Source organism: Zootoca vivipara, chromosome 1, assembly GCF_965207765.1.
Source record: "Zootoca vivipara chromosome 1, rZooViv2.hap1.1, whole genome shotgun sequence".
NCBI classification, from domain to species: domain Eukaryota; kingdom Metazoa; phylum Chordata; class Lepidosauria; order Squamata; family Lacertidae; genus Zootoca; species Zootoca vivipara.
This window is the reverse complement of record NC_142582.1, coordinates 24154603-24226691: the sequence shown is the minus strand read 5'-3', so window position 1 is coordinate 24226691 and position 72089 is coordinate 24154603. Positions and strand designations below refer to the sequence as shown.

At 43.1% G+C, this 72089-nt stretch overlaps 1 long non-coding RNA gene across 1 annotated transcript; it reads left to right on the top strand.

The window, feature by feature from the left end:
• The first annotated feature begins 42320 nt into the window (after positions 1-42320).
• Positions 42321-65377, top strand: LOC148687500 (uncharacterized). Its single transcript, XR_015946743.1, has 3 exons — positions 42321-42523; positions 61546-61749; positions 64630-65377. It is a non-coding gene; the product is annotated as an uncharacterized LOC148687500 (long non-coding RNA).
• The last annotated feature ends 6712 nt before the right edge of the window (positions 65378-72089 follow it).

Here is a 72089-nt window from a genome sequence, read left to right as displayed (position 1 = left end):
ATCTTTATAAGAAAGGAGGTTGCCCACAGCATCCCTAGTTAGCCTTTTATACTGAATATGCACTTCAGAGCAAACAAAGCCCTTTCAAACTACTGTAGTTCAAAATGTCAAGTGAAACCTCTGACATTCTCCCAATCAAGATTTCAGCATCATGATTTGATATTGATGCATTTTTTCACCCTCAAAGGCAACTCTCATTAATGTAAATGAAAGTATTTTTCCTCATTTGTTTGAATGGCAGTTAGTGTCAAAACAGAAATTTGTCAGAATCTATTTTACCTTGTAATGAGATTTGCAATGCTATATTTGCTGCATAACCAGGGACATTATGAAAATTAACGACTGCACCTGCTCGATAGTTAATATTTACTTGTGCAAGAAAAGATCTGCTTCATGTCAGATGTCTTTCCAGAAAGACCTACGGTTTGCACTGTATTAAGGACAGCCACCTTGCAATGCCCACCTAGTTATTTGTGTTAATTAGCTCTACCTTAAGTTATTTTATTTTTTTTAAAGAAAGGGCTGAAATTGGGTCCCCAATGTGTTTTGTGGAAACTCTAAGACTTAAGCTTAATGGATTTCAAACATTCTTTTTGTTCAACAGTGTGCATCACTGCTGATACCATGTAATACCAAATTTTAGTCTATTGAGGGCAGAAACTGCAGAGAAGTTTAAACCTCACAAAAAGGAAATGAAAATCTAGTTAAGCAAAGGAGACACCAACTCAACCTTAACTCTAATAATGCTTCTAAAATAAACAGTTGCATTTTGATGCTAATGAATCCTTTTTTAAAATGAGATGTCACTAAGCAGATGTTAAATCTCTGGAATATCAGAGCTGGGAGAAGGATTGTTTTTTGGTGTGTTTTTTAAAAGACATTTTTAATCCTGAACCATGGTTACTCGCTGAACACAGAAGATTATACAGAATTTCTAAATAAATACATCTAATCCCCAAAGTCGCTGAAGTTTGCAACACAGTACAACCTTATTAAAGCTTCAGAAACAAACTTCTGCCCACACTTTTAGCAATAATCAGAGAGAAGGCCAAATTCCTTGTGGAGGTGGTCTTTCATTCCTGAAGTTTGAAGAACTGTGGCATTGGACCGGGTAATTATAGAACCACAGAGTTGGAATGGAGCTCAAAAATAATCGAGCACAACCAATACACTGTTATGCCATCCCTGATACGTGACCACCCAGCCTCTGCTTAAAAAACTTTTAATGAAGGTGTCTATTCTTCCACTGAAGAGCTCATACTGCTTCCTAATGTTTAGACAAAATTCCCTGTCTTGTAATTTGAAGCAGTTGACTTACCCTCCAGAGCAATAGAAAACAAATTTGTTCCATTCTCTATGTGACAACCCTTCAAATATCATATTAACTGAATGGTCCAAAGTAGGGAAGGAATTTTCTGCATAGATTTCCTCCCTAATTCTCATCTCGCTTATTGATCTTAAAAAGAAATGAGGTTTCAAAAAATTGGTTAGATGCAAACAATTCTCACTTGTTATGGGGTAAGATGGTGCGTGGGCCCTCACCTTGCACTTGTACCTGTGCATTTTTTAAAATTTGCAGTTTGTTCTGTGCTCCCTCTGCTTTAATTTGGGTTCTGTGTTCCTAGCTGTCTTGTATCAAATGAAGATCCATGTCATCCATTCCTTATGATGGGGAATCTAAAAGATGGTCCCATTTTGGCAAAAGTGGATGAAATTTGCAAACACAAAATCCCTCCAGAGTGGATTAAGCCTGCCAAATTTCAGTTCAGGGGTTTTCACACATTTGATGTTTTTTAAAAAACTGTTTTTGGTTTTGAATAAGGAAAAGTCTATAATCTTTTTGTTTTCTTCCAGAATCGGATGCAATTTTCAGGCATGGTGATAATAGCTGCTGTGGTTTTCCTGTAAGGGCAGACTTTCCTGTTTTAGGGTGGATACAATATGAATCATAGGGGGTGGTTGGGGTTCGAAAAGAGCCTAGGTCCCAAGGAAAGGCTGGGCCAGGGAAAATTTCACACACATCCCAGCTTACTCCAAGGATTGCTGGTGGGGCATGAGGTTCTGTTCCCCTTCCCTTAGATTGAGGATATGGCGGAGATCTCTGTTTACTTGCAACTCCATCAATACAAAACAGCCTGAACTTGCCACCCACCAACCTGACCTTCATCTGGTATGGATTATGTTTCAGTTTGTTGGCCTTCACTTAGGGTTTGCCCATACTTCTGCTTGTCCCACCACTTTCCCCCAGAAAACCTGCTGTTTACTGTGGAATCAGAACAAACATCAACCAGTTTTTTCTGTGGATTGATGTTTGTTCCAATTCAGTGGTAAACGGTGAGTTTTCCCAGTGAAAGTGGCAGGACAAACGAAAAACTGCTTGGACCCATTCCTAGAAAGCAGAAAACCTATTGGACCCATGCTTTCTAGGCTTGGGACAAGAGAAAGTGTGGATGAACCCTTTGCCACCATCTATACTCCAGGCACAAGTTCAGCACTTTTATATCCTTGTCCGAATCTGATGAAAAGGAGAAGAAAGACTGAGTATAATCTGCATATTGATGACACATAATATAATAAGATAATATCTGGAGGTCCTCACTTAGAAATTCCATGGAGATTGTAGATAGAATGGAGAACAAAATAAAAGCCTCTGATATGCCACAGCATAAAAGCTGTGGAGCAGAGCCATAATCTTCCCAAACTTAATAATAATAATAGTAATAATAGTAATAATAATAATAATAATAATAATAATAATAATAATAAATTATTTATACCCTGCCCATCTGGCTGGGTTTCCCATATTGTAAGAACAGCCATCCAGGCAGGAACAGAACTATTGGGTTATAAAATGTTGGTCCAGAGGGATACCTTGAGGATATCAAAAGTGACCAAGAAGTTCAGAAGAATTCACAAGGTCTCACTTTTCACTGTTATTCTCATTTTCTATTTTTCCCCCAGCAAAATGTGCACACAGCTTGATTGTAACGATACCTCTAAGCCAGGCATCCCCAAACTGCGGCCCTCCAGATGTTTTGGCCTACAACTCCCATGATCCCTAGCTAACAGGACCAGTGGTCGGGGAAGATGGGAATTGTAGTCCAAAACATCTGGAGGGCCGAAGTTTGGGGATGCCTGCTCTAAGCAGTTTACAAGAAATTTACCAAGAAAAACAGATAAAAGCAATGTTTTTATTGACTGATGCAGATTGGCTATAGTTGTTGCACCAGTCACAGTTGGTAAAAGGCAGTTCTAGCTATTGAGGCAACCTGGGCTTCCGGTGACAGAGCTGGGTGCTGTACGTGGAGTTTTAATGCAAGGTTTTGAAGGTGTCTGCTGCACATCCCCTTCTGTCACAGTCAATCTGCCCCATACCTGATACCATCTCAGGTATAGGGAAGGTGGGTGTGACTTGGACAATATGAACTCATGGATCAAACATGGCAGATCTAATTAGCCCTGCACACTGAACATTCACCACCACTCTGATAGTGGAACCATTAGAAGCCCCCCTTCCAGATCTAACAGGCTGAACAGGCATATACTACGAGAGGCTTCCTTCAGTTATTTGGGTCCCCAGTCACTTTGGGCTTAGTGAAAATTCCACTGGGATGTGTCATTAAGTGAATTAGTTGTGATTAGCTTAAATTCAGTTTGATTTCAAAGAGACTTAAGCATTTGAAACTTTCTCTGTGCTGCGCTTCTGGGTGTGGGTGATGTTGGCATTCTTTCCCCTTATTTCTTCTCTTTTTTGCAGTTCTAGGCATGAATTTTACACTACCCGTTGCTTAGTGATGAAACTCATTGGATAATTTTAGTTCTTTGGTGTGTGTGTGTTTGAGTGTGTGCGCGCATGTGTCTTTGTGTGTGTGTGAGTGCACACACACATAATATAACTTTTTGTGATACTGCATTTTTATCATATGTGAAGTGGAATTTAGATGTATTTGAAACACATTTCTAAGATGTGATGAAACACCAGAAAATATTTTGACCTGTGTTGGATTAGCTATGCTGAGAGGAAGAGGCTCATGTTTTAATCAGCAATATGCTCTGGGTTTATATGTTAATGACAGAACTGGTGAAAAATGCAGTGGGAAAGTTTGCAAAGAAAATATAGAAGCCATTCCCCCCCCCCCCGTTTTTCTTTATAGAAACCTTTGGCTAAAATAATAATATTCTTTCTTCTCAGATCATTTCATTTCAAAAGCAAGCTTGATGGGAGTGTGACCAAGGGCAACTAGGGGAGATGTCATTTGTGCAATTAGCAATTGTGTGAATGCCTTTTTAAAACTGAGTAGGAAGGCCCCCTTTCATGTAAAGCTGTGGTGTAAGGAGGGAACTTCTGAACGTACGGTGCAACCCTGGATTGGGACCTGGGGCATTGGACTTTTAATCCTTTGTCCCCCTGCTGCAGTCAAAATTCTGATTGGGGGCCGTGTGACTGCTATTTGCACTGGAGAAGAGATATCTCCTGTATCCACCATCAGGTGTTATACACCAGCACAAGAACAAGGGGTTGGGACCTGACTGAGTTGCTCCATCCTGTGTCCCACACTCCTCTCCCCAGTTCAACATGAGGCATCTCATCCACAGTGTATGCATGCTTAAATGCTTTCCTGGGAACTGGAACCCTGGGGAAGCCTTCACACATACAGCTAAATGTGCAAAAGCTCCCTCCCCGTGACATGTTGTGTGCTGTGGGGCGGCTAGCGCACAGGAGCTAATAGCACTAGAACAGGGCCAGTGGCTAAATTATATAATGGCACAATCCATGCTATGCAGGAATCAGGAGCGGCTTGGGGCAAAGCCAAAGCAATCTTCCTCCTGGTAAGCAGGACTGATGCTTCTTCTAGGTGATATTGCTGTGCTCCGCTCCGCTGGGCAAGCCACTTCCGGTAGGAGTAAATGGCTGTTACCAAGGAATTCAGCCTCACTGCCATTTGAAGTGTGTGTCCAGCTCTTAAAACGGCATCCTTATTGTGAGGGATGTCAGGGACTGGGCAGATGAGGAGGAGTGGTGGAGACCTCCACCTCAAGAAGTGTCCGAGCAAGAGGAAGATGGACCCAGATTTTTGGTGGTGGCAAACAGGACACACCCTAGAAGCAGCAGCAGCAAAGAGCTGGGAAATAATGGAAGGTGAGGAACAGGAGCAAGCTAGCAGAGGCTCTAGTCCTGAACAGAGACGGGACTCAGCAGTGGGAGAAACAGTACAGCAGACAGTGGACACTACATCACTCGAAAGCCTGGAGGAACCTCCTCCTTCTCCAAGGACCAGGCGACCCCTTTGAATCTTAGAGCAGAAAGAAACAGAAAGAATCTGTTGCTGGCCACCATAGGAATTGAGAAGGGGTTTGGAAGCTAGGAAGTGTCACAAAGGGGGTGGAGCAGACACTCTGAGCAATGTCTCAAGACTGAAGGGAGCATAATCCATGGTCTCTATGTGTATCCTGTTGATTTAAATAAAAGAACTAGCAGAAGCTCTCTGTGTCTCTGATTTCACTAGGCAGCTAGCCTGGGAGTCGTGACACTTACATTTGTAGGAGGCCACACTATGGAGAGTTGTTAGTGACAGCTAAGTGATGCTTTGTGCAGCCTTTTGCATAGATGTTAATAATAGTTGTGGCTCTTAGACATCATTTTCTGGAGAAGGGCCAAAGCTCCAGGAGAGAACATTTGCTTAGCATGCAGAAGGTCCTAGGTTCAATCCCCAGCATCTCCAGGTAGGACTGGAAATATCTCCTGTTTGAAACCCTGGGAGCTTTTGCCAGGCAATGTAGACAATATTGAGCTAGATGTCTTTCAGCATAAGGCAGCTTCCTATTCCTATTTTCTTGTATTCTGCGTTCATTCTTAATTCACCATTTGTCTAGAAGGATCTAGTGGCCAGACTTTTAAATATGCATTTTGAAGCATTTTTTTAAAACAAAACAAAACAAAACACAGGAACAGAACATAACTATGGGTAAAAACATGCAAGATTAACATGGGTTGGAAATAGATTCTCCCATCTCTAAATTGAATAGATGACTGTTTACTTTGTTCAATAAAACAATAAAATTCAGGTTTAAAGTATCTGGAAGTATCTGAGCAATTATTCACAAGCAACAGTATAATCTCTCTCTTTTAGGCTAAGCACAACTACTTGGAAGTAAGCAACCTTCAAGACTAAATAGGAACTGTATTGCACTTTGAATAATCTCTCTCTCTCTCTTGAATTCAATGTAACCAGTTCCTAAGGTTCCACATGTACATCAGATGTTGCTCATATTTTTCCTTTTCATTTTGTTCCTTGGCTCCTTTCATGTTGGTTGGAACGAAAGAAAGCTAAGATAAAATAGTTGAAGAGAAAGTAGGCAGCCAACAGCCAAAGCAAACCTGGACCATAAGGACTTTGTAGCATCTGTCGGAGTATAACTAGATTAGGAGCAGTGGTGTCTCCACAAATTGGAGGGATGTTGTAAGGCATGTCCTTTGAATAGAATTAGTTTTTGCTGGAATCAAATTATGTGCAGGAAGAATGATTAGAAGCAAGCCTCAAGACTAAGAAAGATTAATTACTGGCATTTCATTAGAAGCTTATTTTGCATAATCCTATTAGTTTAATCATGTGTTCATTCCCCCCCCCATGTGTGGGTGCACCATTTACTAAATTTATACAGTGTACTGTACTGCTTTTTATTTGCTCAGCATCTTAGTTTGTGCCATACTTGCATCAATACCGTGCTCTTTTATGATGCTCTGGCCACACACAGTGCAATTTGGGCTCAGTTATGTCGGTAAATGATTTATAAGAACACAAAAAAGCCTGCTGGATCAGACCAGTGGCCCATCTGGTCCATCATTCTGTCATCACTATATGTGATCCTTAGCCACTCGGGTGCAAAGGACAACTGACTTTCCTTTGTGCCTGCAATAACTATCCCCTGATTCCTGTGCGGGGCTTAGGCAAACACTGCATATTGACACTACCCAGTTTGGTGATATCTTCCTGGTGTAGGAGCTGTAATACTCCTTCAGTCTGCAATAATTGCCACAATGGAGAGGACTGACGGATGAATACATGGAGCTGTCCTCTCCACTGAACTACTCTCATGTGCTCATTCATACACTTATAGAGGGCAATTTCATGCATTATATGCAGAGGGGAGAAACACATTTCCACCTAGGATATAATAATAATAATTACCATAATCATTTATTAGAGTACTTATCTGCCACTCACCATGAGGTCCCAGGCAGTTTACAACAACATATATATCTCCATTAAACAAAATACATTTGGTATATGACACATGGGTTTGCGACATTCTTACTTCACTTGTTTTGGATTATTTGGATTTGTGTGTTGTTTTTTTAACCTGGACTGTATCCAACAAAGTTATCTCACTAGCTCAAGGACTTCCACTTGTGCAACAGAACTTCCCCTCCATCTCCTCTCTTCCCATGCCCTCCAGATCTGCTCTGGACAGTCTTGTCTGGAGGGGAAGTTCTGTGGTACAAGTGGAAGTCCCTGCACTGATGGGATGATTTTGCGAGATACAGCCCTATGATTATATCCCTTAGGGTGTGAGGGATAGCATGTGCAGCAGAACAGTAGAATGTATAGTTAGAATGCAATTAAAAGCAATAATTAATTAGATGCATGCTAGGGCTGTGCATTTGTGTTTTTTAAAGGACAGAAAAACGAACAAGCTCCTTCCATCCATTCATTGTGACAAGCATCAACAAATGGGATTTTTTTAGAAAAATGACAATGACAATGAAATGAATGGAAATGTGTTCATTCTTTCATTACTGAATACTTTGGGGCATTCATATTGTTCCTTTGTGAAGTGATAACATGCCCTTTAAATTAATACCTTTGCATTTTTAGATGTTTCATTTAACTAACATATTAAAAACCATCCCAATTGTTTTCCAGCAGTGCAATGGTTGCTACTGTAGGAGCTAATACAGTGTGTGCCTTTTTATGGGGGATAACGGGTATTTTTGGGATTCTTTCCTCCTGAAATAATCTCTTTACAGTAAGCTGCAGCATTCCATGGGTGGAGCTTGCAGAGACTTGTGATGATCTGTATCGCGTAAAGCTCCTTACTTTCTAAGTGCAGAGAAGCTTCAGATTTGCAACAAGATCCTCTTTGCTTGCGATGTAAAAAAGTCATTTCACATTAGCAGCTAGAATATGAGAACTAGAAATAAACCGAGCCTGGCAAACACTCCTCATTTTAATGGGAAATTCCTTGCTCCATTTTTAAATAATACATTTCCATAAAACCTCTTAAAGAAGAAAAAAAAGGCAGATAATTTCCTTTGTTTTTCAGCCAACTATGGAAACAAAGAGTACTGGGCATTTCAGATGTAGCTAAGGAGTCGCTGTGTGATTTTAAACAAGTTATTAATGCTCATGTCCACCACCTGTAACATGGAAATAATGTTGTGCACTCATCTTGCAATGGTGAGTCCTCAGATTCTCTCCCCTGGCCCCCACCCCCAGCAAATACAGATTGCCTCAACATGTGCACATATTGCTTAGCAATAGCAGCTGTGAAAGGACATACAGGGACCATATATAGACTCAGCCACATCCTGGTAAAGGGTAAAGGGACCCCTAACCATTAGGTCCAGTCGCGGATGACTCTGGGGTTGCGGCACTCATCTCACTTTATTGGCCGAGGGAGCTGGCATACAGCTTCCGGGTCATGTGGCCAGCATGACTAAGCCGCTTCTGGCGAACCAGAGCATCACACGGAAATGCCGTTTACCTTCCCGCTGGAGTGGTACCTATTTATCTACTTGCACTTTGATGTGCATTAGGGAGAGCAGGACATTTTTCATGGGCAACTGATTTTGTTTTGTTTTTTAAAACAACTTTTTATTAGTTTTACATAAAGTTGTACACAATAAACATAATCCCAAAATAAAAAGAGGTTCTTTCAAACCTTCAGACCTCCTTCCCTCTCTCTATAATTTGCCCTGACTGTTGGTATTCTCCCCCCACTTATGTTTGTTCCACCAACTTCGTTCCAGCCCTTGACTTTTCCTGTCTTGAGCCAATGCATCAGTATTTTAGGGGCTTCGATTGTGATGGGGCATGGCAGTCAATGGGTTTTATTGATATACAGTGACATCAGACCTGCTGACGGCTCATGAACACAGACCCAACATTTTTTGGCAGGTCTATTTACTAAAATGTTTGAGAGCCCCTACTTTTTAGACAATGCAGGAGGATAAATCAAAATATCCTAGTAAATCCATGGGCTTTTGTATTATTTGTGTGAACACTGGACAGACTCCTATAGCTCAAGCAGATTAGAGCCACAGGTCTCCAATTCTTGAAATTACAAAGATTTCTTAGGGAGCAAAAGTAATAACTGATTCCTGTTAGCTCAAGGCCAGTTCATTTCCTGAGTCTACCCTAATATTACTCTCTGTTTTTTTTTAAAAAGGGGGGAAATAAAATAAAATAAAGGCTTACTATATTCTTTAGAAACAAGAGCACAGCTGCCTTTCTGTCAAACCTAAGGGCACTTCTGCTGTGTTGCTGGAGAATGGAAAGTGATGGTTCACATGCATAGAGAGGTGGGGGGGGAAGCAGAAAAGAGCAGGAAAGGAAGATCCAATCCTCTCTCAGGGCACTGCAATAAAAAAACCCCGAAAAGATCCTGGTAGAATTCCTCTATTGCCGCCTCATCACACTTCCCAGCATGAACAAATCTCTTTGGAAAGGGGACTCAGCTACTGAAAATAGTGCAAGTTATAAGACTTCCATGAATTAATCACTGGCTTGCGCCCATTTTTCAGTTTGGCAACTGAAAACTAATTTGTGAATGCATAGAGCGGGTGGGTGGGAGATATGGAGGAAGTCAAGCCAGCTGAAATAAAATCCACCATGTCCTGTCTTTCGGACCCTGCTTCCCTCCTTTTTATTTCCTACCTGCGGCACTATTTGGTGATAACATACAGTAATCCACTTCATGGGGGATTATCGACATATTATCTCTCTCTCTCTCTCTCTCTCTCTCTCTCTCTCTCTCTCTCTCTCTCTCTCTCTCTCTCTGTGTGTGTGTGTGTGTGTGTGTGTGTGTGTGTGTGTGTGTGTGTGTAAGAATCAAGCTGTAACTTCAGCCTCTTCACTGAGACTGGATCTGTGAAGCCTTGGAGTAAATCCGCATTTTTATTTAAGGCAGTGGGGGTGGGAAAAACATCTGAAAGGAATATTTCACACTCCATGTGTCATCTCTTTTTGGTTTTCCAATAAGTGGTCTATAGTTGTCCACAAATTGTACGGTGTTTTTGGTGTGCAAATATCTATTTGCACTCCCACACTTAAAGCTGGATAGTTTATATAGCAAGTGGGGCTGTCAGATGCTGATTTGGCCTGTTATACTTTCACCTCTCTGCTTCAGTGAAATAATCAAATGAAAGATGATACAGATGCTCATAAAGATCATACAGATGCTCTTAGTCTAGGGGAAAGTGAGGCTGGATGAACCTGTCCATGTTGGCCAGTGTGGTGTAATAGTTAAGAGTGGTGGACTCGTAATCTGGTGGACCGGGTTTGTGTCCCCACTCGTCCTCCACATGCAGCTGCTGGGTGACCTTGGGCTAGTCACACTTCTCTGAAGTCTCTCAGCCTCACTCACCTCACAGAGTGTTTGTTGTGGGGGAGGAAGGGAAAGGAGATCATTAGCCACTTTAAGACTCCTTAGGGTAATGATAAAGCGGGGTATCAAATCCAAACTCTCTTCTTCTTCTTCTTCTTCTTCTTCTTCTTCTTCTTCTTCTTCTTCTTCTTCTTCTTCTTCTTCTTCTTCTTCTTCTTCTTCTTCTCCACCTCCTCCTCCTCCTCCTCCTCCTCCTCCTCCTCCTCCTCCTCCTCCTCCTCCTCCTCCTCCTCCTCTCACTTTCTAACTTTTCCAGTCTTAAGTTCAGTTCTCCATATTAGTGGCAGATCTTGAGGTCTCAAATTACAGTAGCACTGTGTGCAACACCAAAATTCAGTGTCCCTCCACATGCTCCATTCTAAATCATAGTTGTGGCACCTCTGGAGGCTCCCTGCCCAGTGTGACAGAATCGGTCACACTCCTCTAAATCCACCTTTGTCCATATGTCTGCATACCGTTTGCTAGCATGCACAGTTTTGCAAGTTTTCCCCCTTGATGCAATGCATTTGTGTATGCTATCCTTACTAATAAATGTATTTTTATGCACACACTTCCCTAATATATTCATTTTTGTACGCATTTTCTGGTTGGAAAACTTCACCACAAAATTCAGAGAAGTGTCCAGTTTGAAGGACACCTGTTTCAGGAAGTGAGAATTGGTTAGGAAACAAATTTACTACCCATCCCTTTATGGAAGACTGGAACTCACTGGCAGAGCACATGTTTTGCATCTAGGAGGAACCAAGTATAATCCTGGATATCCTTAAGTCAGGTAGAAGATGATGGAGATGCTAAGTAGCTGTGGACAATTCCTATATAGACAATACGAAGGATTAAATCCAGTGCAAGGCAGAGCTGCATGGCTACTGAACGCCATATGAATGGAGTATAATGAGAAGTTGCATTGCATACAATGGAAAGGAGGCGGACCAGTGGTATTTCTTGAATTAGAGTTTGGTCTCTTCTATGCCACAAGGTTTCCTTTTATCCAAGTGATGAACATCTGAAATCTGGCTTCTATGAGCTGCTGCTTCATTTCAGCAACTTGCACGGGGACACACACACACACATGTATATGTATATGTGTATATATAATGTTGTGTGTGTGTGTGTGTGTTGATTCCATGAGGCTTCTAGCAACACCACGGTTTAAAATCGTTTGCTTATTTTGCTGGGAGTATCTGGAGGGCTGCTCTGGTTTTCCCATTCCAGTTTTAAAACCAATGCAGTTGGCTCGTTTTCCAAATGAAAAATGTGATTTTTTTCCACCACTTGGAAGCTTCCAGCTTTTCATGTGACAAAAGACCTGACGTGTATGTTTTAATGAACCAATGTGACTGGTTCCATTGATCTGGGTGGAAGCTGCCCATATGCTGAAGTGGTTTCCTGGATAAGATCCATCTATAGATCTTGAAATTGGCAGGATGCTAATGGCTTTGCTTATCTGGAATTCTACTTCACTTTTTCAGTAGCCTCACTGAGATCAAGAGAAATAATTGCTCAGTGGGAGCAAGGCAATTGGGATTAGTCCCTGTGGAGACAACCTTCAAGCAAGCACATTGAAATAGCCCCACTGACCTTGGTCAAATAAATGACAAAGCTGTCAAAACTTTCAACAATAATCCAAATTCTTCCTATGAGGAAATGTACGGAGCATTAGATTTCAGTGCAGCAACACCATCTCCCCTCCTTAATGTTGGATCAATTGGATCATCATGTCACAATTTTTTTTTGCTGCTATTACAAGGTTTATATGCAAATTGGTGAAATGAAGAAATATAAATAGTTGACTGTGCTACACATTGGATGGAAAAAGAAACTTAGCAATGTGGCTTAATGTGATCAGTATGTATATCTCACTCTCTCCCCATCACCTAATTTGTTTGTTGACTGAGGAGTAGACCATCTGTTAGAATAACACTTTACCTAGGCATTTAATGGCAACCGGTAAAACCTACCGTAATTCTTGCTGCAGCAGGGGCAGTCCACATAGACTCTGGATGCCACTGAGCATGCCAACACAGTGCATTTGTGACTTTTTTTGCACATAAGAATGGCATGATGCTATGAGAGATCTACTCATTTACTGTTGAAGGCCTCAGAGAGTATTGCATGTTATGTGGTTGAATTAAGTCATTTCAGTCCAATAGCTCTAGTTACAGGTAGGTAGCCGTGTTGGTCTGAGTCGAAGCAAAATAAAAAAATTCCTTCAGTAGCACCTTAAAGACCAACTAAGTTTATATTTTGGTATGAGCTTTCGTGTGCATGCACACTTGGTATCTGAAGAAGTGTGCATGCACACGAAAGCTCATACCAAAATATAAACTTAGTTGGTCTTTAAGCTGCTACTGAAGGAATTTTTTTATTTCAGTCCAATAAAAAAAAAGAGCTGCTGCAGATGGCTTTATCCTTCTTTTCAGGCAGCTCCATCTTCGATGCTCTGGTGCATAGTGATGATGTCATTGGTGTACGCCAAAATGTAAACTGATGCCAAATTGATTCGGATTATAGCCCCATTTTCCAAATGCCCACCAACAATTTGCCATATAATTACAATCCTTAGCACATGTTGGGGGCTACAGAGGTTTGTCCCTATTGAAATTTTGGGAAGTGTCTCTACATGAACACAACATTGTCTGAGACTTAAAAGCAGGAGCAATCTCACACTATAGTCAGGAAGAGCCAGAAATACTTAGCATATAATTGGTACCATCCATGGGGCTTCTGTCAACATATGTGAAGCTCACTAGTGCCCATACAGGACAATTGTCAGGGGTCAGGTTCACTTGCTTAACAGCAGCCTGAAGGTGGAGTGACTCTACCTGTAGCTGATCAGCCTTTACAGAGGAGAATGCACTGATGAGAGCCAGCTGGCACTGATTAGAACCAACTGGCTCTGTTCTTTTTAACAGAGCTCTCAGCAGCAGTCAGATGTTGGAAACAATGCCTGAAGTTCCTAGCTCTACCTTGCTGCTTCCTGCTGGACCTGTGACTCTGCAATCACCTGAACTCCCTAACCTCTGGACTGTCAAACTGTTCTCAGGTAAGAGTTCCTCAGATACTCCTAACCCCTGCTTGCAACAGAACTCAGACAAAGCTATGACAACAATTACTATGTTCTGGAGAACAATTTGCAAATGCATGTTCTGGGAGCATCAGAATTTCCAGAATTCAATAAGCCAGGTTTTCACTTAAAATATGAATAACCAGTTTCCAAAATCTGTAGTATTTTTCTTAACCAACCTCACTGTTTGAGAAAGGATAACATTCTGTTACAGGAGTGAGGAACTTCAGGTCTTAGGGTCAAATGTAGTCCTCTGGGTCTATCTGGTCCTTGACTCTTCCCCAGATCACACCTCCGCCCTAACCATGCCCTCTCTCTCCAGGCCACATTCCCCCAGCGATTCAACATTACAGCACTGTGGGACCTCGACTTACAAGCTACTCGACATCCGACGTTTTCGAGTTAGGAGTGGAAAAAGTGGCCGTGCGCTTATGATTTTTTCGACATCCGAACAGAAAACCTGTTCGTGGCTAGATGAGGTTTCCTCGACTTACGAGTTTTTAGATGCGGTTTCCTCGACTTACGAATTTTTCCATTTCCAATGCATTCCTATGGGAAACCGCTTTTCCTATGGGAAACTCGACTTACGAAGTTTTCGACCTATGAATGTGCATTTGGAATGGATTAAATTCGCAAATTGAGGTCCCACTGTATATCTTCTTTGCATGTTTTTGACTAGCTGGAAATAATATCCTTGAACTGTGATAATGCCACTTGCTTTCCTGGATGAAGGATGGACAGATGTGTTTGGGTTATGAGTATGTGTGAAAACATCTGGCTTATACTATGTCACACCTGTCACTCCCTGGACTTTTGTCTCTGTCCCCACCCACCACTGAAATGGAAGATACCCGTCAGAGGCTGGGCAGATGAGGAGTGGTGGAGACCACCACCCCAAGAGCCTTCCAGAGAGGAGGAAGAGGGGGAGAGAGTGTGGACCTAGCTTCGTGGTGGTTTGAGATGGGACATACCCCAGAAGAAAGGAGCTGGGAAATAATGGGTGGCGAAGAACAGGAGCAAGTTAGCAGGTGCACCAGCCCTGAACAGAGACAGGAGTCAGATGTGTTAGAAACAGTACAGCAGCCAAGTGACACGCTGTCTCTGGAAAGTATGTTGGAGCCCCCTCCTTTCCCTAGGACCAGGCGCACCCTTCGTGTCTCAGAGCAGAAAGGGATTCCCTTAGCATCCACCGTAGGTAGCAGGAGGGGTCTGAGGGGGCTGGAGTGGCACGCTGATCAATGCCAGTTCAAGCTTCCTCCATTTCTGTGGGTCAAAATAAAAGAACGGAAAGAAGCTGTCTGATTTCACTAGGCAGTTAGCCAGGGAGCTGTTGACAGCACACCTGACAATAGGGAGTGTGGGCTGAAAAGGGTTCTCCCAATGTTCTGTTATGAGTAATCCAGTCTAAATTACAATCTCGACACCCACTAAGCTTGTAAAGACCTGCTTTCTGGCTTCATAGCTCCATAGAAGTGGAGTGATAGAACTGGCGGAGGGATTTTAAAGCAAAAACAAACCGCATTCCCTGTTTTGAATGTTATAAAAATCCCCTGAGATCCTAAAGATTACAATAGATGCTGCCTTTCACCAACATTTAAATGTCAGAATAAAAGTAAATGGGAAGTAGATGGGCAACATATTTATAAATATATATTCCCAAGGAAAGGGATGCAGTGCCTTTACTTTTTCTTCTGCTTACCTGAACCGTTAGAGAGGCCAGTGTCAGAAAATCTCCACTTTTATACAATTGGTAAATGGTAAGCAATCTGAAATTGCACTACTTACTATTTTTTGGAAGTTCTGGTATGTAAGGGTAACAGAAAAATGACCACTAACAAATGATGTTTCCATCTCTGGCAACTGATGATAGCTTTTGTATATGACATTGCATGTTCACTCACACTACCTTTGATATCTGAGGAAGGTTCCTGAGTTGAGAGATTTTGGTGAGGCTGATCCATCATTTGATGGCCGATGGTTGGTGTGTGCTGTTGTGTTGAAAATACCATTGTTTTTATTATTGAAATCCTAGTCTTCCACTGATGCACATCTTGTGTTTTTCTTGAGAAATCAGCTGGGAAGCCCAAATTACTCTGCTGGAATTCACTTTTCTGATGAAGAGTCCTCGACAGCCCAGCTCCCTTCCCTTGGGCTTTAACTATTAAGGAATCAAAAAGCTGCTGGTCAATATTGAATGGTTTAACAAGCTGTTGTTTGGATTGGTAGATGTCATGGCTGTGATTCAACAAGTTGCTTTTAATTAGTTGCAGTGTCACTTTTGAAGGGTGGTTTTGTACAACAGGGGATTTCACAAAGCTGACAGAAGGTACCTCAGTCAGCTTTTAATGACTTCTTTTAAACCTGACTGACAGTCCAACAGCTCTTTCAAAGTAGGTCAAGGTTACTTTGACGCTTGCTTCCTGGGCAGGAGAAATGAAGAATGGTTTGAAACAAAAATGTAAGGATGGAGAGAATACCATGAATATGATCATTGCTATTCCCTTCTCCAGCATGCCTGAGTATGCTTTATTTAATTCAAATAAAATACCCATCATTATGCTGTGTGTTTTTATTTGTGTACTACTATTGCAAGAAGGAGCGTCTCCACCCCCATCGTCCTGCCCGGACACTGAGGTCCAGCGCCGAGGGCCTTCTGGCGGTTCCCTCACTGCGAGAAGCGAAGTTACAGGGAACCAGGCAGAGGGCCTTCTCGGTAGTGCCACCCGCCCTGTGGAATGCCCTCCCATCAGAGGTCAAAGAGATAAACAACTACCAGACTTTTAAAAGACATCTGAAGGCAGCCCTGTTTAGGGAAGCTTTTAATGTTTAATAGATTATTGAATTTTAATATTCTGTTGGAAGCCGTCTAGAGTGGCTGGGGAAACCCACCCAGATGGGCGGGGTATAAATAAATTATTATTATTATTATTATTTACCATGGGAGGTTGCAACACCTCCCTGTGCATATATTTTCAAACCACCAGACTGCCATGACACCAAATGTCAGGGATGAAAAGCAGCTCCTTGCCCTCTGAGCAACAGCGTCTGTGCTTTAATTTTGCCCCCATAGGTTCTAATGGCAATATTAGGAGACAGTAACTGACTGTGGCATGAGAATTTTCTAAATGAATAAAGTGGGGTCACCTGTTCTCTGATGATCCCAACCGTTGAGATTTAAGTTGTTGCTAATGCCATGAAATTACGTCACCATAAGACTTGAGTGGTACTTTTTAACCTTATTAGGCCTGGATGATTTTGTTTCAGAGCATCTCCTCCTATGAAGAGATGCCAGTTCTGTGTTTTGATTCATGTATCTGTATGCTGATAAAGATTGATTGATTGAAGTTGCTGCTACTGCTTAACCCTACCTCAGACTGTACTTCTTGGTTTCATAAAAACCTAACAGCAGAGGTGAGGAACTTGGAGATCAGTAACAGCTGGAGGACTACAACTCCCATCAGTCCTAACTAGCCTGGCCAATGATTATGCATTGTGGGTCTCCTCACGTCTGCTTTATGGAATATGGTCAGCTGGTTTTAATATATCAGATGATATACCCTTGAAGAAGAAGAGTGCATTCCGTATCCTTTAAAATCAATGAGAGATTTTTCCCGTTGACTCAGTGGACTGTGGACTAAATACCTATGGTATTTTTTTCCATTTGGAACAATAATTGTTGAGTTTCATACAAACCTAGGTAAAGGTAAAGGGACCCCTGTCCAGTTGTGACCGACTCTGGGGTTGCGGTGCTCATCTCGCATTATTGGCCGAGGGAGCCGGCATGCAGCTTCCAGGTCATGTGGCCAGCATGACAAAGCTGCTTCTGGCAAACCAGAGCAGCACATGGAAACGTTGTTTACCTTCCCACTGTAGCAGTACCTATTTATCTACTTGTACTATGCCGTGCTTTCGAACTGCTAGGTTGGCAGGAGCTGGGACCGAGCAACGGGAGCTCACCCCGTCACGGGGATTCGAACCGCCAGCCTTCTGATCGGCAAGCCTTAGGCTCTGTGATTTAACCCACAGCGCCACCCGCACATCCCAAATACACACCTACATGATGGGTTAAGATTATGTGTTAGTGGGTTGACAGAGAGAGATTGATTGCTCAGACTGATTAGTGGGAATGGTATTTTGAAAGCAGGAGGCACAATCTTTCAGATGGCTATGCATACTTTTCCATCACAACACCCAGCTTAAGCTTAATGGAACAGCCTGCACATTAGCAGCTTGGTCATGTTTACCTTTCCTGCTTATCAAAGGTGAATTTGATTGAAATTTCCCTTTAACATAGAACAGCTGTTGTAATTCACTTGGAAATGTCAGGGCTAATGAGAGCTTTGTGGTATTTAGGTGCTTCATGGGATTATTACACTCATATGAAGAGTAGTATGGAACTAAGGACATACTTAAGTATTTTAGTGGAAGGAAATAAAACCAGGCAACAGCACAATCCCCAAGGCCTATGGAAGATTATACGTATTTTCTAGAGAATGTATAGAATGCAGTTGAGAGATGCACACATAGCTGCCAAGTCTCCCGTTTTCCCCTGGGAAATCCCCGTTTTTCCAGTTGTTCCTAGCGGTGGCCATTTTGGAACTGGGCGGAGCATGCTCAGAAGCGACTTTTGATGCTGCTTTGCCCAGTTCCAAAATGGCTGCAGTGCGACTTCTGGCACGGCAGCCATTTTGGAACTGGGCAAAGCAGCATCAAAAGTCGCTTCTGAGCATGCTCCGCCCAGTTCCAAACTGGCGGCAGCGCTACTTCCGGTCTGCTATTTCCGCCCGGTCCCTTATTTCTCTGACAGCAACTTAGCAGGTATGGATGCACATTCATGCATATTGGCTTGAAGAAAGTACAAAAGATACTTGAGAGATGCACATTTCCCAAGGCATGTTGGAGAATATGCAGACTGACCAGAAATTGTGCACAATTGCTTTGTGAACAGATTAGGGCCACATACGGACACACATTTGTACATTGGTTTGGTGGAAATGTTAAGAAACAATAGAAGTCTCTCTTGTTGAGAAGATCACACTGATGTGTTTGATTTTGGATCTTGGAAGTGAGAAGAGTTAAGCTGGTTAAAATTCAATAGCTACCTATTGCATATAATTATCTTCTTTCTTCTTCTTTGGTGATCACTTGTAGCTGAGTAAGATTGTCTTCCATAAACACAAACACACACACAGTTTTAACAGTGTAATTATAATTATAGCACTGCCACGAAGGTGCCAGTTCTCAGAAATATCACTGCCTATATGAGCAAAGCCAATCAGGAGCTTTGTTTGGTTGTTGATTTATATTCAATTTGTTTAATCAAAACTTTTATGCTCCTGTTATCCTCCAGTTTTGAGCCCAGGACAGCTAACAAGAATGAATAAAACAGCTGTAGAAAATGAAAACAAAGTTAAAAATCACAAAATCATAGTAAAACTACAATAAGAACAGCAGTTATGATATCTATATTGTTCCTATCCCTGCATATCCTAAACATATTCCATACATAAAACACATTGTTACAAACAACAAAACCATTTCATAATGAAAAGTTAATTGCAATGAAAAGGGACAGAATGATTGCTGTACATATCATACAACAAGTGTGAATAAATTTTTCTCGGCAGGTCTGTGATTTTTTTGGGGAGGAGAGGAAATATAATATCATTGTCTTTAAAAACCTGCCTAATTTGCAGCAAGTCTTCCTGGTTTTCCTGTGCAATTCCCAAGTTTAGGCTGCAGTCCTATAGGTGCTGTTAACTCCCACTGAACTCAGCGGGGCTCACATCTGAATAGACATGTAGAAGACTACGCTGTTAGTAAAAATAACAACAAGAAAAAATACAGACACTCAAACAGAGCATTCAATAGCCATTTGTTCAACGGATATAGAGCCCATTGCTTCTGCTATATTAAAGTGTTCAGCGTGTGTTAAATTGAAGGGAGCAGTGATGGTCACAGCTGGAATTAAATTTAACACAAAAAAAGAAATAATTTAATTCTAACTTTTATGAGTCATAAAAACACAAAAAAAAAGTGTGTGCGTATTCACACACAAGCACACTTTGAAACAGGCATCCCCAAACTGCGGCCCTCCAGATGTTTTGGCCTACAACTCCCATGATCCCTAGCTAACAAGACCAGTGGTTGGGGAAGATGGGAACTGTAGTCCAAAACATCTGGAGGGCTGAAGTTTGGGGGTGCCTGCTTTGAAAGAGTGGCCCCAATGGCCAACATGTGAGATACAGGAACAACAGAAATCTAATTCTGAATAGGTGCCATTGGCTTCATTACTGAAGTGCTATGTATCAGATTTCAGTACTGGGTAACAACATGGCTGAACAAGATGGGCTTCCCTCTTGTGTTTTATAAGTTGTTAAAGAAGAGTCATGCTGCCTTAAGAGCAAAGCAGCGGAGGGGAGGGAGGATGTATACCAGAAGTTGCACACTGTGGGCTGTCTCTCATTGATATACCCAGGGCTTTGAAAATAATGAGACTAACCCCCCCCCCCAAGTCTATGGAGTTCCATGTATTATTGACAGACTTCCTAAGGCTCTCTGTGTGCGAATAAAAGGTATACTGACGGTGCCAAAGACACAGGGTGGAGACATTGTTAGGGCTGCTTCACACTTGTTTGAAGTCTCCCACCTGGGAAGCTTGGATCCACATGGAGGCATCAGTGGGTTTGCATAGCACGCTTGCTCATAAGTAGGCACAGTCCGTCTTCAATGGAGCCTCCTTTTCTAGGAAGACAGCCAATCAAAAATGGATTGGGGTGGTGACAGAGACTACAGTGGCTGCATTTCTAGAACCCAACTGGGGCAACCACTTCACATTTCTATGGTGTTCTCCTTTGAGTGCTGAGTAAGTTCCCTTAGACTAATATGGGTGTATCCATTTCCCAATATTCTCTCCCTTGCTCTTCCTGGGGCATGCATAGCCATAGAACAGTACTCAAAGGAGAAGACACTCCTGTTAATCCCATTAATCCCCCCCACTAGCCATTCCCCAGTACTGCCCATGCATTGAGAGCATGTCTGCAGTGGGGCAGTCTACCAAACACATATTGATAGTGCATATGGACAGCCCATGCGCTTTCCGCAGGCTGGCTGCCCTCAAAGCATGAACATTATTGAGGTGGGACCAGTGTGGGGTGGGTGCAGAGTGAAAGTGTGGGCCTGATTTCTTCCCCCAAGCAATTATAGTTGTGTGGTTATTAACACCCAATAAATCCACTGTCTCAAAAGAGATTTGGTGCTCAAAATGAGCTTGGTTGGAGGAGGGACTACATTGAATAGCTAACGGCACCTCCTAATCAGAAGTAAATCCTACTGAGTTCAATAGAACTAACTCCCAAGTAAATGGCATTAGGCATTAGTGAAGTGAGGGTAGTAGGAAGGCATGAAAGAATGAGCTTTAACTAAGACACATTATTCAATACCTGCAACCTTCTAGCGTTTTTTTATTTTAAATTTTTATTTTAGTTTTTGCATAATATCGTACAATACACATTAAAAAGTTTCACCATTCTGATCCGTTGACTCCCCCACCCCCTTCCAAGTTTCCATTTTTCTAATTTAGGTTCCTTATATCTCCATAGCTTTTCTAACTAATTTTCAAATCTTTATCTTAATCCTTATTTTATATATTACTTCATAGATGTTACATCAAGCCTGCTAGTATTTTAACATATTTAACATTGTAAGAGTTTTTAACAGTGCTATTTTCCTAGAAAAAGAAGTGCCGGAACTCACCAGCAACACCTCCCTTGTTCTCTTATATTGGCAATGGTGCACACCTAAGAAGTGCCGGAACTGAGTTCCAGTGAGCTCTGGCTGGAAAAAAGCCCTGTTGTTTTTTTATTATTATTTCCATAACACAAATCATCTAGAACAGGAAAAAATGGTAGTCTCTTAAAAACTGAGAAGAAAGAAAGGATGGGCTCTTGGAAGGATGTTGCTTAATTTGATAATTCCATGGGTGAAGCAAATGTTTAAATATCCCATTAATGTACGCTGCAACATGTCCCAGTGCCTCTTGCTCTTTTAAGTTGGAAAATCCTACAAGCATTGAGTAATCCTTCATCCTTCTTGAGAAAATGTATAGCAATATTATGTTTGTTCAAATAGATTTCTCCTAATCCTTCCAGAAATACTTTTATGAAATCTAGAGGGCTGTATTTACTCTTGTGCATTCCCAGTTAGGAGACAGATAAAGTTGAAAAGAAGAATTTTTTATGTTCAACTGATGTCTAATAGAGGGGAAAGACTAAGTAAAATTCAAAACGGAGGCTGTCTCTTTTCTGTTTCCTCTTTGAGCTATCAACATACTCCGTTTGGGTGCCAGCAGAAGCACTGTATGAAGGCACAGTTTCAAAGCACCATGAAATGATGATCACCAAGGCATGTAGGAAGCTCCTGCAAGACATAGGCTTCCTTTTTTACTCCATTGTAATGGACAGCTTCAGGCTTAAGATGTGTGCATTTGGCTGCTTTCAACAATGCAGTCAACGAAGAAACCTGTAAACATGCAGGAGGAGCTCATGCACTTGCCACGCAACCATGGACACATTTGAATTGCTGCCATGCTGCAGATAGCTTGAAATACAGCACCATCAGAACTTCCAAGGATGCAAAATCCAAGGTAATTCTCACCAGCTCCTCTTGACTTCCTGTGGCGGAGGAGTGACCCCATCATCTGCAGAAATTGTGGCTGTGAAGTGGATGGAAAGTTCCAAAGTAAGACATGAACTTCGTCTCCCAGCCTTCCTTGTCCTTTCTGAGATCTCCAAAACATATTTCATGAGAAGGCAACCTGAGTTGAGGGAGGGGGGGTACACTGTCCCTGCCTCAGTCTCTGTGTGTTCAGTGGAAAGTCTAAAAGGAACTGATTTGCGAATATGCACTGTGGATTTTTTTTTAAGGTTCCTCATCCTAGGGACACGGGTGGCACTGTGGGTTAAACCACTGAGCCTTGGGCTTGCTGATCAGAAGGTCGGTGGTTCGAATCCCCGCGATGAGGGTGAGCTCCCGTTGCTCGGTCCCAGCTCCTGCTAACCTAGCAGTTCAAAAGCACATCAAAGTGCAAGTAGATAAATAGGAACCGCTACAGCAGGAAGGTAAACACCGTTTCCATGTGCTGCTCTGGTTCGCCAGAAGCGGCTTTGTCATGACCTGGAAGCTGTACGCCGGTTCCCTCGGCCAATAACGTGAGATGAGTGCCACAACCCCAGAGTCGGTCACGACTGGACCTAATGGTCAGGGGTCCCTTTACCTCTACCATCCTGTATACAAAGCCTTATCTGCATACACTTGAATATGCATTAGGCTCCACTTTGACCTTCAGTTGAACTTGTGTAGGTTACAGCTGGGGTGATAAAATCTTTCCATTTCAGTTTCTCCTTTTTCCGATCTGAAATTCAGTTTTCCACATTTCCACACCAATTTGTGATTCTCCCCGCCCCGCCAACCGAATATACCAGCATTTTAGAGCGACTGTATCTTAATTGCACATTGTTGTCCATTTTGCCAAATATACACATTTTTTGCAAAGTGCTTTCCCCAAATGTAATGGTTTTTTTTTGTTATTTTCACTACTATATGCATTTTATGCACACTTTATCGCAACACATGCATTATTATTATTTTTTGCAAATTGCATAGGCTGCACAATTGCCCTGCAAAATCAGAAGTGTGAATTTTGAAGGATGCCTGTATTTTGGTTTGCATATTTTTTGTGAGGCATGAATCGGGCAGAATCACCTTTAAAGGCAAAGTGAATCCACTTCAACTCCACTCCCACCGCCATGCATTTAGTCTGCATGCTTGGAAGTTCTTGTTTTGGCTGCATAAGCAAAGTCTCACAGCTTCTAAAATAGCTTGTCACTGAAGTGCCCTTCTTCATAGCTGAAGGACATTTCACCTCTCACTTCACAGAATTACTGTTTTGGAGGAGATGGACAGAAAGCCACTCATCTATTCCATCCCTGACCATACTTGTTATCAGACCATTATTTTCCAAGATTGACAGAAATATATTTCTTTCTTTCATTCTAAGTCTCCCTCGTGTATTTAAGTCAAGTTGTGGTGGTGGTTGAAGCATGATGCATTGTGGAGAAATATCAGGTGGTATATATGAATAATACATTATCACTAAAGAGAAATAAATCCTGTTAGCATTGGGACTGATCTATGAAAGGGGAAGGACTATGGAGTATAATAATCATTTAATGAAAACATGAGTGATTGCTTTTCTGAATTTATTATTGTCAGCAGTCATGTGTACTAACTCAGGTAGAAAGTCCAACACCTTCATTCTATATTAGCAATTACTGTATTCTGCAGTAGACGAATTTGCTTCTAAAGAATCTCTTCTATGGAAAGGGATTTGTGGATTGTATACTTCCTTGTCACAGCCATTTTTAATTTTTATTAAATATAACAATATAAATTGTGTCACTTACCTATCTATAATTTTACTATTTATTTATTACATTTATATATTGACTTTCTGCCAAGGCACCCAATGTGATTTACAGGTTTAAACAGAGGCTTGATATTAAGACATATTTTTAGAAAATAGAGTGTTATATACCATATTAATATTTGATCAGGTGATGAAAAGTCATTTTTAAAAATCACTTGGGATTGCAGTAATATACATGGCCAAGATCCATTCAAATTTAAGTGTCTATGCTCCATTGCTTACACTGGAACAGATTTAATTTTTCTGTTGACATTAAAATGCTGAACTATTGTTAGATCTGCTTGTGGATTTCTGCTTGTGGACATGGTTGGCCACCATGAGAACAGAATATGGTATCTAGCAGCTGGTTTATCCCCTTAAAAGGCCAGTAACAAATATTTCTCATACATGCTTGTGGAAAATATAAAGTCAGTTCATTGATGTCTGTCATATTCCAGAGCTTCTTTGGCCACTTGGAGATTTGGGGTAGAAATGGCACTTCAAAGCTTTTGCAATGATGAGAGTTGCTGTGGTATTTGCTGGAGTGATGAGAGTCATTGTTTTGAGAGGAGCTTACTCCCAGGTAAATGTGTGTAGAATTGCAGCTAGACAGAGCAATCCAGGTGTATATGACCTCATGGTGAAGCAACATGCTAGGAAATGTCAGGATGGGAAGTAAGGTCTTTCCTGCTTTTGAATTCCTTTGTTCTTTCACTTCTTATTTTTAATTTTTCCTTCTTGTTGTCATGGACCCTTTTAGGGGCTGGGTGATTTAGAGTGGCTAATGTAGGAAGTGTTGCTTGTACGGTTGCCAGACTCAATAGAGGACAGGACTTCTCTCTTTTGCCCTGCTCTCTTTTGCATCTGGAAACCTTAAAGAGAAACCAGCAGACCCTTTGCTTGGAAATTAAACAAAGGGTCTTCTGGTTTCTCTTTAAGGTTTCCAGACTCAAAAGAGAGCAGGGCAATTAAAGGCACAGAAGTCCTGTCCTCTATTGAGTCTGGCAACCCTAGTTGCTGGCATTTAGATCTGGTGTTGGATCCTGGAATCCATGAGGGCAAGCTAGTGATATTTACCACAAGCTTACACTAGCACACCTGACTCACACAATAGAAGCTTCCCCTGTCTGCCACAATGAAACTCTTAATTACTCACAGGAAGGCTAAATCACACATAACATTCTCTGGGCACATGCAGATTTCCAGCTGAACTATGAGACTCAGTTACTCTTCTGAACTTTCAAGTTGGTTGCTTTGTTTGTTTTCATGGTGCACACATTTTATTTTGCAGCCTACTGTCAGAACTCTAAATAAATAAATCCGTTGCTTGTAAGCTACTGATAACTCTGCTATCTATGAATAGATCTCAGAAAGGCCCTCTAAGCTACAGACTATCATCACATCTTGGAGCAGCAGGTTCCACAACTTAGTTTTGCACTAGATTTGAGGAAGTCTTTCCTTTATATTTGCCTCAGATCTCCTTCCAATCCATTGATTTGAATAACCTGAGCTCTAGTCTTGCATGTTAAGCTCCCAAGACCTCCCCCAATAAATAAAGACACAATTGACACAAAATTTAGTTTAAGGTTATTGGCATAATTTTGGCCACAACTTTATTGATAACAGATCACGAGTGGTTTGCTTAGGCATTGGTTCCCGACTAGCTGCCCCTGACCTCAGCAGGGCAGCAAAGATGCCTGGACTCCGGCAGACGTCAGTAAGGGAAAACATCCTGGGGGAGCATTGGACCAGGTTCTGACTCAAGCTCACCCTAAATGCTCACAGGGGCTCTGGCGTGGCTCTAACCCCTGGAAGGGGATCGGACAAAAGCAAGGCGAGCCCCTGGATTCCTTTAACGGAATACCCTAGCATTGGAGGGGCAGGCACAGCCTATCCACATCCCCTCCACCACAATTGAACCAATGCCTAACCGCCAAACCTTACAAAGTTCTGGCGATTTGCTATGCGGCAGGCGAAACCCAAGTGGCACCAGCCAATCAGCCAAATGGGAAAATTCCTACCAGGCCCCTGTCCCAAGAACAGATGACCCACGACAGCATAGCAAGGTCACAATGAACCCTAAATATAGGAAGGGTGGGTGGGTGATCCGATGCACGAGGAAAAAAGAGGATGCTCAACGCAACATGGAGCAGTATATATGTGTCCCTTGGTTAATGCATGAAACGATCCCATTGGCCAGATTTACACCAGCAACCGAGGGACCACCAATCGGGTTGTTGTGGCTATCCAACCGCTCCCATCCACAACAGCAGCAGTGAGGTCAGTCTTGATTATCTCACCGTAATGCATGCTCTCTGGGAGGAGGACACTATTTACAAGAGAACGAGGGAACTACAGTTTAGTGACTTGGTGGAATCCCGTCGTTGACAATGCAAACGTATGAATTGGCACTTTCAGCCCATCTGTAACATTCTTTCCAGATGAGCTCAAGAGATTTCTTTGAGAATTTTTTCCAGGCCTCTAAAATCCCACTGTGGAGTGCTGAAACAGCCATATCCTAAATTCAGACATGTGGCACAATTTGCTTTATACTGTAAGGTGCTGTAGCAATGGATCATATGTCCCGCAGGGGAAAATATTTATTTTCCTTCCTGAAATATGAAGTAATAAGTATGAAACAAGTAACATAGTGTGTTTGTGTGTAGAATCTACACACGCACACACCAGTTATTTTGTGTTCCAATAACATATCCTATTGCTTCTGTTCCTGATTCAGCACTTCTGCAGGTAATTGTTTACACTAAGAATAGATGTGTAATATTTGAGTGGGGGGGTAATCATTGCTGTCCCTCATTAAGGAAAGACTTGGATGTACTGGTTCGGGGAGGGGGGGGTTCTCTTTAATGTATGTAAAATTGTAAAACAAAACAAAATTAAAGGATAAAGGAAGGGTAAAGTTTAATTGCTCACTGATGCAGAGCTCAGCCTATTGATTGGAGAAGAAAGGAAGAGAGTCACTCCCTTGATCAGGATTAGGTCAAGCTTTGAAGTGCAAAAGGATTGTATGTAACCTACATTTTTGGAATGCCGTTAGTTACGCATCCCACTTGCTTTCGTTTAGCAATGCAAGTGAGACAAAATAGGCAAAGTGCATTAAAAAACACCAGGAGGCTTATTCACACAAATTGCCTGCTTATTTTCTCCCCATGACTCCTGCCCTTACGGAGAGAGGGTCACGTGGAAAAGGCTCTCAAGAGCCATTTGTATGAACACAGCAGGAAAACAAGCTGTGACAATGTGGCTGCTTGGAGGATGTATTCATAAAGAATTCTATGGTGCAATCCTATGATTCCCAGGAGGGCATCCCAGGGGCCAGAGGACTGAGCACGGAGATCTCTGAGCATGGAGAAGGAGTGTCAACTTGAATAAAATATGGGGGGGGTGCCTGCAGGTAAACCCCGCCCTGCATAATCAATCACATTGATGGTTTACACACACCATTTGAGTGGCAATGGCCATCAACTTTGTGGGGGCAGGCCCCCTCAATTTCTTTGGGGGGGGAGTGTAGACCCCTCGGCCCCAAGGAGTTTGCTCCTATGCCATGGAGAAGAAGGTTGCTAAGTGGGGAGGGTGGGATTCCAACGACTGAGCATCTGCTTTGCATGTAGAAGGTTGCCCTGCCCTTCTCATGTTGCCCCACTCAGCATGCTGTAACTGAGCATGCCCACTTGCCCTTAAGGAAGATGGTGGCTGGGGATTCATCCCTTGGCCGCAAAAGCATGCCCTGCAACCCAACGCAAGATCAGGAGCAGAGTGGAAATTCTGTATATTTCTTTGGATTGAATTTACACAGATTTGTCTCATCCTGCCTAGTGATGTGAGGCCTTTCGGATTGTTCAGAAACAATGAATGAAAGAGGCTGCTTTAAATGTGTGCACCTGGCATTTAAACCTGTAGAAAGAGAACAGAAGCCTTGCAAAAAATGTGATTGTACGTATTAAAATAATAATAATCTGTCAGTGCTCGTGACATCAAGACTAGTGAAGGAGCCTCAGATCTCTATGTGAGCACAATTGCAGCTACCGGTACATATGAGCAAATTCAGCACACTGTTGTGTTTTACATGCATCTATGCTTGTGTCTATGGCGCAAAAGTACATTTTTTTTACATAGTATATGTATGCCTGAATATATCTTGGTGAGATTTCTTGCTTTCTTTTAAAAAGCCTTTGCCATTGATCCCAAATCAGGCCACCTGTAGTCTAGGAACAAAGTCAACAAGTTCACCACCCTGGTAGAACAAATTCTCTAGCTTCTAGAGGGATAAGCATATGAAGGCTCAGTAGCTGAGGATGGAGAGAATAAACAAAATACACATGTAAATCAAAGCATATTCACAACCTTCCCATGCCAAGATGCTTACGTAGAATAAACAATATAGCTAACCAAGGATGCTAGATGAAATCAACTGGGACTCTATGGTGAACAGCCGTAATTCAGTTGCATTGTGTCTGCTTTGAAAGGAGAAGGTCCCAAGTTCATTCCCAGGCATCTTCTGAAACCCTGGAGAGTCACTGCCTGCCAATGTAGGCAATACTGACTTAAATGGACTCTGCATCCTCTTCTCCTGTAAATCATTTGTATCAGTGAAGGCCGGTTTCTGTAACCTTAAGTGGCCCAGGGACTGGGAGTAGCTGACCAAGGTCCTACTTTACAAGAATACACTCCTTTATTTGAAGGACTGTTCAGTATAAACACAGGTTAAAGACTGGAACCATAAGAAGGGAGAGCTGGGTAGATTAGATACTACAAATCTACCTTGTTTTGTTTTTGTATAACTCCTAAGAATATTTAGGAGAATTATAAATGAAAATCACCACAAGACCTTGTAAAGCCAGTCAATAGTGGTTGGTTAGTGGGGGAAAGGAGGGACCCAGGTGGCGCTGTGGGTTAAACCACAGAGCCTAGGGCTTGCTGATCAGAAGGTCAGCGGTTTGAATCCCTGTGACGGGGTGAGCTCCCATTGCTCGGTCCCACCTCCTGCCAACCTAGCAGTTCGAAAGCACGTCAAAGTGCAAGTAGATAAATAGGAACCTGTAGTGGAAAGGTAAACGGCGTTTCCGTGTGCTGCTCTGGTTCGCCAGAAGCGGCTTTGTCATGCTGGCCACATGACCTGGAAGCTGTATGCCGGCTCCCTCGGCCAATAATGCGAGATGAGTGCGCAACCCCAGAGTCAGTCATGACTGGACCTAATGGTCAGGGGTCCCTTTACCTTTTAGTGGGGGAAATATGGCAGAGGCGCCAGCTTCTCAAGATGATTGTGGGGGCCTGATGTGGTGTTCTGACGTTGTGTGCACAACGTTGTAAGGAGCCAGGGGGTAGAGCTGAACACCCCCTGAATATTGATGGGGCCCAGCCACCGAAAAAAGACACAAATGGGGGTGGGTGAAAGTTCCTCAGCCCCTAGGAGCTGGTGCCTATGATGGCAAGTCAGTGTCCTATGTCATGAAATACATTGGCTGTATTAATTTGGGCTGTGTTGAATTTTACATGCTTGTTCTTTCATCACAGCACATCATATCAGTATTCAGATTTCATCAGACTTGAGGAGATTAACCATGTGGATAGGCTGAAAGATGAGCCTTATAGGAGTACATGAACTCTCCAGCCTTCAAAGGCCAAGACTGTTCCCAGACAAGTGCCCTGTAATTGACTTAGAAGGTCATCTGTATTGAGCTTGGCAGAAAAAGTCTTATAGTGATGCCTTTTATTTCCTAGTGGAACAGATATTCTGCTTTGCAGAACAACCCCGTACAGAGATAGTGAACCAATTATGGAGGGAAAATTACAACTATAAGGGTCAGCTCTCTCCCTCTCCCCCCCCCCCCCCGCTCAAATCACCATCTGCAATATATGTACAGTAAAATTAAAATCCCTTTCAAACCTAGCTGGATTGGGAGGAAAAGCTATTTCTCTTGCTCCATCACACTGGTCTAGGAGACAAATGTAACACAGAAGACACAAATCACTCAGGGTAATATCATTGGCTGTGTTGTCACAATCAAATCCTGCATTCATAAGCCAGGATATGTGCAATTTCTGTGCACTGGGAAACTATGGTTAATGTCTCTTAAATAGGTTTTATGTACAAAACTTGGCTTATTTGGAAGTCATTAACCATAGTTTCCTGGTAGCAAGCAATGGGAAACTCTTGTTAACTGCAACTTCCTGGCCTCTTTCCCGACTTGCACAAAGGAAAGGAGTTGAGTGGGAATGAAGGGGCTGCATGGGTCTCATGCATATCCTCATTTCCCGAACCCAGGCTAATCACATAAGAGAAATTGCTCCACATAAGGAGGTGTTTCTGCCACTAAGCTACATGCCATAGAAGCTGAACTGGCTCCAAATCGGCTTCTTACTGCAATAGCTGAAATAAGCTGAAGTGTATTGAAAAGTTTTTCCACGTACAACAGCATCATGAACCAAGGAAAGATGAAAAGGAGAAAATGAAGGGTGGTTGTTTTTTTTAAATACACTGCTGCAAAAACAGACAAAAGTTGTAATGTTGTCAGCACTTTGTTATGGTTGTTAAACAACATACTCTCCCCCACCCTAGAATCAGTCCTCCCAGTCCAACACCATTATATAATAAAGCTGGTGGGCGGGAGAGAAACACATGGGAAAATAATATTAAAAGCATTCTGGCATTAGGAGGAGCGAATGTGTTGGTATATAAGATGACTGAAGAAGAGTTTCCGTGAAAAAATTTCTTCTTTTTATTCTGCCAACAATCAAATCTTGCTCATGATTCTGGGAACTATGTAACTAATGAATGAGGGCCAAGACCTTCCTTGAGCAACACCCAGCACTAAGCAATGGCTAGTTTGGTTGTTAAGAACATAAGAAAAACCCATTCATCCACGACAGGGGCTCATCTACTCCAGAATCCTGTTCTCATAGAGGTCAAACAGATGCCTTTGGGAAACACTGAAGTAGAATATGAACATAATGGAGCAGCGCACGGAAACGCTGTTTACCTTCCCGCTGTAGCAGTACCTATTTATCTCCTTGCAGTTTAACGTGCTTTCGAACTGCTAGGTTGGCAGGAGCTGGGACCGAGCAACGGGAGCTCACCCCGTTGCGGGGATTTGAACTGCCGACCTTCTGATCGGCAAGCCCTAGGCTCAATGGTTTAACCCACAGCGCCACCTGCGTCCCTTATGGAACTCCTTACTGCAAGGAAAATGCTGTGGCAAATAATTTAGCAATTTCAAAGGTGGATTGGTAATTGTCAGCTGATCATGCCAAATTCTGCCTGTCTGCCACCATGTTGTGATTCTCAGTCATCTAAAGTGGGCCCTAGGGTTAGAAAGTTTGAAAACCAGACCTTGCCTGAGCCAGTTTTCAATATTTGTTTCGCAAATATTTGTGTGTCTTTGTTTTATATACTTGCACATTACCTAGAAGCCTACTTTGGCATTAAGCAGTAAGAATAAATAAATAACACCAACAGCATTACATAAGTTTGCATGCATTCTGTCTAATGGTTGTGATGGTAGAAAATGTAGCGTTTATTTCCCAAATATTAGACCCACCTTCTTTGTCTATTGCCACTTTCAAGTCATTTTAGCTACTTCTTTTTTATTTTTAGCTTGTTACTAAGGAACTGCTGCCAAACATATCAAATGTGATAAACTGTGCAAAACAGGGACTGTCACAACTCATTCATTTTCTCCTCGTGCTTGATATCAGTTCTGAGTGCTATAACCCTGAACTATTTTCAGCCATCCAAGGGCAACTGCCCTTTGAGATTTCTCCCTTACATGATCTATCAGCAATGAGGTCCTCAAACGAAGTTTCATAAGCAACGTAGGCAGATGACCATATGTCTTTATATATTTTACAAAGCATAAGCACTTCCTGGGCCTCGGTAACAAACATTACTAGTCTGCAATGGTGGCTTGAGCACCTGCTTTCAGATGAATTACTGGTCTCTCCTGATTTCATGAAAAACAGTTTTTCTCTTGGTATTGTAGTAATAATGAGGGCTGGCAGCCATGTTGAATTATAATAAAAAAAGGCATGAGCGCTGAGGGGGTTCAGCAAGAACGTTCACTGTACAGAGTCTTCTATCTATCAGACTATCTCCAGTGGGGATCCCTTGGCAGAAACACACAGGAGCGTGAAAGTCTCAGAGCTGTGAATTATTAGTTCCTGTCACAAAGTCTGAAAGACGCTCCCGTGGGGGCTAAGGCAACTCTGATAAAAATGCTAATTCATTGTAGCTTTCTATGTGGTGAACGCCAAGGAAGGCTGGTTAAAAAACCCCACACAGAAGCCCCGTCAGGACCAAAGTGTTAAGGTATCCGTAAGCCACCAGGCAACACAACCTGTGTTGCTGCTGAAGTAGAAAGAGAGGGGTGGTCTGCCTCACTTGTGATTTGATCCCATAAATATTTTAAGCTAGGGTGTGGAATACATTATTAAAATAGCTTCAGGGGCAGGGAGATTTCGGCATGCTAAGAAAGATAACCATTTATTATTGACCTTTTTAAAATAAATAAAAAAGCACACTGATTTTTAAAGCACTGTGCGGAGAGGCAGTTGTGTTTACAGATTTATTTATTTTTTATGTAATGTCCCAGTCAGTGGAAGCTATCCAGTTGTTGCCTGCCATTTTGGTTCTGAAAGAATACTTTTTTTTTTTGCTGTACCACCACAGCAATTATAAATAGGGATTGAAAACTATGTTTCTTTCTAGTTTAGATCATTTTCTCATGTGCTCACTGATAAGTATTTCAGGCCTGTTTTTTCTAGTAATCTGTTATTTACCCCCCCCCCACCTATTTCCAAAATGTGGTCTGGTCTTTTTTAAAAATCCTCAGCATAGTCCTATAACTTTCCTCTCTCAGGTCCCAGAGAGAGTTCCTATGCAAACAACCTGCTTGTTCAACATGCTAAGCTGGGTTCTATTGGCTCCAATGGGCTTTGTCTTGTGCTGAGATGTGGTGATGAGTAATCAATGAGCCTTAAACACTCAAATGAAAATCACCATCCTCTCCTGCCGCATTTAACTAGACTTAAACCTCCTCTCTAATGCCAACCTCTCTTTGCAAAATGGAAACCTCTACATATGTTTAAAATACAGTGCATATAAAAATTACATTTTATGCACACTCATGTTATATCTTTATCAGTTAACATTCTACTGACACAAAAAGATAGGGGTTGTGGGCGCAGGTGCAATGAAGCCACTGGCAGTGGGCTGAGGCATGGAGAAATTGCAATAAACACAAGACAACCACTTGGGATTTAAACAGGTCACAAATTTATCAATTACAGATATAAGCAGGTTTTGGTACAGTCATTGGGTGTGTATTCTGAATAAACCAACCCAGCGGCTGGTAAATTATTTGGCAGGATTTATCATAAGGATGGCCCTGTGGCATACATTACATTGGAGTGAGTTACCCACCCGAGATCACCATTTTGGAGGTGTTATGGCCTGCCAACCCCCATCTGGTTGTCTGGACTGAAACACCTCTCCCTGGATTCCTTTAATGTTCCCAGTGCCTTGTCTACCTAGACTAATGGTTTAGCTGATGTCAAGTTGTGACAATTGCTAGGAGGTAGGCAAAACATGCATACAGGCCCAATTTGTCTGAAGGCAGATTCTTCCCTGGCCCCGAATATGGTGACCAAAGACTTCCATAACACAATCTTACACAGGGCTTGCCAATTACCCTTGGGCAGAGGGATTGGGAGCCAACTTCCTATCCAGTGTTGGGTGGGTGGAGCATCCAGCACTAACTGAGACTGGGGGCTGGGTGCAGCTGGCTTTTATAGCCAGGGAGTGGAAGAAGTAGAAGTTTCCCCTCTGGTCCACTGCACCCCCAAGCTCATCCACAATTGACTTCAGCCATGAGTCAGTCCCAGCAGCCAGAGTGGCCAGCGGAGGAAGAATTAATGTCCTCCAGATCTGTAGACTGGATTACCCCGACAGCTCATCAGACTGCAACCACCATTGCCCTCCAGGTGGTAGGTAAGCAGTCATTTTGACATACAACCTTAAATATGCTGTACATATAGAGAAATGTCATTTGAAAGGAATAAGCATTGGATAAAAATATATTGCATGTGTAATCTTTATGTATAGTAATTTTTATCATTACTCTAGTCCAAGGTCCTTTTATCATCTCTTTTCTTTACAGATAAGACCAGGCATCCCCAAACTTCGGCCCTCCAGATGTTTTGGACTACAATTCCCATCATCCCTGAACACTGATCCTCTTAGCTAGGGATCATGGGAGTTGTAGGCCAAAACATCTGGAGGGCCACAGTTTGGGGATGCCTGGATAAGACTATACCTAATAAAGACAATTTGCGTGACCACACCACACACAAAATTTGGGTTTTGACATTAATTTGGCCACAACTTTATTCAAATACAATTAAATGTGAGTGTTGGCTTAGGCATTGGTTAATCCATCTGTCCCCCGCCTGGGACAGATCAGCTCCAACTTCCCTAGCCGTATAGGGAAGTCAAGTAAACACCCCATAGGAGAGGAGGTAGCTGTGTCCAGGCACTCTCCCCTTGACCAGAAATGCTCCCCAAGGCTCGTGCTCTGTAATGGCCCCAGCCCCGCCCATTGCGGGGGTGTATGGACTAGAGCCCCAGAGCCCCAGGATTCCTTTAACGGAATACTTCTATGTGGAGCAGCATTTTAATGAGGGGTAGGCACCTCCATGCCAAACCCCTCCACCAACCAGAATTATTAAAAAATGCCTAACCGCCAACCTAACAAGTTGTGACGATTTGCTAAGCAGTAGGCAAAAACCAATGGCAGCAGCCAATCAGCCAAATGGCAAAATTCCTACTGCGCCCTTGCAAAGCAAGCGACCCCATGAATGGCAAAGCAATGTTGGGCTAAACCATTAGAAAAAGGAGGTGGGCGGAAGGGAGATCCGAAGCACTTTGCAAAAGTGAAACTAACTGCTGGACGCTGAGGTTTTAAGGGTCAGTTCCTGTCAATAAAAAATCGCTACATGCTTTTTACCCCAGCAACCCAGAAGGGACCTATCACGCTCACTCCCTCTCCTCCAACACCACCCCCAACCCTGGAGATGTCTTTTTAACCCTTCTGCAACCTGATTGGAGAACGCGCTTTATCCTATTCATGTATACTATTACAGTGTATTCCCTTTTGCTGCCCAAACAAGAGACTTGTGGCACCTTAAAGACTAACAAATTTATTATGCTGTAAACATGCACAGACTTAGAGGCCCACTTCATCACCACAAGTGGGAAGCATTCTCCCAAATTGGCAGGCATATGGTTGCGGTTGCGGTGATAGGGATTGTAAGCAGCGAGGTTGGAGGGAAATAAAATTCAGAAAATGCAGGCTGTGACAATTGCGTTACTTATATTTTATGGAGTGGTTTGAAGGCTGCTTTTTAACCTTTTCCCTCTTTCTTTAACAGGTTCTTGCAGCTTGGAACAGCTAGAAAGTACAGCAGCGGCTGAGGCACATCTTGCAAATAGGGTTGCAAAGCCCCTGGGGGAATGGTATGTGCCAATTTAGTGTCTCCTATTAACTTTCCATGGAGAAGAAGAGGGGGGAAAAAAGAGCTGGCTGAGCCCATCTACCTACCCATTGTGGTAGCCATCTTTTTTCTGTATAATGCATAATTTGGGAGGAATGCAGATAATGGAATGGGCTATATTTTGATGCACAGCTTGATTTGGATCAGCTGGCTTTGCTCTGGAATGCAGACTCCCCCCCCCCAAATAATAATAATAATCCTAAACTTGCTTACACATGATTGTACTTTTATGGTGGTACATATCCTTGGCAAGCCTCTTTGTGCCTTATCCTACCCCTACAACTACCAGAGAGGCATCAAATTCTCCAGCCGAAAGGGTAGCAAATGAGAAATGTTAGGCTGGGAGCTCTCTTGGGAAATACCTTCAGAGAAGTCGAAAGGCAGAGGGATCAACTGGGATCAGAGCTTTAAATGCTCCTTGATGTGATTTGAGGTACGAGATCAAAAAAAGAGAATTGTTAAAAGTTTAAAGTGCTAAATTTGCTCGGTCTTGGCGAGAGCAGTCAGGGTGCACTGCCTGCAAAAGTCTGGCACAAGAAGCTCTACTGAAGGCTGTCTGCCATGGAGGGCAGAAGAGAGCTGTTTACATATAGATTCCCTTTCTGGCTAGAGTTTGTTTCTGAGTGTACAGTACATACTAATGTAGCTGGCACGACAAGAAGCAAATCAAACTAAGCAAATGCTAAAGTGAAAAAGAGCTGTTGGAGATTTCTCATCCAAGTGGAAGGCATTCCGAATCAGGGCTGCCTTCCGATGTTTTCTAAGGGCTATAGAGTTACTTATCGCCTTGGCTTAGGGTTTGCATCGCTTAGTACCTTCCAACATTTCTCTGATGGAAATAGGGGTGTCTTAAGGAATGACCGCTTCCCCAACATAAAGGGGAGGCGCATTTTGCGCAGTCGCGTGCAGCCCCCTTTGGAACCCTAGGGCAGACCTGGAAGTTTGGAGGCTGGCACTGCCTACCTGAGGCTGGAGGCTGGAGTCACCGCCCACTCCATCAGCCGACCAATCCGGCCGAAGGGGGAGTGCCAGGGGGATTGGCCAGGTAGGATCAGGTAGGCTTACCTGCACACAAAGAAGAGGAGCCATTCTTGGGAAGCAGCCGACGGATTCAGAGCTTTGCCTTTGGGATCTTTGCTGGACTCCACAGGTTTGAGGTAGGCCATTCGCCCTTTGCCATTTGCATGGCCTTTGTGTAGGGCCATTTATTTCATTTTATTTTAAGTTATTGAAAGCTGAGCAAGCGGGATAGCTCAGTGGGTAGAGCATGAGGCTCTTTGACTCAGGGTTGCGGGCCTGACTCCAATTATGAGTAAAGATCCCTGCATTGCAGGGAGCTGGACTTAAAGTGCTCCTCGGGGTTCCTACCAACTCTAGACCCCCCCCAATTGCATGTAGGGCCCATCGGCCCTGAGGGATGAGGGTGGAGGGCATTGTGGGCCCCCTTTTTGAATCCTGGGTGCCCTCCCCATGTAGCGTCGGGCCTATTGGCCCAAGTGGGAGGCAGGTACCCCCGGAGGACCCGGCAGCTTCCCAGGCCTCCCTGAATGACGGCGGGGGCCCCTATGGCCTTTTCCTGCCGTTGGGGCTGCAGGGAAGGGGGCTCTGCCGCTTCGGGCGGCCTCCCCCTCTCCCGAGAAGTTGTAGGCCGCACGGCTCTGGCCTTTATTGGGCCGCACGAGTGGGTGGGCGCCGCCATTTAGGCGGCCTCGCCACCCCCACCAAGCCGTTTGCAGTGGCGGGGGCCTCTGTGAGCCCCTCCCGCCGCTTTCTGCCGGCGAGGGCCGCATCCTGGGGGAAAGGCACCGACGTTTTGGGCGGCCTTGCCACCCCCCCCCCAAAGTGTTCACGGCGTTGGGGGTCGCGGAGGCCTCCCGTCGCTTTCTGGCGGCCCAGGCCGCATGCGGGGGAGTGGCGCCGCCGTTCGGGCGGCCTCGCCTCCCTCCCCAAGGTGTTGTGGCGGCGGGGGCATCGAAGGCCTCCCGCCGCTTCCTGGCGGCCTGGGCCGCATGCGGGGGAGGGGCGCCACCGTTCGGGGCAGCCTCGCCAACCCCCCAGGTGTCCACGGCGGCAGGGGCCGCATGCGGGGGAGGGGCGCCGCCGTTCGGGGCAGCCTCGCCAACCCCCCAGGTGTTCGCGGCGGCAGGGGCCGCATGCGGGGGAGGGGCGCCGCCGTTTCTCTGATGGAAATAGGGGTGTCTTAAGGAAAAGCGGGACATTCCAGGATCAAATCAGAAACCGGGATGGTTTCTGTAAATCTGGGACTAGCCCTGGAAAATAGGGATACTTAGAGGGTCTGAGAGCGAAGTTTCAGTATTTGAAGGAACTAGCCTGGTGTACAAAGGATAAATTTACACTTGTTGGTCTGTTGACTTTTGCCTTTGGCCCTGACTACTACTGGAATGTGGCCCTCAGAAGATTGCCAGGAAAGGAATCTGGCCCTCCATCTGAGAAATGTCTCCCACCTTTGTAAGGGAGGGACACATAAGCCTAAAGCTGCATGAGAGGGTACATTCTCGCGCTGGGGATAAACTGGGCCCGATGTAAGACTATTTGAATTTTTGGTTTGTCTTGACTGATAGGAATTCAGGCTAAAATCCAACACTTGTTAGGGGAGTCTGCAAAACTGGACACAACTGAACTCATCTCTGAGTAAGCATGTATAAGGCCACAAGGTCAGTGTGTTATTTCAAATAAGTGCATCCTTTTATAGAGCTCCCATTTTAGAAGGAAAAACAGAAAACAACTTCCCCCCTTCCAGCCAAGCAGACACTGAGCTCTGAAGCTCAGGGCTCAAAATAGAATCTGTTGTGGAAGAAGGAAGAGCATTGTAGCAGTGCTCCAGTTTTTCTAATTAATTTGAAATGAGAAATCAAATAGTTTGTGCCTATTGGGTATGAATAATTTTACTGCGTACATTTATGATCAATTAAATTAAACAACTTTCAAATCAAAATGGCATAAATTATCTGTAATGGAATATTAAACTAATGATTTATTGGCAAGGCATCACTAATACATATGCTATTATAGATTTGCATGCTGTGTAAGGGTATATCTCATCATGAACCGTGCTATCCTTTGACTTTTTAATGAAGATGCTTTTAATATCATTATGATTGCTACTCAACTTTTTTTGTTATTTCCTAGATGTCAAATGCTTTTAAATAAGAGACTCTTGCCTCAATGCTTAAACCACTTTCTAAAAATTAACTATGCTATTTTTATGTTGTGTTAATGCTGACACAGGGGGTGCCTGAGGTCAGTGGTGTGTGGTCAGTGGACTAGCAAGACCAGTCCTGGTAATTTAGAGCGTTAAAGTATTAGAGCAGGGGTTCCCAACAAAATTTTCTCGAGGACCCCTCATCAAGCCGCTATTGTGACAAGGACCCCCATTAATTCCTAATCCTAAAATTAAAAAGTGAGAGCCAAATTAATAGTCTTTTTATATTTTATATTTATACGTTTTTTACAGTTACAACAGAGTACTCCATCAGTATACAGTTAGTTTTAATTTTCAGTTCTTAATGAGATGAACCACTTTTTAACCAACGGTCCATTTTTAACTACGCAAACTGTAGCTTCCGTGAAAAACAACGCTTTGTTTACAAACACTACTGTTTTGCAAAGAGGCAGCGCGCGCCAGGGAGGAGGGAGGGGAATGGAGAAGACAGGGTACCTGCGCAGTAGCGCACAAATGAAGCTGACGTGTGCAAAGCATCTTGGGGAGGTGAGCGTTAGTAGAATGTGCGTGCTGCCTCTTTGCAAAACAGTAGTGTTTGTAAAGCGCCACCTAACAGCATACAGCAGAACTACTGCCTCTATCTAATTCTAGTTTTGTGCTAGACTCTGCTCATGCAGGAAGCGGCCAAAACAAAAAATTATACGAAATATATTTAATATTTTTTTTATTCTAATAGCATCTTGCGGACCCCTCTGGCATAGCTCGCGGACCCCTGGGGGTCCCCGGACCACCTGTTGGGAACCACTGTTTAGAGTATTAAATAATAATAATAATAAATTTATTTGTACCCCGCCCATCTGGCTGGGTTTCCCCAGCCACTCTGGGCAGCTTCCAACAAAGATTTAAAATACATTAAAATGTTACACATTAAAAACTTCCCTGAACAGGGCTGCCTTCAGATGTCTTCTAAATGTCAGGTAGTGATTTATCTCTTTGACTTCTGATGGGAGGGCGTTCCACAGGGCGGGTGCCACTACCGAGAAGGCCCTCTGCCTGGTTCCCTGAAACTTGGCTTCTCGCAACGAGGGAACCGCCAGAAGGCCCTCGGAGCTGGACCTCAGTGTCCGGGCAGAATGATGGGAGTCGAGATGCTCCTTCAGGTATACTGGGCCGAGGGCGTTTAGGGCTTTAAAGGTCAACACCAACACTTTGAATTGTGCTCAGAAACGTACTGGTATCTCCTTCCCAAAGCCCAGGAAGCTTCTGCACGACTCAGGGAGGGAGGCATGATGTTTCGACAGGGTACAAGAGCCCTCCTGCCACCTTCCCAAAGCCTACCCTCAGTTATCTTTAGTGGCATGTCCATGTTTCTGTTATACATAATCCTCAACCCAGGGACTTTGCAGAGAACTCTTATTGGGACAAAGCTCGGGCTGCTTCCTCAGGGTGGAGGCAGGGATGAGACGATCAGTATCTTGTCCTGAGTATTCATGCAGATATAATTTATTAAAATACTAATATGATTAATTGACCAAGATTTCTTTTCTCAGCTGACATAGTTTGGGAGCTTAGTGGAGGATTTAAAATCCTAATTGCACCGGCTATTCATAGGCTCCGATTACATTTGTACTTGTAGATGCTTCCCGATTGTCCTTGTATGGGGAGGAAAAGGCTCTGTGTACACAAGTAACTGATTGGTAGAAGAGAGAAGTGAGTTCCGTTTGCAGGGGTTTGGCCATATTTGGAAATGAAAGTCGGAGATGTAGCCATTGCCAAGTACAAAAATACCGCTGTGATTCAAAACTGCCTCTTCAGAGATGTGAGCTTGGCCAGGCTTCAAAAGGAACTTTACTGGTGGGGTGGATTACTTAAAAGAAAGAAGACTGAGTGGTGGGAAGAAAATCCTTCTTGCAATCTCTGGCTATGTGTGAAACCATCTCATTTCATAGAATTGTAGAGTTCGAAGGGACCCCAAGGGTTAATTAATCATAACGGGGTGAGGAACGTCAGACCCAGAGGCTCCATATGACCCCCCCCCCCGGCATCTATCTCTGGTCCTCAATACTCTCACTCTTTCACTTCTTCACATCCCTAGTGATTTTGCTATTTAAAACTAGGCTAAGGTAAAATTTGAATTCATTGCTCCACCCATTTTTCTCTCTGACTCCGCCTACCAGAAGGGAATAGGGTCCTCAGGTTGAAAAACAAGTTTCTTACTCCTATACATTATAGTCACACTTGAGAAATTACTAGATAATATTGTAAAGCACTTTGAATTTTTATAATGACATAGCAGTATGTAAATATGTTTATGAATGAATGAATGAATGAATGAATGAATGGACATTGTGAGATTATGTTCTGGTTCAGATTCCACCCTGTCACCATGTGAATGATTTTGGGGAGTGTGTAAGAGAACTGATGGAATCAGAATCTGACTAATCCTGGAAGGCGTCACCAATGTTCTGGCATCTCCACACAGCGTGTTTCATCATCACATTCAACTGCCTTGATCCGTGGGATCCCAGAGGTTTAAACGGGTGATCACATGTGTTGCAATAACACACAACCCAGCCGAGAAAAGGTGCTGGTGGGAAGCAATGGTGTTGCATTTCAACAAGTCTTTCCAAACCCATTCTAGGAAGCGTGGCTGGTAAGAAATGGCAGAGAGGAGCCTGCGCTGAAGGACCTTTGCTCTAAAATACAAATAAAATGAGCAATAAACACTTGGCCCCTTTGTAGAGTTAAGGTAAGCAACAGATACTACATCCCCTACCAGCACCACAATGCCAACTGATTTGGTTCTTTCTATGATTCTACCGACATGTTTGATGCAATGCATTATCCCCCTGCCAAAGATTATTTGCAACCACAAGGAGCAGTGATTAAGTGCTTCCTTCTTGGCAGTGAGGGAGGGGACATTTAGTCCTCCAGATTTCCCAACTTAATCCCTCCCATTGTTAATTATTCACTCCACCTCTTCCTTTTGCTGTTGCGAAGGCAAGGCTGACATTTTGGAGGAAAAGTGGATGTGTAATTTACTGCTTGCTGCAGCCCTTGCAGCCCCAATGGTCTGATTTTTCTTCATCTTGACTTTTTATTTTTATTTTTTTAAAAACGTGGAATGCTTTAGGTTTGATAGTGATGATATATGGCTCTGATCCCCAACTCTGGCTCCTCACTCCATATCTGTGTGGAAGATGCACTTCCCATTTTCTGCCCTTTCCCCCAGCCCCCTTCTGAGAGAAGATGCAGCCATTAAGCTGTCAATTTTTTTATTGTTTTGCTGCAGCAGTGATTGTGTTTTACAGCACTTCTCCGTTGTTTTCAGCTTTGTGTCTTGATAACAGGTGCTCCGCCCTACTTCACGAGCTCCTTGTTATGAACCAGAATTGCAGCACATTAATATTGATAAAATCTCTGGGGAAAGCCAGAGGAAATGGCATGTTTATCTTCAGTGGGGCGCATTCACTGTCTTCTAATGAGGAAAAGCAAAAAAGAGCCCCACCTGCTTCTGTTGAGTTTATATACCCTGTAAATAACAGAGGATCACCACAGCCAGCTTGATTCAGTCAAGGTAAGAATTTTTCAGCCCTGCCCCAGGGGTTTGGGGGGAATACTTCCTCAATTTTTCTGGAAGTAGCTTGCATCAGCCTTCCTTCCTTCCTTCCTTCCTTCCTTCCTTCCTTCCTTCCTTCCTTCCTTCCTTCCTTCCTTCCTTCCCTCCCTCCCTATCTGGCCCTTTCCCCACCCCAAGTCACACACTTCATATCATCATTGAGTGTTTTCCCTGTGCTGGAATGTATAATTGAACTCCAAAAGTGCTTCTTGCTCACCTGGCTGGCCTTTGCAGAGGGGCAGAGTGTCTGCATGAAAAAACTAGCCTACTGTACAAAGATAACATTTGCATTCATTGTCCCACCTGCTTTGACCTCGGGCCATGCCCACTACTAGCATGTGGTCTTGTGGACTTGTGGTCTAATGTGCATAGATCCTCAGCCCTCTTCTGACATGATCTGAATTCTTGAGGAGTCAGCAGGACTGATCTTTCTCATTCAACATTGTAGTCCTACTCACAGTGAGCAAGGGAAATTGACCACAACTTTATTGATTGCCAATGCAGTTGGGTTTGGCTTAGGCCAGGGGTCAGCAAACTTTTTAGGAGGGGGCCGGTTCACTGTCCCTCAGACCTTGTGGTGGGCTGGACTGCATCAGCGCAGCGGAGGAGGGCTTCTCTCTCTCCCTCCCCAGCCCCTCCCCTCCCCCTACTTTCCTACTTCCTCCACTGCTCTGCCTGCGGTTGGGAACTGCCTCTCCTTTCCAGGCCAGGTTTTCCGGGTGCCAGGTGTGGGGCCAGCAGGTGCGCCAAGCTCCAGCCAAAGCCCCACAATGTGCCTGTCCATGATGCCCACAGTGCGGCCGGCGGGCAGGTGGTGAGTTTTGGCACGCAGGCAGCGAGGCTTCAGATTGGCAGGCACCAATCATAGCCTAGCTCGCTTCCTCCGCAGGGTGGGGAGAAGGAGGAGAGAGGGAGGAGAGAGGAGGCACTGCCATGGTGTGTGTGTGTGAGGGAGGGGGGAAAATGGCAAAAAATGGTGCCCTCCCCAATGGCAAAAAAATGGCGCAACCCGAACGATCATGCCGATCCAAGCGGCAATTCTAGGACCATCGGCGGGCCTGATCCAGAGGGCAATTGGGCCTGATCCAGCCCATGGGCCTTAGTTTACCAACCCATGGCTTAGGCATTGGGTGTGTATCCCTCCCGGCCTCCTGGTGGAGGACTAAGGCATGGCAGGGTCAATCATGGAATTTATGGGTCCATCACAAGATACAGGCCTACATGGATGGCCCTCCCACCCCACTGAAGGGAGCTCTATGGCATTTTAAACCCAAGGGATGGATCGGAGTGAAGCCAGCCCAGCCCAGCATTGCTCCCGGGGGTCACGACCAGTCATGACAGGCCGCAACTGCCACTCACCCCAGGCCTGGGTAAGCGGCCCTTATATTTGCATCTGAGACTCCATGCACACAACAACTCAAATGATCAGAAGTCCTGAAAAGGTCTTATACCCTAGGACATGGGTAACATTTTTATTCCCTTTGCATTTTGCATTATCATTTGCTGCATGATTTGAAAGTCCATGCTGATGGCATCACCTGTGGCTGTTGCTGATCCAGACCCAGCTGGGCTTGATCTGGGTCTCAGCTGCTTCAAGGAATGCATTTGCAGAAAAAGAAAGAAAGAAACAGCTTTAAAGAAATGTTGTGTTATACTTAGCAATATTCTTAGGTTTCATTTATCCACTGGCACATGAACAACCATCTGATGCCATGCTGTGCCCCTTCCAATGACATTTGACTCTTGGCTGATCATTATGTCAAACAAACCTTAATAGAATGAATAATTTAGAGGAGTGTAATTTGCCCTAAGTTCTATAACTTACCGTCAATTTGTGATAATGATTCAAAAAGGAAAAGGGGGGGGGGAATGGAACAAAATGATAGGAAGGGATGTTTGGCTCTAAGATGTCACACTGGTCCCCTTTTCTGAAGACAGAACATAAATTTTAAGAGTCCTTTGATTTGTTAAATGGTGTCAGACAAAAGAAAAGCTTTCACTGCCTGGCATTTACAGACCTTTTCAATCTGCTGCAGATGAGCAGCTTAAAATTGCACTGAGAGATCATTGCGGACATATCTATGCAGAGGACTTACCACGTTTTGATACATACTGCTCGAAGTTACATTTGCATTTCGTAGTACAAATAGATATATAGCTATATATCATGACCTTTGGGAAGCAACCAAACTGCCTCTCATTTTTTCTCAGAAGCAACACAGAAATTAGAGTCCTTGTTGAACAACCAGTTTAAAATGGTGGGAAGCTAGTTCACTGAGGAGGTGTATGGGGAGGATATACATTTTAAGGTAAAGGGACCCCTGACCATTAGGTCCAGTCGTGACCAACTCTGGGGTTGCGGTGCTCATCTCGCGTTATTGGCCAAAGGAGCCGGCGTATAGCTTCCAGGTCATGGGGCCAGCATGACTAAGCTGCTTCTGGCGAACCAGAGCAGCACACGGAAATGGGGAAATGGGGAGGATATACATTTTAGATGCCTTAAAAGATCTTTACAAAAAAAAGCCACATGTTTGGAAAGTTGCTAGGGCCCCAGTGCCTCCAAAGAGTCCGCCATTGATATGTGTTCTGTGTCTTCTTTAAGAATGGAAAGGTTTGTGAGAAACTAGCATTGACATTCCCCACAATGCATCTAAAATGTCTTTACATTCCCCCTATCTTTCCCCACCCCTGGTTTTCTAGTTTCTTTCCCCACCCCTGGTTTTCTAGTTTCTTTCCCCAACCAGTTAACATTCTGTGTTCACAGAGCAGCCTCAGTCCTCATTCAGCCATTTTGGGGGATTTCTCCATCCTTAGGTTTGTTGTTTTTTGTACTTCTGAAAAACTCCCGATAACCTTCCCTCTTGTCTGTGAATGTGTGACATTTTAGCTACAGAAGAACAGGCACCCAGCAAATGAGGCACTTGGATACATAGGATCGTTGCTGTACACCTGGTTATTTTGCTGGCCTGTTTATTTACTTGGGCATACTTCCAGTGAGGCAGTTCTGCAAATGGAAACAACTATGAGAAGGAAAGTAACCTCAGCATTGGCCTACCTTGGGTTTTTACACATTCCAAACGTCCTGGGCTGTTCCCGAAGATCCTTTTAGCTCTGATAGCAGGTACTTAAACCTGTGGCTTTCTGCATGAAAGGCACGCACTCTCCCACTGAGCTCTGCATTTAACTCCTCAACATTTCACAGACAAAACTAGAAGCACCTATGGGTGGGTGAAACTGACCCGCCATCGCCGGAGGAGGAAAAAACTTAAACCCATAGCAGAGTTCCTAAAAAATAGACCAGAGGCAATTGTACTTCATCCTGCGGAGGTTTTGATGGTACTGAAGGCAAATGAGCATAAATGGTCACAAATCCAATACATTCAGGATTGGCGCAGTCCATAAAAAATCCAGTTGCAGCACCTACAGTAAATATTACAATACTTATAAGAAGACTATACTATGGTTTCATCCTGTTAATTGAGCAGTCATTCTGATTTGTTTGGAGAGAGATTGTACAAAAACAAATATCCTGATTTACTTGCGGTTCATGTGGCCAGCATGACAAAGCTGCTTCTGGCGAACCAGAGCAGCGCACGGAAACACCGTTTACCTTCCCGCTGTAGCGGTACCTATTTATCTACTTGCACTGTGACATGCTTTCGAACTGCTAGGTGGGCAGGAGCTGGGACCGAGCAACAGGAGCTCACCCCGTCGCGGGGATTCGAACTGCCGACCTTCTGATTAGCAAGCCCTAGGCTCAGTGGTTTAGACCACAGCGCCACCCGTATCCCTTTCCCCTCGCTTTACTAATCACCAAAAGCTTTTTTCTTTTCTTTCCGGAAGTGGATTTGTTGCATCTGGGTGCATGTTTTAATTGTGCAAACTTCAGATTCTGGTCCCTGATAACAAATTCACATCCTAGGGTTTTGTAAGTATCCTTAACCTGCAGTTTAAGTTACGAGTTCATCCAATGAAGTTAATTATATGTGCCTTTGCATGGTGGTTCTTGCTAGGTGCCACAGTTAAAAAAAATCTCCTAAGATCCTACCTGTCAATATGGCAGTTTTTATCGATAATGTCTTTCTACAGAATATGTCAGCCCTAGCCTAGAGCAATTTTTGGTTTGAGCTTCCATGGCCTTTCTTGGCTAACAGAGTACATTATGGTAATGTAATTCATATATTGGTTTCCCGGAATCCTGTGCATTGTGTGGAAACTTGGCCATCCAATCTGTGGCTCATGCAGCACGACTCTCAAGATTTATGCAGTTTATTGATCTTCATCAAACAGACTGTATTTTCAGACCAACCTTCCTGCAAATTCTTGAAGATGAGATTAGCTTTGTGCACAGAGAATAATCCTATTAAATGTGATGAGGAGAGGAAATATGAGGTGCAATCGGGAGGACCCAACTGTAGAGTTGGAAAGGGTCACGAGGAATGCAGGAATCTTCTTGCCCAACATGGAACTCAAACCCACAACCCTGAGATTAAGAGTCTCATGCTCTACCTACTGAGCTATCCAAGGTGTTGACGCTGCATATATCCAGCCCCTAACAGTAGTGCTTCTGTCCATGCATCTAACCAGCTATAAAATGAGACCCTTGTAGTGTGATTCTGGGCTCATTGCTTCCAGAGATGGGAGTGTCCACTTCACTCAAACCTTCGTGTGGGAAGATCTGAATATGGCTTCTAAATGCATTCGCTGAACACACTCCACACAGCCAGGAAAATTTAATAATGCACAGTACCCGGTCACAGGGAAGCTTCTAGTCACGTTCAGCCGAACATGCACAGAGGCTCCCTTCAGACCTTCCTATTCACTGTAGGTAGGTGGTTCCTCTGTCTAGAGGACAGGCTAGTTGCCAGTTTTGAATGGGGTTGCACTCCCTCTAAAGGAGCAGGTGTGTAGCTTGGGGGTTATTCCTGGATACATGTTTGTCACGAGAGGCCAAAGTGATCTCTGCAGCTAGGAGTTGCTTGCCAGACTCTGGCGCACCAGCTATGGTCATATGTGGATCAGGATAGCCTGGCTAGTGTCATCCATTCATTGGTGATCTTGTCTGTATTATTGCAATGTGCTGTATGTGGGACTCCTGTATGTGGATATTGCAACTGTGGTAAAACATCTGCATTGGTTGCTTATGTGTTACTGAGCCAGGTTCAAGGCTGGTGTGTTGATATGTAAAGCCCTGAACTGTTCAGACTGAACAACTAACGTCTATGATACCTTATGGACCACCTGAGTCCTTATATCTTTGTGGGAAGTGATCATCCTGTGCAATTGTTATTCAGATAATATTAGAGGCTAATTGTTCATTAATTAACATGACAAAAGAGCTGAATATTATTAGTGGAAATGGGAAAATGCTAACTTTTTGCTCTAACGGTGCATCTATAAAATAATATGCACATATACTGGCTAAGAGCAGCATAGTTTAAGCTTTTATGGTTTTATGACTGAAGCTTCTTTGACACCTTTTTAAATGAATGTAAATATATTCAGACTATTTATATGTTCTGCCATTGTCTGCAAGAATGCAATTGTGGACTGTCAGTGCATTATAAAAAGTGATGGTGTTTCTATTGCAAATTGTGCACTATCCAATAAAACACACACATTTAAAAGAAGGTAGTTGTATGGTAGGGGGGGGGAATTGCAATTTTTTAATGTCCCTGAGGGGCAATAATGCATGAGGTACAGTACCTGCAATTTGTCTTTCAAACCCAAATTGGAATTACACTATATTGTACTTCAACATTACATTAATAGTGATTTAGAATCCCACCAGTAATAGATCTTCTCTAAAGGCTGGACCCTGGTGATACATAACTATCTTTGATATATAAAAGTTAGCTGAATTAATTCTAGATACAGAAAGTTTAGGAAGTTGCTTCTGGAATTCAAGTGTATGGAAGGAACTCTGTGAGAGCGAAAGTGGTGAAGATCACTCCAGAACCTGCTTGAGCCGAACTTCCTTTTCCCCTCACAGGGCCATCTACTATTAACTGTCCTTTGGTAATTATTCCAGAAGAAAGAGGAAGGCAGGTGAAGACCATCTCAGAGCCTACTCCAGCTGGAGTATCCCCATAAGCAATACAGTATCAACATGTAGGCAATATCCACAGCATACATTGGAGGTACTAGTATAACAGAGCTCACACTTGCTGGATCATCACCTTTTTGTGGTGAGTGGCTTGCACGTTCCTATGATCCTTGTGAGAGAAGCCACCGGGAGTCTCATACTCCCAGCAGGGTCACCCAAGGCGGTAAAAGGGCATGAGCTAGACAAAGAATGATCCAAGAAGTCCTCAACGGCAGAACAGGCAGATGATAACAAGCGGTATGTTACAATGGCTGTGAAGGCAGATGAAGGCTGCAGCAGATAAGAATCTACCAGTCATTGTGATACTCGTGCCATAGGAATAGAGCCTTACTGTGAATACATTTGGTCAGCATGCCCTGATCTACACACATAAAACAAAATCACGCACAGGCGTCTTCCAAAAACCCAACCTAAACCCCAAAGGTCCCATGGCAATCGGCAAATCGTAACGGGAGCAGGACCATGAAATCTGGCAGCCCCTAGTCATGAATCGGCACATGGGTGGTGGATACAGATTCCGTCACTCTGACTCAAGGAAGTTTAGCAGCTCGATAGCTGTATCCATGACCGAGCAGCCCTATTTAGGATCCACTCTGCTCACCCCAAAAGGTGGAGGGGCTAGAAAAGCTGCCATAAACATAGTCTGCCTCCCTTTTTCTCTGACTGGATTACCATGCCCAGTAGGGTCACCACCCGGTGGCCGTAAAAGACAAATGAACTTTGGAACGTGGAATATATGGACAGAGCTACAGTTCCCTGTGTGGTTGAACTATCAATCTCTCTTCCCAGGGAACTCTTGAATTTTTAAGCTGACTGTTTGTCTCCTTGAGTGCCTTAGGTAGAAAGTTACAGGTAGGTAGTCGTGTTGGTCAGCCATAGTTGAAACAAAATTTAAAAATTCCTTCCGGTAGCACCTTAGAGACCAACTAAGTTTGTTATTGGTATGAGCTTTCATGTGCATGCACACTTCTTCAGATACCACATGCACACGAAAGCTCATACCAATAACAAACTTAGTTGGTCTCTAAAGTGCTTCTGGAAGGATTTTTTTTATTTTGTTTAGGTAGATAGGTGAGATTTAAATTGAAATAAATAAGTTAATGCTTATTAATTTACACAAGTAGCTGGGCTTATTTCTAAAATGAAGGGGTAGCTGTAAGTTACAAACATAGATGGCAGCACCGTTCAGCTCTATAAGGAAGACTTCAATTCACGCATGCCCGTGATTTATTGAATGGAATATTTACAACAGTTCACCAGAGCCCAAAATTATACCAGAGGAATAATCAGTTGAAGATTCATTTCTAAAAAATAAAAAATAATAACTTCAGGAAGGAAATAGAGTGAAAAATTAGTTTCTTAAGAATGGCATGATCTATGCACCCATCGTCATCCACCTCTACCCATAAGACTTGCCTTTGATATTGGCTTCGTTATATACTGTATGCATAATAAACACCAGCAATCTTTTGCACAAAAATAATTTGATAAAATAAAAACAAATAACCTGAAACACTTTAATCTTCATTAGGTAGTCATGTTGGAAACACCCCCCCCCCACCCAATTTATGCACAGCTACCAACAGAACTTTCTACAGTACCTTCTGAATATCATCTGTTATTTAATTAATTCAAGTCATGATACTTCCTTGACTGCTTCTTGTGTAAGGGCAAGATTGTTCCATTTTATCAGCACAGCGAAATATACACCGTCTTTCAAGTGTTCTCTTGTCTTGGGTGGTGGTGGTTTTTTATCTTCTATGGCAAGATTTTGCAAATTCACGGAGGTTTGACCTCTCAGTAGCTATTGGCTGCAACAGTTAATGCAACCTTCATGTGCAAAAGCAGCACACCTCTTGGTAAGCAACATGGTATGGCTCTCACCATCTTGCTCTGTTAGTGAGCATGGTATTATATGTCAGGTATAGGGCAAGTGGGTTTGACATGGCCAGAACAACCTTATGGACCAAATGGTGAAGCCTCATGGGCCTAAATAAGCGTATAGGCCAAAGGTTTCCTACTGCTGGTAGCAGTTCCACCTATATCTGGCAGCTCTAAATGCTATGGTGGTTGATAGAAGGGAGCTGACTCAGGTTTGTCTCTTCTGCTTAAGACATTGTATTATGGGTTTCCACGTGTCCGTATCTGGAAAACCAAATTTGGCAGCTTTTACTCATGAGACGGTCATCGCTCAGCCAGTGCTATGTTGCAAGGATGGCAGCCGTGGCCCTTCATAATATGGATGCAGGAAGGAAACAGAGGTGACAGCTGCTGTTAACAACAAAATTCCAATAGCATGATTAAGAGGTTCCTCCTTTAAACACCAATATATTTTTGTTTCCAAGTTATAGCTCTGTTTTTTTTAAAATATATTTTTATTAATTTTCCAATTAAAACCAATTATATCACATTCATTATTTCAAATTATACACATATATATCAATCAAACCGAATGTTATGCCAAATCATCTAAAAAAATTTTTTTTGGGGTTCCCATGCTTCAAGAAATTGGGGATTCCTCGCAACCGTCCACTGCCGTCTTTTTTCTAAAATTCAAATCGTCTCTCCGAGTTCATAATAATCCAAATCTTTCCCTTACAGTCACATAGATGTTTTCCATTTTCAACCGATTGTTTCCCAGCTGCTGAGATAAATATCAAACAAGGTTTCACAAATGTTCTTTCTCCTGTGTGGGTTAATCAGTCCAGCCTCCCCATAAATCTTCTTGGTCTGGAGCTCCCTGTTGCGTCAACACGAAGCAGCGCCATCTTAAAAAGCTCAAATCACTTTCGTTTTCTCTCATAACCATGTAGATTAACGATCTTTGTTGTAAAATTTACAGCTTTTCCAGGCAGAAGACCCAAACATCAAACCATAGACTCTTGGTAAATTAATGGATCTCCTTGCCCTATAGCTGAACTTAGCTTCAGGTCGCTGCTCCAATTCAAAGTGCGTCACAGCTCATAAATCCTCCGAACGCGTCCAGGCACTCCTTCCGTCTAACTAGAGGGGGGCTTTTCTCATCGGCAACTCCACATCTTTAAAAAATATGCTCAGTAACAACAGTTTATAAAGTTCAACTCACACAGTCTTTTGCTTCTCTTTCACTCCAAACAAGCCAGGACATCGCGTCTGGGAAGGTACGAGGTAACACATATGAAGAAAAATTAAAAAAAACTCACTTCCCTTATCGCTCCGTCCCCATCAATCCTTCTTCCAGATGAAATACAGCCTTTGACTCCTCTCCCTCAGCAGCATAAATTTCTCAGCAGTAAACAGCGCTTCTTCCCCTCCTTCTGAAGTATGTCCATAGATTTAAGCCTAATTATCTTCTTTAACCATGGAAATCCCCGCCATGCAGATTAGCGTCCGGGAGTCCTGGCCCTCGTAAGTGCTTTTCAGCCCAAGCTCCCCCCACTCCATAAACAGTCAGAGTGGGTCTGGGGGCATCGCGGGCCAGCGGCCCCTCTCCGTAACCCCCGGAGAGGGTAGGGGGTTGCCATTTACTCCCCTAGCAACCGCCAAATTCCTTATGAAGGTCAGAGGGATGGAAAACAGGTCCGCCATTCCTGCCGGCGGAAACCGGAACCTCTCCAAGTTATAGCTCTGGGCTAACATGAGCCTGTAGAAGCTTTCTTGAATGGATGTTTTAGGTCAAGGGTTAGGAAATTGAGGCCCGGAGGCTGAACAAAACCCTCTAGGCCTCTTTATTTGGCCCTTGGGGCTCAACCCAGATGGCATTCCCTTCCATGCCAAACCCCTCACTGGCTCTTCTTCATACCTCCTTGAGTCCTTTTGGCTGGATGGAATGTGTCCTTGAACTCTGATCATGTCTCTTCCTTACCTGGATGAAGGATAGGGAGCTACATGAGCACCTAAAGACCAAGCCTTCTGCATAAGGGTAGTCATATTAGTCACCCAGCCCAATACTGCATCTGGCCCCACAAACCTCTGTCGTGTACCTCCCCCCATAAGATCCCCAGAAAGGAATGTGGCCCTCAGCTTGAACAAGTATCCCAACCCCCGTCATAGCTGTTTGACAATATAATGCATAATGGTGCGAAGTTTGGATAGCCCCCTAACACTGATCAGGTCAGAATAAGGATAAGGAATCTGGAACTACAGTACAGTCCTCTATTTCCACAAATGCTTCTGCCTTATTTGAGAAGCCTGAACAACTTAGCATGTGGGAAGAAATCTGTGCCGCTGTTTCCAAATCGTCTCTGGATTAAATAGCAGCGGCCACTGCCTGCCTATTCATCGTTTTATTTTAGCAAATCAATCCTGATAGCATACCAGGTCACATTACCAATAAATATTCATCAACTCTGGGGTTTGCTTTGGAGCCTCAGTGGTTTCCACACGTCAAAAAACATCCCTTTCCTTCTAAATTAGATCTAAAAATAATTTGTTTACACTATAAATATTTTTAAGATTCAAACAGGATATATGAGTTAATCAATGCTAGTTCAGTTGTCAGCTGTGATATATACAGAGCACATTTAATGCTGAATGGCTGCACGATGATGTGACATTACAAGACGAAGTGCCAGGCCATACCTGGGGGTGTATTATCATTAATCTCAGATTGCCACTACAGAGGAATACATAACTACAAAATTTTCTTTTCCATGAAATGAATGCATGCTCCTTCCTTTACCCTACATTGCTTGTTTCCTTCTTGTGACAGTTACTACTTTCCCAGAGGCATACACCAGGAATCGTCAGTGGCGCACCTGTAGGCATGCCAAATGCTTGGGCACAGAGTGTTAATGCATGGATTTGTGCCTGGAGAGAGTGGGGCAAAAGCTAAGTGTTGATATGTCCAAAGTCACGCAGGTAGTCTATCCATGCAGAGAAGGCTCCTCCATTGAAACCTCCTCCATAACACATGAACTGCTAGGGATGGGGGAGGCAGCAATCAGAATACAGTGAAGAAACTTGTGTAGTGAACAAGCCCACTCTGTCCCCTGCATGGGATTGTAGTCACATGAGGTGAAAACACCTACAAGGGACTTGTAATAATCACGTGAGGGGAATGCTTGGAAAGAGATCTAGGTTGGCAGCAGTGTTAGGATCCTTGTTCATCCTGCATACTTAGACAATGCTTTGTCACACATCCTAACAGAGAATCATAGAATTGTAGAGTTGGAACGAAACCCAAGGGTCATCTAGTCCAACCCCCTCCAATGCAGGAATCTCAACTAAAGCATCCATGATAGATGGTCATCCAACCTCTGCTTAAAAACCTCCAAGGAAGGAGAGCCCACCACCTCCCGAGGGAGCTCATTCCACTATTGAACAGCTCTTACTGTCAGAATCTCCTTTCTTGTAACTTGAAGCCATTGGTTGGAGTCTTATCCTCCAGAGCAGGAGAAAACAAGCTTGTCCCCTCTTCCATGTGACAGCTCATAAGATATTTGAAGATGGCTGTCATTTGTCCTCTTGGTCTCCTCTTTTCCAGGCTAAACATTCACAGCTCCTTCAACCGTTCCTCATAAGGCTTGGTTTTCAGGCCCTTGATCATATTGGTTGCCCTCCTCTGGACACTGCCACTGCACCCACACCCCCCATGGCAAATGCTCACCCCCCCAAACAAAAACTAAAATGTGCATAGCATAGGAAAACATCCTAATGACAAAGTTGTACCTGGTGCCTTCTAGGTGTTCCTGACTCCAGCTCCCATCAGCCACAGTCAGCATGGTCGATACTGGCTGGCGGTTATGAGAGTTGTAGTCCAACACATATGCAGGGAGGATATGTTGGCATGGCGTAATGCTTTGTCTTGTAGCATTTCTCTGAGTAACCCCCACCTTCCACCTGCCACCTTGGGATAAGTAAAATAATACAATGAGTTTGCCCACTGCCTTAAAAGATTAATCTGCAAAGCTGGTCTCAGTACTGAACAAATGTCAGGCATTAAGGGCATTATGTGAAGCAGTGGTTTTAGAAGATCAAAATGCTTTGGTGGGACGAGCAAACAGTAAATGTAGTAGCAAAGGTTGCAGAAAGCAATCAGGGATGCATGGTTTGCCTGGTGATTTGATTCTCCCAGCAGAGATTCATAAAAATTCTTGCTGGCTTTACAACTGAAATCATGCAAATATTAAAGGATTGAGGCAACACCTTGTTTTTAAATGTACTGTGATGACATGTTCTTTAACAAAATCTATAAATGATCAGCTTCTTTTGAGTGAGCTGTTTGTTGGTCATACAAAAATGGGATAGAAACTCTCTTCTTTATATATCTTTTGATATAAAAGCAGGTTATATTGAGACATATAATTGAGATTCATGCACAATCCTTTGTTGTACAGTACTTCTGAAATTTACAAATGTGCTTGTGTGTTCATATAATACATCATCCCAGACTTTCCAGTGCCAACGTTCTGTAACTGGGCAGCTGTATTTTGTCCCTGCCTAGTTACATAAAGTACAGGGACCCAGGTGGCGCTGTGGGTTAAACCACAGTGTCTAGGGCTTGCTGATCAGAAGGTCGGCGGTTCGAATCCCTGCAATGGGGTGAGCTCCTGTTGCTCGGTCCCAGCTCCTGCCCACCTAGCAGTTCGAAAGCACATCAAAGTGCAAGTAGATAAATAGGGACCGCTCCGGCGGGAAGGTAAACGGTGTTTCCGTGCGCTGCTCTGGTTCACCAGAAGCAGCTTTGTCATGCTGGCCACATGACCCGGAAGCTGTCTACGGACAAACGCCGGCTCCCTCGGCCTATAGAGCGAGATGAGTGCCGCAACCCCAGAGTCGGACACGACTGGACCTGATGGTCAGGGGCTCCTTTACCTTTAGTTTCATAAAGCAGGGATGGGGGAACCTGTGTGCCCTTCCCGGGGTGTGTGTGTGTGTGTTATTAGACCACAACTCCCATCATCCTTGAACACTGGCTGATGGGAGTTGGAGTCCTTCAATGGCTGGTGGGTCACAGCTTTCCCATCTCTGAAATATTTCATTGTATATGAATGGAAGGTTGCTGTTGGGGGTCATTGTTCCTCACATTTGTTCCCAATGAAAAGAGCTGGTGCATGGTTAGCCCAACACATTTTGCAGCAAGTGGTGCCCTCCTTAGTCAAGCTGCGTAGTATAAAAGCAGGCAGAAAACATGACAAGCACTTCTCCAACAGCTTTCTTGCAGTAAAAATAACAGCAGTCACAAATTTTTAAAAATAAAAAAATTGCCTTTTCCTGACACCCAAAATCAGCTGCTAGAAGCAACTGCCTCACTTTACTTAATGGGTGGGGTGGCCTGAGTCCATCAGTATTCTAGACTAGGTTGTTAGCACAGTGACCTGTTCAGCTATCGCCTTTGAGAGTCTCCTTTAGAAACCAAGTGAGATATAGCATAAGGAGCTCAGAGAGAATCCTCAGAGGCAAAGAATCCTATTGGTGGGGGTGGTGATTGTAAGGCCCAAAGTGACCTTCGTTTCCTTCTACTTCTTGCTACATGCCAAAGGGTGTCATTACCCTTTCACATTACTCTAAGGGCAATGCTGAAAGTCATTTCAGAAGAGGTAAAAAAGGTGTTCCCTAAAAATGTTCATCCTGAGTGATCTCTTAATGGTCTGAAGCTCAACATCAAAAAAACCAAGATCATGGCCACTGGTCCCATCACCTCCTGGCAAATAGAAGGGGAAGAAATGGAGGCAGTGAGAGATTTTACTTTCTTGGGCTCCTTGATCACTGCAGATGGTGACAGCAGTCACGAAATTAAAAGACGCCTGCTTCTTGGGAGAAAAGCAATGACAAACCTAGACAGCATCTTAAAAAGCAGAGACATCACCTTGCCGACAAAGGTCCGTATAGTTAAAGCTATGGTTTTCCCAGTAGTGATGTATGGAAGTGAGAGCTGGACCATAAAGAAGGCTGATTGCCAAAGAATTGATGCTTTTGAATTATGGTGCTGGAGGAGACTCTTGAGAGTCCCATGGACTGCAAGAAGATCAAACCTATCCATTCTTAAGGAAATCAGCCCTGAGTGCTCCCTGGAAGGACAGATCGTGAAGCTGAGGCTCCAATACTTTGGCCACCTCATGAGAAGAGAAGAATCCTTGGAAAAGACCCTGATGTTGGGAAAGATTGAGGGCACTAGGAGAAGGGGACGACAGAGTACAAGATGGTTGGACAGTGTTCTCGAAGCTACGAACATGAGTTTGACCAAATTGCAGGAGGCAGTGCAAGACAGGAGTGCCTGGCGTGCTATGGTCCATGGGGTCACGAAGAGTCGGACACGACTAAACGACTAAACAACAACAACAACAGAGTGATCTCTTCTTAGATCTATAGTATATTTAGTCCTGCTTAAAGTTCATGAGGTGCTCTTTATTCTATGCATTTCACCCATGCCTTAATGTAAAAAGGAGCTTTGTCCCCAGGCTTGCTCAATGCTATCCATATGTTAACAGATGTTTCTAAGAACCATCTTTGATTTCACTTCTTTTCCCTAATTTTTAAGAAGTCCATTTAACAAGCTGAATTCCTGCTGTATGTTTCAGATAGATGATAGATAGATAGATAGATAGATAGATAGATAGATAGATAGATAGATAGATGATAGATTATATATGTTCATTGCCATCTATCTATCTTTCCACTCTTCCCTCATGTTTCCCCAGTGTCCCAGGATGACATGCATTTTAATTTAGTTATGAGGCTCCTACACGGAAGCAAACGAATGTCAGCAAAAGGTTTTTCTCTAGATGTGTTAAGCAGCTAGTCCAAAGAGATGAAGATAATTCCCAATGGAAAAGCTGGCCTGGAGGGGCTGGTCTTTTAGCTGCCCAATACAATTCCATCGGCAAGGAATGCATCAGCAAACAACATGACTGCTCACTTGTCCATCATTTATGGCGATGGACCCGATGGACTGGCATGACTCATCCCCGGCGAAAGAGAGTCATGATCTAAACCAGTGGTCTTCAACCCCCGGGCCACGGACCGGTAGCGGTACGTGGATCAATTGGTACCGGGCCGCCTAAGGATCATTAAATACAATTAAATTAAAATTATTAAATCAAAACAATCTAAATAAAATATAAACAATAAACGCCCCCCCCCCAGCGGGCCACAGTAAAATTATCAAACGTTGACTGGTCCGCGGTGATAAAAAGGTTGGGGAGCACTGATCTAAACTACCTGATTTTAGCAGCTGATTAATCTATTCCGAAACAAGGAAGTGAAAGAAAAAGCCATCAGCTCCATCAATAAAACATTGTCCACTGGAAATATTTTCGCCAGCCTAAGCAGTGTTATGCAAAATTCTGCCTTTTGTGAAATACATAAAAGCAACCACCTGTCATTTGGTATTAGTTAGTTAGCGTTTGCCAGACACTTAAACAAAACACATTGTTCCAATACGACTGGAATATTTAGATGGGTTCTGGCAACGTTTGAAGTGATGGCATCTTTGATAGAAATTCTCTTTATTACTCAGAGTCCTACTTCCTACCCACCCACATTTTCTTCCCCTTTGGGCAACCTTCTTGTGCAAAGAGGTTGATTTATCTTTGTTTTCAGTTTCAGCCTGTCATCTACGAGTCTGTTGAGCAGCTCTTGATATTTGCTTGTTTGCTTGTTTATTTTTATTTTACATTTATATTCTGCCTTTCTTCCACCATGCAACCCAGGGGAGTGTCCAATGTAGCCCACAGCTGATTACCCACCCAAGCGCTGACTGGATTCAGATATGCTTCAGTTGGTTTCTGTACTGTATATGGAACAGGAAGAGTAACCATATTTTTCTAAAAATACACATAATAAACAATCTCCATATACCCCACCCCTCAATAAACATTTCATGCCCATACAGTGTAAATAATACAGGGAAACATACAGTAAATAGTTTAGAACCGATTACTTCAGTTACGGGTATTCTACTCTTTGTCTTAATAGATTGTCCCAGATGGTGGCATGGAGGCAACATTATCCTTTGCAGTGTACTAAATAAACATGTACCATATAATTTCAAAATTCTCTTCTTTTTTGTTCCTGAGCACTCTAAGCTGCTTTATTAGCTTATATTCCATGTGATATATATTATCCATGTTTGAGGCGGGAATGACTGGTGAATACATGATTGTTTATAAAGGCCTTTGACCTATTATTTCCTCCTTTTAATTAAATTTAATTAATTAAAATTTAAATAATTTTATTTACATTTAATTCTAATGACTGCTTTGTAATCATTACCATGGTCATGGGTTTTTTATGCTAATGTTTTGTGATTTGGGTTGAATTAAGGAGTGTTTTATATTTTATTAAAGTTGTTCTCTTGATGGTTAGCCACTTTGAATTTACACACACACACACACACACACACACACACACACACACACACACTGCGTTGCAGCTGAATAGTAAGAGCCAACTTCTCATTCTCTAGAAGTTCATTCTGAATTTCTCTCTCTCTCTCAAAATGATCACCATTGGGTGATTCATGTTTTCATTAGCATCTTTTTATGGATAAATATCAGGAACTCAAATGAAACCACATCCAATTTCACCACAGGAATATAAAATGAATTGTCACCTTTCATTCCTGGAACAACTGAGGATGGCAATGGATGAGCAACAGTCTCTGCAATATTAATTCTCCCCACTATGCCTAAAAAATAAAACACCATCCATGTTATTTGTGGGATTTCAGCATAGGTTTTCCCCATCTGTAATGGAGGTGAGTGTGCATGTGTGTAAAACTAGTGATTCACAGGTGCTCATAATACTGTTGCATCTCACCCCAACCTCTGAGAGGTGTGAGATTCCAGGGGTTTGTAGCTTCTTTTTGGAAATGAGGAACAGTGATGAGAAATGAGACTGTTGTGTCTTTATTATATATATATGTGCCATATATACAACATGAGTCTATGACAGAGGGGTTCACAGCATTAACAAAGGGTCTTGTTTCTCCCACAGCCGTAGCTTTAGGTTCATGCAAGATCAAATATGGTGCACTAACTCTCTCTCCAGCTTGCTGCTTTACTTCTCGGTCACATCACTGCTAACTCTGCTCTAAACTTGCAAGGCTTTTTCCTTCCAAGTATCTCAGAAGGAAGGGCCCCACCCATTTGCCATTTCACACTGAGGTCCCCTTTTCCTTTGTTTCCCTGAATGGCTCATCACCCAAGTGATCTCATCAGGGAGCTAACCTGGCTTATATTTTAGGACTTGCTTCATCCAGGGGGTTCAGGAAGCTAGCCTGACTTGATTAGCTTTCAATACTTGCTGAATCTAGAGATTAGAGCAGGCATCCCCAAATTGCGGCCCTCCAGATGTTTTGGCCTACAACTCCCATGATCCCTAGCTAACAGGACCAGTGGTCAGGGAAGATGGGAATTGTAGTCCAAAACATCTGGAGGGCTGAAGTTTGGGGGTGCCTGGTGTAATGGATTGACACAGTTTTTAAATATTTATTCCTACCTGGCTGGAAAAGAGTTAATCCACCTCCAGCTTGACTGACATAACATTCTGATGGGGGCGGGACTGTTCCCAGTTTAAAAGGAGAGAGGAGCGGTTTGGTCAGTTAGGAGTTGGCAGATGGCAGTTGGGAGTTGGAGAGTAGAGTGTCAGAGAGGGATGCAGGAGCGGTAGTAACAAGTCTGTGTTAAATAAAAGGAAGATATGTGCTTTTAAGAACCAAAGAAACTCATGTTTATAAGTTAAAAAAGTTAAATGTGCTTAAACGTTCACTGACTCGGCAGTGTCTCAGTACCTTCAGAGGTGTGACAAAGAGGGGAGAACAAAGCTTTCATGGGGAAGAGGAAACTGTTTGCTTTTTCTCCTGTCATACAAAGGGCTGGTTAGCGAAGCCGAAGGAGCCACATAGTTGCCTAAGGGAGAGGCACACTGTAGCAGTAGGGATCCATGGGAGGGACACCCCACTGGTGGCAATAGGTTTCGAACGCAGCGCCTGAGGTACTCTGGAGACAAGTCCAATTTGGACACTCGAGGATTTCTTCTCCTGTTTGTGGAGAAGCACAGGGAGAGCCTCTGATGTTAAAGCAGTGAGGGGGGGATCCCTCACACCTGGATTAGAGGAATCCGGCACCCACACACCCCAAATTCACAACAATATGTTGAAGTCAGAAAGTGCAAAGAAACCTTCGGTTTCCTTTTGAAAGTGTGAAGTGACTTATTTCAGTATTAGCGAAAAGGTTTTTTTTTTTAAATAAAAAAAGCATAAGGCAGCTTGCTAATTTTTACTCTTCAAACATATTTTAAGTATAGTTGGCCTATATCCAAGAGCAGACACACATTGCCAGGGACTGCTGTGTGCGCTAAAACAGCAAATTAAAGTGCAAAAGTCAGTGTGAGCATAAGGATATCAGATTTAAAACCATGAAGAAGATATTAGTGTTCCTGACATTTCATTCCTAGATAAAAAAGTGCAATCTGGGTCACTTAATTTCCATGTCAGCTTGAATGATGTAACACAGGGGAAAGAATCTGGTTTAAATCAAAGCAATACAACAAACATACTTCTTTTTGCCACTAATTTCGCAATATGCAAGAAACCATGGGGAAACCATAAGGATACAAACATGGCTAAGGTGCAAATGGTATTTTGAGTGACATTGGCTGCATTCAGGTGGTCAGGTTTTGGCTTAATAAGCTGAGATACGAACGAATTTCATACATCTGCATGCAATCATTTTACTTCTCCCTTTCTGCAAGTAGGGCAAACAAGCTCCCCTTAACATATGAATTGGAGAACTATGCTTGGTGCCTTCTGAATAAGCCAGGCTATCAAGTAGGGTTGCCATATATACAGGAAAATTCTGGTGATGTCCAGGGGGCATGGGCTAACATAGCCACCCTGCGGGAATTTTGAATTTAATATTTAATGCACAGGATTTTGTATTTTCCCTGGCAGAAGCAGATGTGCTGTGGAGAGGTTGCCTCCAGCCCACTTGCCACCCCGCTGCCCGCTGCTCCTGATTGCTGGAAAAAAGTTCAACAACTTTGGATGATGATGCAAAGAAAGCTCAACAACTCTGGACAATCGCCCCCAAAAAGCTAAGCAGCTGTGTCCAAATTTTTACTCCTTGAAATATGACAACTCTATATCAAGATACAGGTAGGTAGCCATGTTGGTTTGCCGTAGTCGAAACAAAATAAAAAAAATTCCTTCCAGTAGCACCTTGTTTTTGTTGTTTAGTCGTTTAGTTGTGTCCGACTCTTCGTGACCCCATGGACAGAGCATGCCAGGCACTCCTGTCTTCCACTGCCTCCCGCAGTTTGGTCAAACTCATGTTGGTAGCTTCGAGAACACTGTCCAACCATCTCGTCCTCTGACGTTCCCTTCTCCCTGTGCCCTCCATCTTTCCCAACATCAGGGTCTTTTCCAGGGATTCTTCTCTTCTCATGAGGTGGCCAAAGTATTGGAGCCTCAGCTTCACGACCTGTCCTTCCAGTGAGCAATCAGGACTGGTTTCCTTCAGAATGGATAGGTTTGATCTTCTTGCAGTCCATGGGACTCTCAAGAGTCTCCTCCAGCACCATAATTCAAATAATATAAGAAGTGTATCTGAAGAAGTATCCGAAGAAGTGGAACTGAAGAAGTATCCGAAGAAGTGTGCATGCACATGAAAGCCCATACCAATAACAAACTTAGTTGGTCTCTAAGGTGCTACTGGAAGGATTTTTTTTTATTTTCTTTCAACCCTATATCAAGTCAACGTCAAACCATGGCTTCATATCCTGGATTGAGAAAACACTCAAAATGGCTGGGGGAGAGATTGTCTTCGGCAGCTTGTAGCAGTAAGGGAAATGCAATGATACGCTGCTATAGAAATATGGCTGGGATTGGGGTAGCTAGAATAATTAATTCTTCGAAATTTTTGATATATACAGATGTGGTCCACATCTCTTGGCTGAATGAGTGGACTAATACTTCTCCAAATCTAGTGATGCATTTCTTAGCTAAAGAAAACAAAAGTACCAGAATGCATGAAAAGTGCATATTTTAGGATAAAAATCATTTGGGATAAAACACACCTCAAAATACACATGTAAATCTGAAGTTGTGTGCATATTTATGTATTTCTTCTGCAGACTAATGCAGAAATAAATAGGACAGTTTATGAATCAATACATGTGAAACTGACATGGACAGGGGGAAAGGCTGAGTCATCCATCCCCCTAACTGTTGTTTATTCTTACCAAAAGCTTCATGCTATCCTTTCTTGACTTCAAGAGGTTTTATGTGACAAAGTTTTATGACCTGATAGCATGGCTCCATGACATGGAGAACTGTCCTAAGAGGTTTCATTAAACTTACGCCAACACTTTTTGCTCTCCTTGAAGTCCCTTGGATATTTCAGCCAAGGAAGAACCCGCAGATGCCTTGCTTTGGGCAAAATTTGCTTGTGTCGCAGTTTGGCAGTTTGTACAATCCCAAGTGCCTTCTACCCTTTTGGATAGATCAAATATACAATGTTGCACACAGTGCTTGAGAGGCAGAGATACATATATATAGACCATGCAAAAAGCCCTCTACTGTATTACCAAGGTACTTAAACTGCTCCACTTCCCCTCCCCCAAGAAGGTAACCAAATACTATAATTTACCAAATTATGCTTCAGCTTGTAAAGTAGATTTGTGCAGCATGCACCCCAATTTTCATGTTGACCAGATGAAGCATATTACAATCCTTCTGTTCCCATGAACATTTCTACTTAACTAGCATGGCTGGGTTTACAAAATCTATCAATATGTAGGGATGGCAAGGTGAAATTGTAATGAGGTTGACAGTGGTTCCTTTTGTAGTGCTCTCCGAATAACCATAAATGACATGGCTGACATGTTCGATGATTTTTATCCTATGCTTCCTCTTTCGCCTTAAAAAGTGCAATTTTTCATTTTTATTTATTAAAAATTAGAAAGTATCACTTCTGACCACACACTCAACCTATAATGTTATCTGACAGTAAATACATAGCCTCATCAAATCACTTATCCTCTCACGCTTCAGCAATAATATTGAGGGAATCTGAATAAATTACATCTCAAATGGTACAGCTGCTCTCGAACAGCAGAACTAATGAATTGCCATGACTGAGGGAGGACTGGGTGTGTGTGTGGAGAGATGGCTTGCATTCATAATCTAGGACAGCTGACAGGCCGATGTTTGATCCACATCAGTCACCGTAACTAATTGCAACCCGAAATTGCAACCCGAAAAACTATTGCCACTTTTAGGTTAATGGTTTGTCAGCACCTACTATGCCACTGGTAACTAAGTTGATTTGCCACACCAATAAAGAAAAGTGGTTCATCAACGGAACAAAGCAGGTCACAAAGCTTTATATTTCCTATAAAACATGTGTGTGTGTGTGTGTGTGTGTGTGTGTGAGAGAGAGAGAGAGAGAGAGAGAGAGAGAGAGAGAGAGAGAGAGAGAGAGAGAGAGAGAGAGAGAGAGAGAATTTTAGTTGGTAGATAACAGTAACTTTGATCGTTTTGCAAGAGTTAGTTTCCTGGAATGACAAGGAAAATAAATTATACTGTACTGCAGTTACAATGGAAAATTAAGCCTGGTGAACACTCCCATATTCAAATGGCTATAAATCAACCTAACAGCCTGGAAACAGCTCTTCGTGGATTTGTTTTCATAAAATTTATATGCCACTTGATTGTAAAAACTACTACAACAAAAAAGCCACTCAAATGACAGGTGGCCTATTGATCATCTAGCTATGTGTCTGTCGCGGTAGAATGGGATGAACAAGAACTTTTGATTATTTGGAGCTATTGTCTGTATTTGGATGACCATGTGGAAGACGCTAGTTAAAATTTGTTGCTAATCAGCTTTCACTATGTGGTTGGAACCAGGCATATGTGGTAGTTCAGTCTTTCTCCCAATCCCCACTTAAAAAAAAAAGTTTGCTCAGTTAAGATCCTCTTTGGTGTTTTTTTAAAGACCTTTTTTTTTTTTACATATGTTTTCTCTTCAAACAGGGGATGCAGGAGCAGAAAGGAGACTTCCACGGGCGCATGGTTCCTTGCAAGCCAGATCAAGGCACATTTCTTAAACAGAACTCTCTCTGATTTCCAAATCAGATAAACACTGAATCGACAGAGAGTGAAGCACCAGAAAGCCCTTCATTTGAAGGAAGCTATTTACATGTCACTCAGTTCCTCAGATGAGTACTTGAATAATTATGTGATTATTAATTTGCTAACCATAAACTCTAAATATTTCCATATTCTTTATTCTGAATAGCTAACAAACTGCAGCATAAGCCCCAGAGACTTCATCGTGTGCCTTGGCATTGATAAAGAGGGATCTGGAAACCTGGAAGAAGAATGTCCTTTAACTGTCAATGTCAATAGGACTTTAATTCCCCCCCCCATCAGTTTTATATAAAAAAGATTTTTGCAGGAGTTGTGTATCTGATTGCTATAAGCTGAAGATGCCAGGCATTAGTTATTCACAAAGCACCATCCATGAAAAATATTTCTTCTTCAGAAAAGCATAAGATCTTAATTGAAATGTATTTTTTTAAAAAAAAACAAAAATAGAAATTCCCAGCCTAAAACAGAGTGAACATTCATGTTTTGTCCTTGTTTGTGCTGATATTAGCCAATCCTACAGTCCTATGATACCTCAGATATGCTGATGACACAACCTTGATGGCAGAAAGTGAGGAGGAATTAAATAACCTTTTAATGAGGGTGAAAGAGGAGAGCGCAAAATATGGTCTGAAGCTCAACATCAAAAAAACCAAGATCATGGCCACTGGCAATGATCACCTCCTGGCAAATAGAAGGGGAAGAAATGGAGGCAGTGAGAGATTTTACTTTCTTGGGCTCCTTGATCACTGCAGATGGTGACAGCAGTCACGAAGTTAAAAGACGCCTGCTTCTTGGGAGAAAAGCAATGACAAACCTAGACAGCATCTTAAAAAGGAGAGACATCACCTTGCCAACAAAGGTCCGTATAGTAGTTAAAGCTATGGTTTTCCCAGTAGTGATGTATGGAAGTGAGAGCTGGACCATAAGGAAGGCTGATCGCCGAAGAATTGATGCTTTTGAATTATGGTGCTGGAGGAGACTCTTGAGAGTCCCATGGACTGCAAGAAGATCAAACCTGTCCATTCTGAAGGAAATCAGCCCTGAGTGCTCACTGGAAGGACAGATCCTGAAGCTGAGGCTCCAATGCTTTGGCCACCTCATGAGAAGAGAAGACTCCCTGGAAAAGACCCTGATGCTGGGAAAGATTGACGGCACTAGGAGAAGGGGATGACAGAGGATGAGATGGTTGGACAGTGTCCTTGAAGCTACCAACATGAGTCTGACCAAACTGCGGGAGGCAGTGCAAGACAGGAGTGCTTATGGGAGTAAATCCCATTGAACCAATGTATAGGGCTGCCCCAGGTAGCAGGATCCAGAGACAGCCTGATGTAGATCTTTATCCTTCCATTATTTGTGATGTAGATCTTCTCTTCCCCAGCAGAGAAGGGGCACCATTTATGGTTTGTCTCAGGTGCCAAAATGTATTGGGCTGTGGGACATATTAGCTGTAAACCTGCCCAACTGGGTTGAATGGAACCTACTTACAAATGGCATCCCTGCCATATACAAATAGAAAGCAAACCTGTCTGAAGTTAAACACTTATAAGGGCCAAAGTATCAAAGCATCAACTTTCCTCCATCCCCACCCCTTAAAGATTGCATTCTTAAGTATATATTTTGGGATCTAAAAACACGCACACCTGAATGCATATTTGAATCAAAGATAAAAATGTGAATATGTAGTTTGAGAGAGAGAAATGTGCATTATTAAAATACACGTTTAAAGGTTTCGTTAATGCAGATTAATGCAGAATGGAATGGAATTAAGGGTAAAATTGTAACATGCAAAATCGAGACAGATTCATTTTTGGGTCTAGGGAATGTTCAATTTTGAAATACAGTGGTACCTCTAGTTTATGGTTACCAGACATCCCCATTTCCTGGATTTGTGAATAAGTCCCCGGACAAATTCCATCCCTGGAATGTCCCCAGATTCCATCTAATGTCCCCAGAAAATGCAACAGTGGCAGTCTTAGCAGCCAGGAGCAGTTGGCTCTGGCTGGCTTCAGGAGCTGCTCGGAAATCCCCATATGATGTTGGTGCAGGGGCTCTAAGATGCAGCTTCCGGGCTGCCTCCACCTTCCTTGACCCCAGCAACTAAGCTTCATGCTGCCTATCAGAGCAGTCTCCCAACTCCTACTTGCGTGCAAGCAGGAGCAGGGTGGGGATCTTTCAGCTGTGAAGAGAGCCTTCACGCTGCCTATCAGAGCTTGTGTGCAAGCAGGAGGGGGCAGGGATCTCTCAGTTAGGCAATGGGGAACTTTGCTTCCCAGCTGAGGGATCCCCCCCCTCCTGCTTGCATGCAAGTAGGAATGGGATTGGGGCTGCTCCGATGGGGAGGCATTGCGCTGCCTCAGAGATCCCTGCCCCTCCTGCTGGCACACAAGTAGGAGTTGGGATGCGGCTGCTCCGAAACGCAGTGTGAAGCTTCACTTCCCAGCTGAGGGATCGCCACCCCCTCCTGCTTACACGCAAGTAGGAATGGGATTGGGGCTGCTCCGATGGGAAGGGAGGCATTGCGCTGCCTGAGCCTCGCCGCCACCACTCTCGGCCCTCCTTCTGCGCCTTCCATGCCTGACCCACCGTGCACCGCTTCCCCACCATCACCACCGAAGAACCAACAACTCAGGGGCTGTCCAGGCTCATGGAGAAAGGAGATAGAAGCCTCGGAGGAAGGGGAAATGTGGCGGTTGAGGTCAAGGTGGTGGCCGCTCCTCAGCCACCGCCATCGCTGCAGCACCAACATCCCGAACATGTAGTATTCATTTATTTAAAGTGTCCCCAGATTCATTGAAAATAAATCTGGTAACCTTACTCTAGTTATGAACTTAATTCGTTCCGGAGGTCCGTTCTTAACCTGAAACTGTTCTTAACTAGAGGTGTGCTTTCGGTAATGGGGCCTCTTGCTGCCGCTGTGCCACCGGCACATGATTTCCATTCTCATCCTGGGGCAAATTTCTCAACTTGAGCTAACTCTTCCAGGTTAGTGGAGTTTGAAACCTGAAGCATTTGTAACCTGAGGCCTTTGTAACTCGAGGTACCACTGTATCTCCTTACATCCAACTGTTTACTATTACTATTTCTACTTCTGCTTTAGTTATCAGTGACAGGGTATTTCTACTATGTGAAATCAATGCATTTATTTTATCCATGTGTGTGGGCTTGTAGCTTTCACTCTACAGTGACTTCAAATGATCACATTGTGAGATATGATGACGGTACATACCTGAACAGAAAACACAAAACTGCATACAGAAATACAGAATCAGGGGAGTGGGTGGAAGGATGTGATATTTGAAGGAGCCCTTGCAGCTTGAACAGCTGTAGAGAATCATGCGATTTCACTAAACTATTTTCCTGAATATTTTTTTTTGCCATAATTGTGTTAGTGAAGTTGAAGGATCTCAGGCAACCGCTGCACTTTCAGACAATAAATACGTTGCTTGAACAAAATGTCAAATCTATTCCGAACAAAACATTTTGGTAACGCTGTAGCTTTAATTGTTTACTGCTCTTTCCACATACTCTACGAGAAAAGCGTGAATATTTCCCATTAATCCTATTAGTTTATTCTCGGATAAACGTCTGCTGGATAAACCCTTGGCCAAACTTATGCTGTGTTTCAGAGCACATTGATCACCCTCTCTCTACCAACTACATTATAACGTCAGCGGTTCCGAGTCCATCTGTAATGATGTGTTTTGCCACAGATGATGAGGTACTGCTGTTCGGAACATTTCTCCAAAGATCAGTCAAGTGATAAAACACCTGTTTCTTTCAGCATTGTATAAAACTGTTAATGGGACTGCAGATGGTGAAGTACCACAATTCTTTTAGAGGTGCATGTTAAGCGTTATAGAGGTGTGCATTTAGTAGCCATGAGTGACAGATGAAACTATGCTGTAAACGTACTCAGAGAGAACAGGGAGTAAATGTTAAGGAGTGATTATGGGCCTCCAACTGGTCCACACTTCCATTCGAGATGAAAATAAAATTCAAGACCGCAGATATTCTTCCCATGCTGGTTCATGGACATTTTTCACCTCTGAAAGGAATACTCTGTAACGTGAATGTGAAGTAGCTTATCCAGCCGATGACACTTTAGTGTTTTTGGCAGGGGTTAGTGGTTCATCATTTGGACAGATCAGGTACCGACTTATCAGCTATCGCATAACTTAAAGTGTGCTTTTAAAAAAAGAGGGTGACCAAAATGACAAATGCTGATCGCCAGTGCAAATCGAGAAGAATTTGAAAGAGTCTTCAGCATGACCATGAAAGCTGGAATCCTAGAACATCAGAACAAGGATGCCAAGGGTGCCTATTTTGGGCCCCCCAGGTAAGCCCTGCTCCACATAATTGATCATAAGATGCAGAGAGCACACACCATTTCAATGGCAGTGCCCACCAACTTTGGGAGGCCCAGTCCCCTCAAATATTTTATTTGGGGGGCAAAGGAACCTCACCCCCTAGGAGTTGGCTTCTATGCTTCAATACTTCAGTGGGGGACCCTGTGTTTCCCCCACACAAAATCGGTGACAGCGGAAGAATAAAGTAGTGGTGTACAGGTCAATAGATCGTGAAACGACCGGGGGCTCTGTACGACTGCCACAGCAAGCCAGAACTTTTATATGATACCCTAGGGACTGGCAATCTTTTGAGGCTCATGGGCCCATTTGCAAACCAGAGAAACTATTGTGGGCACCATAGACTCACACCCCACAACGTATTATATTGACTACAATGAAATGCTTCTCTCTCTCTCCCCCCCCTCTCCTGCTAATCCTGTTTTATTACAAGGGAAATGTCCCTTCAGGAAACACCTGACATAAGCTTTTCATTTCTAAGTATGGTTGATCTGCATATTTCAAAGTCATAGTCTGATAGTTGTTTCCACCCATAGCAGAAAATACCTAAACAGAAGGTTGATCTTATTATTCCAGCACTGTTTTTGCAATAATGGATCTGGTCTCTCCCAGATTCTTCTTCATCTTCAAACAATAGTTGGTAGGGTGGCTGGTTTAGAAAATAAAAAGTGGCTGGTTAAAGGATTCCTTGACAGTTTGAAGGCAGTGTTTGATCTTTTTTATGCAGGAATAAGATTTTAATTTCTCTCAGGCTGGTGTCCGTTCTTCCCCCTTCTCTTCCTCTTCTGTTCTTAGCCTTAATAAGCCAGTCAATGAGAAGGGAAAGGATTTTCCCCCTCTAACGAGCCTTGCTGGAAGCAATTCACCTGGTGTATTATCTTGGCATGACTTGCCTCAAAGCAGTTTGCACACCTGAGGAAATTATGGAGGGGTGTAGCTCCTTTCAAGTCTAATTACATCAAGTGAGAAGTGGACTCCATGGGCACCAGGAAAGGCCTCTGTGGGTGTATGTGCACCTTTGGGTGCTACACTTATCCCCTTTCAGACAACTTACCTTGAGCAGCCAGGTAAAACAGATTGTTTTGGTTCCTTGGTGATGGATTTATTATTAATAAATGCATCCCTTTAGAAAAAGATTAGACCATTCCCTCCCCCTTTGCTATTCCTGCAAAAATCAATTCCTTTTCTGAATATCCAAGTGAATATCAGGGTCTGATTAATAAGCTCAGGGAACACAATAAAGACAGCCATAAATGTAGCTTGGTTGAAGAACACTGAGCATTTGTGGGCAATCAATTGAAATATATTTATTACCTAAGGAGCTCTCAAATGACTAGATCTATACCAAATGAAAAAGACATAGTACCGGCTAGCTGGTATTGATAGCTACGTAGGGCAATAGACTGCAGGCTTTTCTGAATTTCCTGCTGACTCCCAGGTTTCCTTTCTTAGCACAATATATTTCAGTATCTGGTTCATAAATAGGTGGCTATTGAAAAAGGAATCAACTATATCATTAAAACGCCTGCCAGAGATTCTGGTGATTAATCTCTTATTTCCAGGTGCTTGAGGATAATCTAAAGGTTTTAAGGACAATTCTTCCATAATTTGTATTAGTATTATTCTACACAGGACAAGGGGTGGATTAAAAGTGTAAGGACCCCCATGTGGAGTCACTCTCCCAGGCCGTTAGTGACAAGGAAGACCCGTTCAGTTATTTTACCATCCATTTACACCCGATTTCTGGTGAAATCCTTTTTACCACTTTCTTCAATGATATAACAACTGCATCACACAGTGACAAGCTGCTGCTTGATAATATTGTTTCAGAAGTGAGCCAAGCTGTTTCCTGATTTGGGGTGAAAATGTCTTGGGATGCTTCCAAGCCAATCCAATATAGGCAGAGGTAAAGTCAAGCATTGTTCATTCAGCTGATCTCCTTGGATGATGATCCAGTTCTTTCAGCGGCTTCAGTTAAAACTAGCATTGTTTCATTCAACAGCATTTTACCAAAGGAAATCTAACTGATGCATCTGACTTTCTACTTCTTCCTGATTCATTTCATGTCAACGAGGTGAACACCGAGTTTTCAGGAACATCAGCATCATTTTTGCACTCAAAGTAAGGTCATTATTATCATTCTAAAACACAGCTGATTCATACATTATCTTCTTAATGAGGACCTGTGTGCCTTCAAGTCCCACGACTCATGTTCTGGAATGTGAAAGGAAGGAAGAGACTCCTTTTCCCAGGTGGCAGCTGGAGAAGCTTCCAGGTAGAAATGCGGTAGGGGTGGGGATTTGATCCAGTTCATATTTCAAAGCAAACCTGCCTAATTTGCAGTTTCTGAAACAATATGCTTACCAAAACACAGCCATCCTTTGAGATTCACACTTCTCAGAATTTTGCAGTGAAAATCTCATGCCAAGTAATATGCTTACACTTAGGTGAAGTGTACGTAGAAATGCATATAGGTGGAATAACACACACACACACACACACACACACACACACACACAATCATTAAATCAAGGAAAATTGCTTTGCAAACGTGTCTGTTAAGCAAAAGCTGCATACAAAATTATTTGTTAAAATCCACCTGTGAACTGCATTCCGTGCATCTCTTTGTCTCAAGTTTATGGATGCTTGAGGAGTTCAATCTTTGCACATTCGTAGTTCAAACAACCTGATCTGCACCTACCCACTGGGTTTCACATCTCTCCAAATGTTGCAACACCATTATTATTGGCTTTTTCAACAGATCAGAATACAAACTGGAAAAAAAATATGCCTATAGGAAGCCCAGAAACAGGATCCGAGTACAACAGAACTCCATGCCTCCTGTGTCTTTCAGCAACAAATATTCAGAGGCATAATGCCTTTGACAGTGGATCACCTTGTCCTCCATGAATTTTTTTCAGTTGCCTCCCTCTGTTCCTCATTTTGTCTCACGATCAATCTTTCTCAGATCTTTTCAAA